Consider the following 60954-nt stretch of genomic DNA (forward strand, 5'->3'; position numbering starts at 1 on the left):
TTTTGTGTAGTATATATTTAATTTAGTGGGAGTTATTATATTTTGATTTTTCATATATTTTGTTTATTTAGTACGACCCACTCATTATTATAAGAGTAAATCATTTCTATACATGCATACACCACTAGCACGTGATTTCTACGGTTCAATCCAACGATGTGAATATAAGGTGAATGTTTTTGGCCAATGGGTTAAATATTGGGGTTCTTTTCATGCATTCTATTGATTATATATATATATATATATATATGTATGTATAATTGTGATTTTGTTGGAAGGCGTTGAATGAGATTAACTCTCGTGTGTTGAATTTAGTCAGGTTAATAATGAGATAGTGATTGCTTTGATTTGTTGGATGGTTTCAAAGTGGATAAGAAAGTTAGAAAGTTAACACCCATACCATGAGAGGAAGTCTACAGAGGTGTCTAAAAAATTATGTTATATGAACTTTGATGGAGAGGTGTTTCTAATGTTTGCGATGATTGTTGATTTTTTATTTTTATTTTATAAATGTAACTTCTATGGGGAAAAAATTTAATAAATGCGAAGTAAAAAAATAAAGACCTAATCAATAAATCTTTAAGTTATGAGAATTATATTTTATATTTAAAAAATAGAATATGTATAAGCCATTTTCTAAAAATAAGATTGCAATAATCAATTTTATTAGTTATTTATTCTACTCAATAAATATAAAATTTAGAAAGGATGATAGGAATAGGAATAAAATTAAAGGGAAAATAAGTATCACAACCTACCAAATCAATTAAAATCTTTACATCAAATACCTCTCTTCTCCCCACCTCAATCAAACTTCCAATTTCCTTGCTCTCACTTTTGAGCATTAAATTCTTCTTTTTTTTTTTTCTTTTTTTTATCATCAAAATATCAGTTTTCTCCATTTTTATTTCATCATAATTATAATTTTGATTCTTTTTCACAAAATCAAATCCAACATAACCAGTTGAATACATTTGATGAAGTTGATCTCCTTACCATATATACTTCATCCTTATATTCAAGTTATTTATATGTTATTTCTTTTGGGATATTTTATTAGAATTCATTTAAGCACAGTTTATTATTTTATAATTAAAATTTATTATAAATTGTCAAATGTCAATTAAAGATTAATTTTACGGAGTTTTTTATATATATTGTGTATTTCTTTTCATAATTACCAAAATTTCATATAATCATCCAATAAAGTTTCATATTTGTTTGTCTCTTATGATTTATCCAACTTGAAGTATTTAGGTAACGCATAAATTGTCAAATGTCTATCAAATATATTCTTAAAAGATTCTTTGTTTATAGAGGAAATAATTTTGACCATATTTTATATTGATTGGTTATCTTAATATAACGATGTTGAATTTATAAGGAAAGATATTAAAAATAGCAGTTTTAAGCAAATGACATTTTGTGAGAAATATTTTGATTTTATAATTCTATATTAAAATAATTTGTGGTTTATACGATTTATTTTTATTTTGGAGAATACATTTTATGATTTATGTAAAATTATTCTTTAAATTATTGGGTTAATGATAACTTCTTTTGTTATAATTAATTTTGTTTATATTTTTGTATTTTTTATTGGGAGGAAATTTTGACAACCAAAGTACTATATGTCTTACAATCAAATTACATTTTATAAAAATAAATTTTAGAGGTTATTCAATGCTATAATTGCGTATCTTAAAAGATTAAATATTAAAATTATTTGGCACTTTGATGTCAATAATAGTTTTAATTTTGATAGACTCGTACAATTATTAATTATTTATAACATTTTTCTTTATAAATATGATTAATTTTGATGTTGGTAAGCAATAAATCACTATACAATTAATTACGTTTTATATTATAGTTGGCGAATAGATTTGGGTCAAAATTGAATTCCAAAACATAAATAAATTATATATATCATATCTATTTTTTTTATACAACGCCTAAAATTATTCATAACCGCTTCGGTAATGAGCTTTAGCACATTTAACTCCACGACCTCCTGCACGGGCAACAATGTCGATACCAATCGAACTACTACTCAATCGACTATTATCCAATTTGTTAAACATTAGGAGTAAGATATTATTATTATTTATGAATAAATTAATATGAAATTGAGGTGTTAGGTTGAAGTGAAAAATGGGTGTTTTTGCATAGCTGTTGTATTTAAAAGCATACTCTGAATGCCAATTTGCACATAAAATAAGCTCTCTCTTTGTTTTCCCTTAAAAAATTTAAAAATATCATTTTTGTCTATTTTGTAGGGTATACATCAAAGCATCTATATAAAGAGCATAATTTCTATCGTATTGGATTAATTGTTTAATCAGAAACAAATAAATAAATCAAGGAAATATCAAAGTCACCATGCAATAAACTTACTACTAAGTGGGTTTAATTCTAATGCCTAAATTATTTATATTTTTTGGAGTTTTACTTTATTTTTTTGCAAATGATGTTCAAATGTAACGTTGGATTAAAATATAGTAGATGTATTGTATTCAACAAAACTCACTCGAATCTTAAGTAATGAAATGGTTTTCAGAATTCCAGGTTTCATGGACGAACAAGGTGATTGCTTCGCTTGCTAAGGAAGTGAGTTCTAAAAGGTTGACTCCAAACCTGGTCATATCAGCCTCGAGATTCCTTGCCCACCCAAAAAATTAATACCTGGAAATGGTCACTCTCCATCAACAATTTAAAATTCCTTAGCTGACGTTTCCTCTATAATTGAATTCATTTCCTGGTTTGCTGTCATATCAGAATTCAAACTCCTGTTTAATCCATGTACTGTTGATTTAAGGTAAAAAATTTGAACCCCTGTCCTAAGCTCCCAAGTCCCAACTATTGCGCACCACCTGTTAGGATCAAAGAATAAAATGAAAGAGTACCGTAGCGGTTTTGAACCCCTTAAGAGCTTCCTGTTATCAAGCATTGCTGTTGTCACTGTCCTCACAAATTTCTTATTAACCTTAAGGTTTAGACTCTCAAATGGAGCAAGAAATGTTCTAGTTTGACTCGGTATTCTTTTCAAAGTTCCATCTCCCCCCCCCCCCCGCTCCTCATATTCCCATTGTTGCCTATCTTCCTTCATTTGATTGTTTCATTTCTTGAAAATTTCCCAGCTTTGTTCTTCAATACCAGTTTTGGTTTTTCAAAGACAAATCACTGAATGCTGTAAGAGTGGAGAAAAGACAAGTTTCCATGGGGTGTAAGAACAAAAATCAGGTGTTTTCACATGGAGAATCTAAGGTAAAGCTATTATTATCCTCCAAAGTTTTCTAAAACGAAAGCTTGAATCCAAAGATTCTCATTCAAAGTATTTTGACAAACAAAAATTAGGGAATAATGGAAAGTGAAATCAAAGAATCCCCTTTTGTATCCATGCCAAAATCACCTATACAAAGTAGCAGACCAAGCAGCATGGTTGTTAAGGTAAACTACATATACTATGTTCATCATCCATTTATATTTTAGTCTTTGTTACCAAGTATCTGCAATTCTTTTCACTATTTAACCAAGTTTTGATTGTTGCATATGATGAAAAACAGAAGGCACATACCGTGATTCCGGCGCATATTGTAGCCGAGGCAATATCGACGCTTCATGGTCTTGATCTCAGATGGTCGGGACCAATCACACCGACGGAAAGGGACTATGTTGAGCAATATGTGTTGGCAAAATATCCACAGTATGCAGGTCAAGTTGAGCTAGAAAATATAGACCTTTCTAGTCTATGCATCAATGAAGAGTCCTCGGAGGCTGCAATTGATGATAAAAAGAAATCACCAAGAGGTAATTCAAGAGAATCCTCGTCACCTTTCTTCGGAAGCAATCATCCGGACCTGGACAGGATTCAATTGGAGCCATCAAGATTGCTCGATATCCTCACGAAGAAATCGTCTTTCCCTGGAAGTTTCATTTCGATTCCGGAAATCCAAGCTCGAAACAAAGTTCTGAAACACTGTGGATTGCCGGACGATGACTACCTGGTTCTCTTCACACCAAACTACAAGGATGCAATGATGTTAGTAGGAGAAAGCTACCCTTTTTTTAAAGGTAACTTCTACATGAGCATCATTGGTGAAGAACTTGATTATGTAAAGGAATTTGCGAGTTACAAGGAATCAAAAGTGATATTGGCACCTGAAACATGGTTGGATTTGAGAATCAAAGGGTCACAACTTAGTCAGTATTTCAGGAAAAAATGTAAGCATAGTCCAAAGGGATTGTTCTCGTATCCAGTTGATGTTAATGGGATGCGTTACTCTATGCATTGGATTTCGGAAGCTCATAGGAATTCATGGCATGTTCTGCTCGATGCAACTGGTTTAGTTGTCGGACAAGATCGGTTGAACCTCGCGCTTCATCGGCCTGATTTCGTGCTTTGTAGTCTGGAGAATACGCATGCTCAACCAGCAAGGATAACTTGCCTGTTGGTGAGGAAGAAATCGTTTGATACTACAACATCTTCATCTCAGATGAGTGAGTGAAACCTGGGATTAGCTGATATGAATACGTTATTTCATATGTTTGAGTTATTTTAAAATTTATTGCTACATATATTTTGGAATTTGGAACAAATAAAACGAGTTTTGAACAGGAAGAAACTGTCAAATGAATGCTTCCCATATATGAAATTCAATCAGAATTGCAGCAACTTCTGCTGGTTCATTTTCATTCTCAATAATTAGCTTTTCTTGTGCAACGTAAATGAGACAGCTATGCTCTCAAGCAAAAGAAATTAAATTTTATTCCATTATTGTTAAGTTGAATTCAATCTATGAAGAGAGTCACCTTCAGATATTTGCTTGAATCATTGTCAAGCTATCAAGAGAACCCAACTTCGAATATCCTAATATTGAGCTTAATCTATTACCAATACAAAATTTCAGCTTGAACTGAAAATCAGATCAGAAGTCGGAAAAAGCAAACTCAATTTCTGCATTAGACAAAACAACACAAATGAATAAATTTAAGCAATCCAATTTTTATCCAAAATGAAACTTGATTAGGCAGTTTCTAATAGAGCTTACTTGAAGTGAATATGGAAGGGTTCAAATTAAAAGTGAATCTTGAGCTTTGACTGGATTATACTTTGAAAAGAAGCGATTAATGCCACTACAAAATGAAAAATTACGTTGAGAGTTTGACCCTGGAATGGCTGCAATACAAGAAATTTCATCATGGGTTTTCACATTCACTCGAGTCTTCGGCTAAATATGTCAAAAGCCAACTTCAAATGTACAAAAACTTTCATTTTCCCCATTTGGGAAATTAAAGTATCAAAAAGGTATTCATCTTACCATGGTTTCTTCAAAGAAATCATGTGAATGACAGCAAATGAGTGCAGTATAGTCGAAGGTTAATAAGAATTGCACAAAAAAAAGAAGACGGCAAAAGTCGATGCAAAAATTAACCATAATCTATTACAAATTGCTTAAAGAAATTCCAAGAGAGTTTACTTTAGATTCAAGACTATTGGTTCAACTAATAAAATGTAAAATGAGAAGGGAAGAGGGACAGCCCCCAACTGCTGCATTCTAACATTCATTTTCTATGAGAATCTGCAACTACGCCAACTGGTCATATCCCCCACCAATTTCTACGAGCCTGCAATTCCTATACCAAAAGCAAAAATAAGTGAAGATTTTGACACGAATGTCTAACTAGAAAAAGAACCAAGTAGCAAAACACAGCATATGTAATATAATTACTTACAGATTCTGTGTCACTACTTTTTGTTCTGTAAGAGGAAACGTAGTGAAAGTGTGTTTGACATAGATGGTACCAGAAACCAAAACATAAAGATTTAAAATTGATCACCGCTCATAAACAAGTATTGAAACACAGCACATATACTATAAATTCAAACTGATGTTGTGACACTACTTTTTGTTTTGCAAGAGGAAGTACAACATTAAGAAATGTTACAAGTGTGTGTGTGTGTGTGCGTGCGTGTAAAGAAAATGAAAACCAAAGACAGATGTTACCCGAACACATAGATTTAGATTGAACCTCATGAATGTCTAAGAACTAAAATAGGCCAAGCATTAGAACATAGCTGATATACTACTATTGTTTTGTAAGAGGAAGCACTATAATAAGAAAGGTTATAGGCATCCATGTAAAGAAAACATATCGATGACATGGATAGTATTTATGTTTAGTCACTCAAGAAACAAACCATGCTAAGCCAGAAAAACATCTACGCCTCATTAAGTTAAAAGCCTCAAACATTAGAAGTAAACTATGATATCACAAGGGCCGAAAATGATAAATAACAATCACAGCTCCATCTATGTTAAATTGGGCAAAAGTAACGAAAAACACCAACTAGATCTCAGAAGGAATGTCCCTATATAAACTACTTTATTCTACCAAAAGAGATACTTTTTTTATCCATAGAAACTAGAAAGGACTCACTAATACAGATCAAATACATACTATGCTAGTTTTGCAAATGTGTGTGTGAACAGATCAACAAAGCTAAATAAAGTAATAAAAAGATTGATGAAGCTAGAATTTAGAAATAGTATTTATCCTCAAGTCCAACCAAGACTCAGGTCAAATGGTAGTTTATCAAAGATGGAATGAAGTTGCTAGTTTTGCAAGCACATGGAACAAAACACATGGTATTTGAACAAACCCATCAATTGTCTAGTCGGGAATGAATAAGCCTATTACATATTTTAAAATTACAAAGGTGTTGATAACGTATCACTTAAATCTAATGGGTTAGGCTTTAAAAAACCAATAAATTGTTTGGAAAAGGCTATTGCTTCGAAATTTGATCAATTTTTGCAGATTGACTAAATTCCCTTTTCCATAAACACAATAAAATCCTAAAATTGAGATTCATCCAAAAGTAAAGAAATGAAATCCATTTTTTGGAATTGAAACTTGCATGCATAATACACATGCACGAGCAGACAAAGTAAATTACCTAAGCGGAGCCAACGATGATGTTGTTAATAGGAATAAAGATGAGCTTGACGAAGAATCCGACGAATCCCATCACTACGAAACCGATCGCTGTACGGAAAGCCACCTTCGTGAACTCTGCATACGAAACAATAAACATTCAAAAAAAGAAAACCCAAAAATTCCAACAGATCCAAGTGTAAAACAAAAGGAGGCAAAGCCGAGACGGGAAGAAGAAATGGGGGGAATTCCTTTACGATCGGGCTTGTGACAACGCTTGACGAGGCGGACGCTGTCCTTGGCGAAGTCTCTCAGAGGATCTACCACGTTGTCAAGGGCGTCCATCTCTCTCTCCCACACAACCAAAATCGTATGTTAAGATGTTAGAGGGAGATTTCGAAGATTTTTAATATGAGAAGGCTAGTGTAAATGCAAAGTTTATAAAACGTCGTGGGAGAGTAGACTTTTTTAGTCAAATTTGGAAGCCATTTTCGGCAGTACGTGTACCCATGGGCCGCCACTTTCGGCCGGCTTAGACAACCTTTCCTAAAATTTGGACTGGAATTGGGCCTAGATTTTAGGCCCATTACATTGTTCACATTTTCAATATCTTTACCTTTTATTACATTTAATTTGGGTTAAATAGCGATTTGCCCATTAAACTATACTTCATTTCTCAAAATGGTACTTGTGATTTTCTTTTTCTCAATTTAATACGTATGAAATCATTTTGCCCTCACCCTAAGCTGTTACGTTTAGTGACGTAACTTGATAAAGTAATGTGTGATTCACGTATGGCATAATATTTTTAGAAATAATATATATTTTCCAATTTTTCCCTTATTTCCTTTAAATGCAGATCAGCAAAGAAGAAATAGAATTCCTTAGTATGATTATCAAGGATGGCAGTTATCAACCACATCCCAACATTGCGGAAGAATTGAAGAAAATTCCAGATGATAATCTTTCCAATAAACAGGTTCAACAGTTCTTAGGAATTGTAAATTACCTCAGAGATTTTGTTCCAAAAATCTCAAAATTTACAAATCCACTAAGAAAAATGTTGAAGAAATATTCTCCTCCATGGAGAATTAAACAATCCCTAGCAGTCCAGAAACTGAAAAGTCAGCTACAACATTTGCCACCTTTGCAAATTCCTTAAGATGGAAAAAGAATTTTGCAAACAGATGCAAGTGACAAATACTGGGGAGCAATTTCATTTGAAGAAGATGACAACAAGAGACACTTATGCGGATACAATAGTGGGAGATTTACAAATGCTGAGATTCATTACCATTCAACTTTCAAAGAAATTATTGCTATCAAGAAAGGTATCTCAAAATTTGAATTTCATCAGGTAGGATATTATTTCCTTGTTGAAATGGACATGTCATCTTTCCCTAAGATGTTACAATTCAAACAGAATGAAGTACCTCATCCTCAACTTCTCAGATGGGCTGAATGGTTCTCAAAGTTTTCCTTCTATGTCAAACACATAAAAGGAAAAAATAATGTTCTTGCTGATATCCTTACAAGACCACCTGAAATCTTCATATTCCAACCTTCATCCTCCTCCAAAGGAAAAGGTAAAAAGAAAATCTCTCAAAATTCACCCTCACCATTTTCTATTCCTTGTCAGCCAAATTCTTATCCAGACCATCCTCCAGAAGTTCTAAGTTTGATCTTAGAAAAAAGATTTCACAAAGAAGCCATGGACATGATGCTTTCATATCAGTTAAGCATGTTTCAAGAATTTGGAGGACTATTTCTAAAACTTTTGGGTCTTCACCCTGAATATCCATTTATTCATCCACTAAAGTTCTAGTTTGGTAACTTTCTTGAAGAATTGAAATGGATGTTTTGGTACTTAACCCACTTATTCCATAGTGGAATAAAGTTCTTTATCCCAGACCTCCAACATTTCCTGACCTTGGCCATTCAAGATGAGATAAGTCCTGAAATGAAAAATCTGGCAAACTTTTTCAAATGGTTCTATCCTTTAGAACAATGGGCTGATATGATTATGTTTGAATTTCTCAAAAATACAAGAGCCCAATGGATCTTGATAATTTTTTATAAGCATCAATACTTCATGCAAAACGATCCGGCCACACAACTGGGAGCTTTTCCTAGTGCATGGATTCATAAAACTTATTTCTCAAAAATAAGTCTAAACTGTTATGATTATAAGGATTTCCAGAAGTATTTATGCCAGATCAACAAGATTATCCCTTCAAAAATATGGCCCTCAGAAAAAGCACTGGCACAATGGGATGTAGAGAAAGATCCACCGACACCTTATCAGGTACAGTTGAAAGAAGCCTTAAAAGAATATCATTCCAACATACCAGATCCAAAGGAGTGGTTACAGGAGTATCTAATGTACTGTAGCCAAGCAACTCAAGACACACCAGCATGGAAAGATGTGGTTGAAGATAAATCAGCCTGGAAAGATGTTTGTGAAATGACACCACCTGATGATTTAGAACAAAGAACTGAATAGCTAGAGCTGAAATGTCACAGAGCACGAGAAAAGAAGAAAAGAAAAATAGAGGAATCAAATCTCACTTCTGACGTCAGCACAGATTATGATACTGACTAAAGCGTGCTGAGTCATTTTATTTGAGTCATGTAAATTATTGTACTTTTACTTTCAAAAGTTTGAGTCATCTTTTCTTAAAGTTTGTCTGTTTGTAAATTATTGTCCTTTATCTTTATTAAAGGACTTTATGAGTCATCATCCACTTTAGCCTACATAAATGAAGGAAAATAAAATACCAGTGTGTTCTCTAAACATGTCTTATTAAAGTTTTCCCATTCTCTTCCTATCTGGTTATAGTTGCATCGCTGAAAGAAAATCTCCTATGAGTTTAGAAGTATACTCTGTGCTTGCCATACAATGGATCCTGCACAACAGAAACTAAGCTTAGATCAGGGATACTAAATTCAACTGAGTTTGATGAAGTAGTCTAGATTAATAGTAATAACAGCTAAAAGACAGTGCCTGTTTTAAATGGCCATGAGGAGAATGCCTTGTGTTGGGCATAGCATACCTGCTGTTATGATCTCTTAATCTCAGATATCCCGTCTTCAAGCTCCGCTGTATTTGGTATCAAAGCCAGAATAACTCTAAGACTTTATTTAATACAAGAAAACCAGAATTAGATAGGAAGAGAGTATTTCTAAAAATGAATCCTTCCAGAACCTCTACCTCTAAAGCACCAGTGTCTTTACCTAGTTTTCCTCTAAAGTCTCACTTTGCTAGAAATTTTTTCTTTATATGAAGTTGAATACTTCACTGAAGAAGAAAAGTTTCAAGCTACAAATCTACCCCTTGTAAATCCTTATTCCACATATCAAAAACCCTATTTTTCTCTTATTAAAAGTATTATGTCTTTAATCAGCACTAGTAGGAAAAATGTTCGCGAATATGTACAATCTTCAAAGTTTGACAAGCATCTTATATATGGTGGACAAGAAGAACAATTTTTTACTCTGGAAATTCCTCCAAATTTTCCACAAGAATGAAGCCACCATGGATATTCTCATATCCATTTCGGGGAAGTTAGATTGGCCCTTAACTACCATGGAACATCAGGGAAACCTGTTATGTCCAAGATAGTGCTCCTTGATTTCAGGTATAAACGATATCAATATACCTGTATTGGAACTGTTAAAGCAACTCTTAGCTCAGGGATGGCCATGGTAACTTTATTCCCAAACTTTACCATGTCCTTGCAAGATCCAAATCTAATGGATGCTCTCAAGGTCCAAATCCAGATAATTAGAACAGAAATGGTTAAATCAGCAGTTACAACAACTCTCCACTATCAAATAGTTTACAGAATTCAAGATCATGCATTCAAACTGATAAACCAAGGATCTGAAGATTCTCTTCTCATTTCTGTCAACACAAGAGAAGAGCCACACTGTGTTCATGTTCCAAAACAAATACCCAAGCAAGAGCTGTTAAAGTTTTTACCAGAAAAATGGGTAACAAATTATGAACAGATCCACCAGCATGATCAGTCGATTAGATCAACCAAAAGCCAAATCATCACTAGACCTGATGGAACTAGTGAAATCAAATTTGATCATAGTCACTTGAAGCAACTCCAAACTCCACCCATTTTCTCCACCCAGATGATGCTACAACCGCTACAGTCTGATGATGTAGGTCCAGGCCCAGAAACACCTCTTATACAAAGTTTCCAACCTAATGGGAAGCCTTTGTATTTCTTTAAAGATCCCAAAATAGGACATTGCCTTTGGGATTTAAGTTGTTCCTATAATAGATGCTAAAATGAATTCTTTGAAGATCTAGATGAAGAAATTCAGAGATCCCGCAGAAAGAAATCGAAAAAAGTAGACACGTACAGAATTTTATGAACGATGGATGAATAGAGATCCATATATTGGCCCCTTAGAAGAAGACAATGGTAAATTTGTCTATCTTGTAGATTATTCTACAGGAAGCCCAAAGCCCGGGCTCTTAAAGTCCAAGATCAACCTCCTACATCTCCACCGTGGCCACCTAAAAAAGATCCAAACAATCAACAATAGTTGGCTAAGCCTTTGAAACAGCCATGCTATAAGAGAATCAATAAATGGGTTCAAAAGCACAATCAGTTTCAGTCTTGTGTCCAAGAAGAAAAAATTGTTGCCCCTATACAAAGAATTCAAGAAGTTCACATGTATGAGGCAACCTCTTCATATGACCAGGAATTCCCGCCACTGGAAGAATTTTCAAAGAAGGAATATCTTCATGCACCAAAGATTCCTTCGAAGTTACAAGCAGGTGTTGAAGGCAGACAAGTAAAGATTGCAGCAGCAGAAGCCACCTTGAATTGGCAAACAGAAAATGCGTTGGCCCATAATTTTGCATTAAAAAAGATAGGTCAGAAGGTGAACCTGATTGATACCAAGGTCTCAAAAATTGAAAATAAAACTGATGAAAATTCCGAGATTATCAAAAATCTTCTTAAGCTTTTCCAGAAAAGACTTAAGGAAGTCACCACTGAACCAGCTGCTCCAGGACAAGACTTTTTCTCTCACATGGCACAAAGAGAAAAAGAAATTCAAAGATTGAATGAGCATATCAAAGTCCTAGAATCGGGGAAAATACCATCTCCTCAACCTTCAAAGAATGGTATTGAATTATTTCCTTCGGTGAGACAACTGGACAAGCTCAGATCATCAGGGAACTTAAAGATAGAATTTCTTCCGCCTGAAGAAAAGAAAAAGCCAAGTACATATGATTTGTATTTACAAATCAAAGCTCAAAAGGAAGCTGAAAAAAAGGGGAAAACAAAAAGAAAAGGCCTTAGGGAAAAGACCAGTAGAGAAAGAGGAGAAATAAGAAAGCCCTCCTCCATCTTCACCAAGACAAATATCAAAATATTTGATGATTCGTGGGGACAACCAGCCTGATGATAATCCCTTGACAAAATTTTTAAGGGATTATAATAAAAAGACACTCCAAAAAATATCTGTTCTATATGAAACTGGAGAATCCTGAGAATCCCCAATTGGATTATCAGAATCTTCAGAGTTTATTTCAGAAGATTCAGAGACATCAGCTAGTTATTCTGAATCAGAACTAGAGGCACCAGAAATAATAGCCACAGCACAACCAGAAGTTAAAATTGATGAGATGTCAGAGGAAGAAACCACTGAGGCTGAAGAGCCTTCAAATATGAAATCTACGTCCCATATTTCGGGAGGAAAAATGATCTTCACTTTAGATGATATCCCAACGAATAAGTGGCCAGAAATAGGGGTGTTCATTCGGTTAACTGACCGGTTAACCGACCCGAAATAGCATTAACCGAATTAACCAACCTTTCAAAATTTTTAACCGTTAACCGAACCAAATTTTTTTAAAAAAATTAACCGAACCGAAATTTTTTCGGTTAATTCGGTCAGATAACCGAATTAACCAAAAATTATATGTTTTTTATTTTTGGTTAAAAATTAACCGAATTACCCGAATTAACCGAATTAACCTAATTGAATCATACATAATTAAATTATTTTAGACTTTTATACTTTAGTTTTAGTTTTAGTTTTAGAATTTTATTTTTATTTATTAAATTATTTGTAATTTTTATGATTGGATTGGGTTGGGTAATTAGATTGGGTAATTGGATAGAATTGAATACTTGGGTTTGGATTGGGTTTAGGTGAATAGTGGGCCTATTTATATATTATAATTTTATTTATTAATTTTTCGGTTAAACCGAAAAATTGATTAACCAACCGGTTTGAAATCAATTAATCGTTAACCAAAAAATTAAAAAATAATTAACCGACCTCCGACCGAAAAAATTCGGTTAACCGACCGACCGATTAACCGAATTCGGTCGGTTAACCGAATTTTTTCGGTTTTACCCGAATTTTGCACACCCCTAGCCAGAAAGACTACAAGAATTCCACGCATGGCTTGAAACCAGAAGATTAACAGAAGACAGCCATTATAACATTCTTGTTGAATTTGTCTCTAGATTCACAGGAATGTTGAAAGATTGGTGGAATTCCATTGACTAGGCAAATCAAATGCAGTTCTTAGTGTTAACAGATTTATCTCAAGCAATTAGGATTATCCATAATCACTTCATTGGAAATCCTGATGATCTGTTGTCACTTAAAAGACGAGAATTTTTCAAGAGAAGATGTTGTTCTTATAAGAAAAAAAACTTGTCTAAGCATTTTTATGCAATGACAAAGCTTTTTTGTGCTCTTAGATTGGATCCTAGCCTCAAGCAAGCAGTTGTTGCGTCTATTCCAGATCCTCTTCAGGTAGCAATCAATCAAAATCTTTACAGGCAAAACAAAATATTCTCAACTTAACCATGGGAGAAATTCAGCAAGAAACATATATTGCCTTAGAAGATCTGTGCAACATGAGAAAGGTCTTCAAGGATTATCTCCATGGTGACAGGAGACTAGATAATGCTTGTAATGACTCACATATCAAGATCAAATATGGAAAAGATAAGTCATGTTATTGTCCTACCAGAAAAAAGAAGCATTTTGGAAAATTGAAGAAATTTCCTCCAAAGATTCCCAAGCGAAGAAAATACAAATGGAGATATCTCAAGAAGAAGAAGAAGTCTTCAAGATTTACAAAATCTGCCCGTTGTTACATCTGCAACCAGAAGGGTCACTATGCAAAGTCATGTCCAAACAACAAAAAAGGAGCTAAAATGATCCAACAGATACAACAAAAATCAGGAATCAGAATCCCTGAAGAAGACGATCTTGAATCATTATTCTCCATTGATGATGAGCCTAATGAACAATCACTGTGTGCAATTCAAAGCGTTGAGTACAGTGATTCTAAATCTTCATCGAATGAAATATTGATGGCACAGTCTCAAACACACTCGCATTCTCTGCTATCAAACGTTCAAAGCCTTTCAACCATTGAAGTTTTGGTGCCACACATTCCAGTCTCCATTTACTTGGAAAAATACAGTAAACCAATTATTGTGATTGCATTCATTGATACTGAAGCCGCAGAGATTATTATGAATCTAGACGTTCTACCCCCAGGATGTTGGGAACCTCATATCAGACATTTTAACTCAGCAGCAGACAAGACTTTCACCACCTATTTGAGGAGCAAACTGATCAAAATCTGATTCTTTCCGACATGCACAGTAACCACTACTGTTTTGGGATCAAAACTTCCTAGAAAAGATCTCATTGTTGGTTTTAACCTTTATACCAAAGCCAAACATTTGAGAATTCTACCAGAAGGATTGCGGTACAAGAAAATGTTCAAACCTTTTGTGCCAATTCCAAAATTATTCTCAGTATACTCTGAAAAAATACAGGAGATAATAGAGGAATTAAGAAAGAAGTCATGTGCAGAATCTCATTCAGAGTTTCTACAGAAATGTCAAAATCCCTTGTGGAAAAACTCTGAATTCTTTATCAAACTCCCCTTCAAGAAAAATGAAGATATCAATTTGAAAAAAGCTAGTCATATGAGGATGAATCCAGATCATCTAAAACTAGCTGAAGCAGAATGTCGACAATTACAGAATGAAGGATTGATTGAAGTATCAGATTCACAATGGGCTTGTGAAGCATTCTATGTCAACAAGAGATCAGAACAAGCCAGAGGAAAATTAAGACTGGTAATCAATTACCAACCTCTTAATTACTTCTTACAAGACGATAAATTCCCTTTGCCCAACAGAAATTCAATTTTCTCAAGCCTTACAAAATCCCGTGTATTTTCCAAGTTTGATCTAAAAGCTGGATTTTGGCAACTGGGAATTGATCCAGAAGATAGGCCTAAAACAGGATTTTGCATTCCAAATAAGCATTTCCAATGGACAGTCATGCCTTTTGGACTAAAGACTGGTCCATCACTGTTCCAAAAGGCCATGATAAAGATTTTTCAACCCATAATGGACCAGACTTTGATCTACATAGATGACATCCTCTTATACAGCCCAGACTAAGAAAGTCATGCCCATCTTCTTGAAAGGTTCAAACAAATTATCCTCTAATATGGGATAATGTTGTCTGAAAGAAAAATGCAGATCAGCAAAGAAGAAATAAAATTCCTTAATATGATTATCATGGATGGCGGTTATCAAACACATCCCAACATTGCGGACGAATTGAAGAAATTTCCAAATGATAATCTTTCCAAGAAACAGGTTCAATTTGTTAGGTTTCTTTTTTCCTTTTCTTTTTTAAGTGTGTTTTTGGGTTTCTTTACTGTTTCCTTTCAAATTAATTTAAGATCCATTTTTAATCTTATACTAAGCCAAAGTTGTAGATTTGGTTATTGTTTTTCAAATTGATTATTTTTAATATTTATACTTTTTCAATTTTAAAATTAGAATCTTCACTTATACGACAATAATTAAATCTATTAATTAAAATAACATGACTTTTTCATTAGTACTATGCATACACATAATATTATATATGTGATAATATATTTATCATATAAGATTTTGAACCAAATCGGACCAAGAACTAGCCAAAGAATCGGTTCGAAAAATGACTTTGAACCGATTAAATCAAAAACCGATATAAACCGATTGAATTGACTAAAACCAATTGAACCGATGATTGAACCGATTCTTTTCTTCTTTTTTTTTTTTGAATTTTTAATAATTTTTTTCAAACTAGTTGGATTGGTCTAATTGGTGAACCACGATTTGGACACCAGTCCAGTATACAAATTTAACAACTATAGGTTAGGTGATGAATGGAATTTCAAAATTTTAAAAATATAGAAATAAAAAATAAGGAAGAAAAAAACACCACATATTTCAGCTATCTGATTTTATTATTATTTTTAAATAACACATTTAATATGGGCATACTGAGGTAATCCTCTAAAATATACTGAAATATTTCAATATTTGAATATGCTCATGTTCCACATGGCTACATCCAACACTTCTCAAATTTGGGTAACATAAATGCCTACTATCTGATGGGAAACTAGTACAAAGTAAATCATGATAATGAAATTTATATAAACATAAATGAATCTCAAGCCTTACAATGAAAAAAAATTAAGAGAAAAAGAAAGTTCTTCAACTATATTACTGTCAAGTATAGGTATGCATCTATCAGAGGTATGTTCCAAGTTTTTTCAAACTTTTCCATGCATTTGAAGGATGAGCATGTCGGATATGGATTTTGAAAATAAGTACTTTGACAAGAACGAAATATCAGAGCAACCAAGAGTCATTCACCAAATGTAATGGACTTGAAAATTTAGGGTGTTCATTCATAAGAAAATATTTAAGATACAGAGAATCCTTTAGAACACAACAAAGGGGATAATTAAACCCAGAAACTGCACAACATTAGAAGATCTTTTGATTAGGCAAAGTCATAGCAGCAAAAGCTATTTGTTTTGCTGCACATCAAATGAGTTAAGTGTCTTTGAGATGTTTCTAAATAAATCACATTTAAAAGGTAGTTTTCCACAAACAATGGCAGACAGGTCCATATTCATAAATCATAAGCAACCAAAATTCTTAGTGCAATACCCCAGTGCATCACGCCATTTGCCATGCCATCGAGCACCCAAATTGGACCAATGAATTGCTTAGCTGCAGAAAACAACAAAATTACGCAAGAGTTTAGATGACGGCTGGTACGTGACAATGGTAAATGAACGGCTTGGAAAGCATAAGAGAAAGAATAATTTGATAAACCAATCCTCTTTCTTTTAATAGACAACACGACAATTGAAACTTGAATGGAAATATAACGGCAGAGAAATGCACTTCCAAAAACCTGGATTTGCCATTTTTAGATGCACAACAAGAAAACATCCTTCCAAAGTGGCTTAAACACTAGCAAAATCCTCACTTAACAGTATTCGAGATCAATGGTAATAAATAATAAATCGGGTTAACCAGAACTCGGAAAACTCATGTCCAAGGCCTGGTCGTTGAACAGGTCTACATAAAAGTGTAAAATGCACCAACTTCAAGATAAAGATCCAAGAAAAGCACCATGCAGGCAAAGAGATATTAACACAGATGAAAGGAGAATGCTTTTACGTAATCAAAAGGCAATAAACAAAACAGGCATTCTTAACATGCAAAAATGATAATTAAAAAACAATGCAATAATTAAAAGAAATATCAGACAGTATGACATAAAATGCAAGTGCAAAGAATGAAAAAGGGATAAAAACAAACATGCCAAAGAGATTAACTATACATATCCCGATCACTAAGACTATCAGGACAAGCAAAAATACGACAAACACAAGCATAGTTGTTGGATGAACCCACCAAAAACCAACCAACATTCATGAATGACTAATACATGTGCCCCATTCCCACCCAACCCCACACGTTCTTCGCTTTTCTTGCCCATATACCCTTTCTGTTGACCAACAAGTTCAAGACGGTGTGTATCCATTTTTGTTCTTGTCATAACGATATTTGATGTTGTCTATAATTTGTCAAGAAATGTCCGCGGCTACTTGTTCTAAATGAACTCTCCTTTTTCTATTGTCAAGCTTTCTTAAGTCTTAACCAACTAGTTTAGTGATGTGACGAACATAGCTTCTCATTCTAAGCAGGTTCTGCTTGTTCTTTTCAAGCTTTCCTATATGGCAACCATCTCCAGAGCTACTGAATAAAAATCAATTATGTTTCATCGTACAAAACTGCCTAAAGCATCTACAGAAACAAAGCCTGCTCAAATTACTTGTAAGCATATCATCACTACCATCACTGCCTAGCATCATTTCAATTGTTGTAAAGCTAAGTTCGTCTCAATATCGATGACAAAAAATTGTAATTTAACCTGTAAGTAACTTCAACCCACCAAATGGGATCTTCATACTATAACCATCAAGCAGAAACACCAATGTCGATAACCAGTTCTTGGCAAGTGAAGCAAAACAACTGATCAAGAAATATAAAAAATGCAGACCAGACAACGAGATCCATACTCAACTACAATGATCATACTAGACATATGGAAGCAACTCCATCTTGAAACAAAGTTCAAAGCATTGGAGATATTTAGTTATCATAAGTTGAGAACCCTAAAAAAGAGGAAAGAATCTCAGACAAGTTGTAGCAAATGTTCCTTATCCTACAAACTGATAAAGAGTTCAAGAAAAAAACCTAAACTTTGAATGGAATAAAAACAATAGTTGTCTACATACCCTTGTCCGTCAAGATTCCCCTGACCGCCGCTACCTCCACTGGCATACGACCCATCGTCAGCCCCCGCCGTCTGCCAAACACTCTGCCAAGCCTGAGAAGGAGGCTGAGCATAAATACCACCGGTTGTATCGACGGCGGGCCTTCCAATCATCATCCCGCCAGGTCCAGCAGGAGCGCCAGCAGGCTGACCCATGGGAGGATAAAAATATGGCACCCCACTGGCGGTGGTACCCACCATCCCACCCAGAACGGCCTCATCCTTGATCTCGTCCCTGGGCACAATATCCACCAAGAAATCGAAAATGTCGGTCCTAGTAATAGCCGCCGCGATGTCGTTTTTCTGAAGCGTCCGTCGCTTGTTCTCCTCGGCGTGAAGCCAGGAACGGATGGTAAGCTCCAGAATGAAAAGCTCGCAGGCTTTGGCGAAGAGAATAGGGGCTTCAGCGGAGATCATACGGACATCTTCGTCGGCTTTCATGATCTTTTTGATGCGAGCAAGAGGAAGCTGATGGTTCTTGAAGTCGTTGACTTGCTCGATTTCTTGGCGCTGGTAAGACCAGAACATTTGGAGCTGTTGCTGCTGCTGCTGGAGGAGGTGGTGGAAAGGAGCAGGCGGAGTGGCGGCGATGGCGGCGGAGGAGGAAGGAGGAGGAGGCGTAATAGAAGTAGTGGGAGGCTGAGGAGGGTAAGAGGAGGACTGGGCTTGCTTGTTGCCGTCCATTGGATGAAGAATCAACGGCAGATGGATGAACTTGATCAAAGGGATAGGGTGGGAGATGGCGATGCTGGTAGTGGTGGTATTTTTAAGGATCAGCTAGATTAAACTACAGCCATTTGCAGGTGATTAAGTTTTTTTTTTTTTTTTCTTTCAATTATTTTATGCATTTAATATTAAGAGTAAGAATTTTATTAATATTTATATATTAATTTTAAATAAAATATATTTTAATTATTAAATAGTAACTGAATCAGTTCTTTGATTTAATTGCTTTTATTTTATTTTATTTTATTGGTTATTTATTTTAAATGATAAGTTTATATTAAGCAAATATATATATGAAAATAGAGAAATTTATTTTTGGTGGTTATTGATAAAAATGGTAATTTTAAAAATACAGTATTAATTGAATTAGCAGTAAACTAATAACACCATGCTCAATAAGAAAATGTATAATAATATTGATACCATGCCATTGTTCCTCACTTATTCTAATAATATTTTGTTATAATAGTTAAGTTTTAAAAAATTAATTTTTATATTTTATTTTAACTTTTCATGACAGCTTTTGATTTATAACAACAGTAAAATATTTTTATTAATTACTTATTATATTTAACATTATTTTGAATTTAAAAATATATGTAATATTTAAATGGATATTTTATCTTATATGCAATATTTATTGAAAATTATACCATCAATTAAAGGTTTGATTTAAATTGTTAAATGTAAACTGCACCGAAGTTATTAAATTATTACTAAAATTATTGTTTTTCATTTAACTTTAAAACTGTATAAATAAATTTTGAACTATTTGAAAGTTTTTATTTAAGTTATTATCCTGCTAAATTTTTATTATTTTAAAATATATTAGCGAGCTCTAAGCCAGGATTCGACCATCAGTATAGTCGATTAGTATCCATACTTTAGATCCAAGTTGACCTAATGATTAGTGTCAAAGATCGGAAAAGAAAGCTATTTGGATTATGGTTTGTACATTCATAATGTTCAAAATTATTTCATAAAAAATTGAAGAATAGGAAGAAGAACTTTCAATTGGTGCAAGCATTGCGAACAGAGAAAGCTATACAACAACGATTTTAACAACCCGGTGATTTGAATGAAAACTTTCAAATAGTTTTATGACAATTTTGCAACCTTTTGAAGTTGAGTGACTAAAACGTAAAGTTACTATTAGTTTATTAACCTTGGGTGTAGTTTTCCCAATTGTTAATAGCTATTAGGGTAAACTACACCGAAGGGCACTAAACTATTAGTAAGTTTACGTTTTGGTCACTCAATTTCAAAAAGTTACAAAATCTACTTTGAACTATTTGGAAGTTTTCATTCAAGTCACTGGGCTGTTAAGTTTTTTTTAAGTCCAACTAGCGAGCTTCAAGTGATGATTTGGCAATTGATATGGTAGATTGGTACCCATTGTCAAGTAGAAGAATATATCTTAGATCCAAATTGATTTGACGGTCAGTGTAAGAGATCAAAGAAGAAAACTATTTAGATTTTAGTTCGTAAATTCATGACGTTCAAAATTGTTTCATTAAAAAAAACTTATTTGTAGAAGAGAAGGGGAATGAAAGCTTTCAATTGCTACAGGCGATGCAAACAAATGAGGTTATACCGTAACGATTTTAACAGATCAATGACTTAGATGAAAATTTTCGAATAATTTAATGACCATTCTATAATTTTTTAAAATTTTGTGACTAAAAGATAAATTAACTAATAATTTAATAACCTTAGGTATTATTTAACTTAACTATTAAAAAAATTAGGAATATAGCTTGAACGGCCCTTTGAAAAAGTAAATACTTTATAGGCATTACTTTATAGAATAATCTGTATTAAAAAAATTAGTGAATCTTTTTAGCTTTGCCAAAGCCAAAAAGGTCATTTCCAATTGCATTATATGGAAGAGAAATGAAGAGCATATTTCAATTTCAGGTCTAATGTTCCTCCCTTTGAAGCATAATATTCCAATTCTTGATCTAAAGTTTAGCAAGTTGAAAGTATCAAACTTTTGAATTTTTTAAATATTAATTAAAAAATAAATATAAATAGTAAATAATAATAAACTTGAGTACACTCGTGAATACATGTTCTGATAATATATATTCTTTTTGACACAATGCCTAGAACTATCCATAGCCTCTCCCCAACTCATAAATACGAGGATAACGCGCTTTAGTGTACTCAAACTCACATCCTCCTACATTGGCAACAATACCCATGCCAATTGAGCTAAGACTCAATCGACATTATTAAATAAATTTTAAAAGCTAATATTTTTTACTATAAAACATTTTCTTTCACCCACATCGTGTTTGCGCCAAAATTTAGTATTATTCAATAAACTTCACAATTATAATCCATCATTAAAAAAACTCAAAATAAGCAAACAAAAATATTATTTCATAAATTGAACAATAAGTTCATCTCATACTATGCATATAACAATACATAATTTAATAAATTTAAAATAAATAAGAAAATTTTAAATTTAAATTTAAAATATATTTTAAAATTTTTTGATACCAACCAATACGGGCGAAATCAATTGGTATATATCAATACATTCGATATTGATTAAAATTTGTACCAGAATGAAACCTAAAATTTATTATTTTAATTTACTATTAGAGTGAAGCATTTCAACCAATAGAAACAGTACCAAAACCGAATTGACTACCCTGCTTGAGTCCCTTTACTGCTAAATATTGTATCTGTTTAAAGTTCACATTCTTTGCTCTTCAAAAATCCAAAATCCCAAATTATGAAAATTATTTTAAGTTTAAAAACTTCATTCGTACAAAACAGGAATAATAAAACTTTTTTACTTTAATATTTGTATTTTTATTTATTTATCTTAATATCTAAATTTAGCAATTAGATACATTTTAGTTTTTAAATTTGAATTTCTTAAAGACTTGATGATGTGATTAGTGGTCTTAGAGAATTGACCGATTAGATCGAGAACTGATTGGTATACTAATCTAAATAAAGAAGTTGAACTGATTGAATCAGAAATTACTCAAAACCAGTAAAAATAAAAATTTGATATAAAACTAGTAGCTTAACAAGTTGAATTGGTTTATTAAATTTTTTATATTTTTATTAATTTTTAATTATTTATATAATTATTGTTGATCTAGTAGTTGAATCGATCAAACCAACTGAATTGGGAACCAGTTGTGTGACTAGTTCAACCACTAGCCTGATTATTAGAATACTCGTAACACTCTATGATTGTATCACGTCATCACTTGAAATTTTATACAATTTTTTACTTTTCAAGTGATAATGTGGAACAATCTCAAAGTGTCACTTCATCAAACTTTTATATTATTCAAGTTCATAAACCAAAATAAATCTAATTACCAAATTTAAATCCCAAAATAAATAAATAAATACAAATATTAAAATAAATTTAGTTACTAAATTCAAGATAAAAATTATATTATAACATTATATATATTAATCATGGCATTCACCACCATTGAAAATTTTGAGCTCTATTATATATGCTTTTGTTACACTTTATTATAACTTGTTAATGCATTATTAAGAGTATTTGTAATTGTTTTTATATTGAAGTATATATATTTTTTGTTTAAGTTAAACTCTAATTCAAAATTGTTCTTACATTGATATTTGAGCTAAGCATTTGTTTCTATATTTGAGCCTAAACTTTTTTTGTTTAAACTAGTCTTTAAAGTTGGAAATTATTCTTACGTTAGGGCTTGAACATTTTACGTGTTCAAATTTTTTAAGAAAATATCATGGATTAAAAAAATTAGGCCTCAATGTGGGAAGAATCACCAAGTTAAGGGATTAAATTGGACAAAAAAATTGAAGTTCCAATATAAAATAATTACCAAATTTAGTTCCCATTATGGAAACAATTATTAAATTCAGATCTCAAATATTGTATGAACACTTATTTAAACCTTGTAGGTTAAAGTTCACTATAAGTCCTCATATCACATTAAAATTTTATTTTAATCCCTATACGTTGAGATTAATTATTCTTTTAATGGCGGACATGTTATAAAAATTATTAAATTAAATTAAAAAATAGTGACATCTAAAAAATAGAAATAGATTGTGCATAATGTCGAGGTTTAGCCGTTTAGCCTCACAATTGACACTCTCTAATATTTCACAAAACAATATGACTAAAAAAGCACAAACCAAGTTAAGAGCAACAACCCATCAAATTAGTTCTTCGTATGGTTTCAATCGCACAAATTTCAAGCAAGTTTTCAAACCAAGTGTTAACACTACACTAAAACAGGCTTTTAGCGGCGTTTGTATAAAAAACGCCGCTAAAGATCGAGCATTAGCGGCGCTTTTTGGAAAACGCTGCTAAAGATCGAGTATTAGTGGCGATTTATGGAAAACGCCGCTAAAAACAAGCATTAGCGGCGTTTTCCAGAAAGCGCCGCAAAAAACCTTAGCCGACGACGTCGTTTTGTGAGCTTTCAGGGCTTTAGCGGCGTTTTTGAGAAAGCGCCGCTAATGCTCAGGGCTTTTAGCGGCGTTTTTATAAAGCGCCGCAAATGTTCTATTTTTAGCGGCGTTTTCTAAAAAGCGCCGCTAATGCTCAGGGATTTAAAATAATTTAAAATATTTGTTAAAAATGGAAAAATTAAAATACTATTATTTAAAATAATTTTAAAGTTTTTTGGATACAATACTAATTTTTTAATTTATATATTAAATAATTTCTTATATAATCGTAAAAGAGATAGTATTAATTTTAAAATATTGAAATAATTATCACTATAGTTTTGGGTTTTTGGTTTAGGGTATATGGTTTAGAGTTTAAGATTTAGGTGTTACCGTTTTAAGGTTTATGGATTATGGGTTTAGGGGTTATGGTTTATGGTTTATGGTTTATGGTTTAAAAGTTAGGGTTTAAGGTTTAGAGGTTATGTGTTAAGGGTTTATGGGTTTAAGGTTTTAAGGTTTAAGGTTTAGATTAACTAGTATTTTCTAATATATATATTAATTAATTCTTATATAATTGTAAAAGAGATAATATTAATTTGGTTCTTCAAAATCTATATAAGCTATATCCAAGGATATCCCCATCTTATCCCATCCTGGTTCAGTATTTTTAGTGCTCGGTTTAGTTTTTTTATCCAATTTAGTTTTTTGCGTGTTTTGTCTTGCCTCCGCTGTGATCAAATAATTATATATGGATTTAGGGATTATGGATTAATGGTAGGGATTTAAGGTTTAAGTGTTAAGAGTTAAGGGTTAAGAGTTAGGGATTTAGGGTTTATGATTTAAGGATTCAAGAGTCGGGTTAGGGTTTAGGGTTTAGATTAATTAGTTTTTTTAATTTATATATTAAATATGTTCTTATATAATTGTAAAAGAGATAATAATAAATTTAATATATTAAAATTATGAGTATAGTTTATATTATTTAAGAGATATATAATAGATAGACTTTATGTATATTGAATGGCTAATTTAGGGTTTAAGGTTTATTTGAAATTTGTTCAATGATACAATTTTATACAATCAATTAATACTTTTATATTTAAAAATATTTAATCTAAACCATTTGATATATTTGATATGGATATATAGTTAATTATTTAATTTGGATAGGACCAAATTATATGAAAAAAAATCTGAAAATAAAAATGAGATAAAATGATATGGATATATAGGTAATTATTTAATTTAGATAATTCTAACTTAATAATTAATTACAGTCATTTTATCATTTGTTTTCTTATTAAAATATATAATATTATTTTAAGAGTACTTGATTTTTTTATTTTATAAAAAATTAAATTATAAAAAAACAAAATAAAAAATTTTTAATATAACAAAACAGTATCGTTTTGTTCAAAATAAAATAAAGAAAATATAAGCATCAACGGCGTTTTTATAAAATCCCTCCTTTTTTATAAAATTCCACTGGCGCCGTTTTTATAAAATCCCTCCTTTTTTCCCCCTTCTTTTCCCCAAAATTTCAAATGAAATCCCACCCGAAATCTTTCTTCTTTTTTCCCCGTTTTATTTTTCCCAAACCATTTCTCCTTTATTTTTTGCCCCCAATTTCCCCAAATCGACAGCCCTCTGCATCTCCGTTGGTCCCGCCCAATTTCGCAGCCTCGACTTCGGTGAACGAAACGACTACCTCAAAAGCTTCGTCACCGATGTTATCCATGACCCAGGTCGCGGTGCGCCCTTAGCTTGCGTCGTGTTCCGTCATCCATTCCGTTACAAGAAGCAGAAGGAACTGTTTGTCATATTTTATTTCTCTTTTAGTTAGATTGATGTCGATGTGAATGAGGGGGATTTGATTGTTACTAGCTTTTTGAGATCGAAGTTGAAATCAATGTTGTGAACTTTTGTGGTTTGATAGGTGAAGTACTGTTCAGAGAACAACAAGCGTCTGATTCACTTCTCTACTTGTGAAGTGTATGGAAAAACTATTGGAAGCTTTCTTCCTAAAGATTCTCCTCTCCGTCAGGTAACCTTTCACTTTCCTTTTTTAATAACTTAATTGAGTATCTCTTGAAAAAGGATTTTACATCTATGCTTTGCTTTTAACAGGGTAACATGTATGGTTTTGTATAGATCTTTCGGTGGTCTTTTTATGTGAAAGATTCAATGTTTATTTTTTTATTTATATGTTTAATATTTTAGTAGGAAAAAAAAATTTGGAGTTGGTGTTGAGCTGAAATGTCAAGCTATTTTAAATGAATGAATCTTGAAATTGGATGATCAGCAGACATTGGTCAACGCCCTCCTAAAAAAATGGAGGCTCGTTGGTGGGAGTTTATGTGGTTGTTTGGTTCAATGTAATAGCAGCTTACTGTGATAGTTGAACGGTTAATGAGGTCTTACTTAGTCTATCAAGTTGTACCTATGAGTCGTTTATAACAAGTTATGCCAATTTTATTTGCTGGTCAGCCCCTTTATGCGTAAGCAGTGTCAAGCCTTGCGAGATCTTTATTCCTGCAATGATTATTGATATGTTCTTCTCAAGTTTTTAAATTTTGTTGACTATCATTTATTTTCTTTCTTTGTCAGTCATGTTTTTAACACCAACTATAAGAAGCTATCTTATTTTGGTTTTAGTTGTGCTTGTACTGAAGTAAGAGACCTTTTTTTATATAAAAAAAAAGGAGACTTTTGGAAAAGCTCTTTTATTAATTTGTTTGCTTCATGAGGCTGAAGGGTTCAAACTATGCCATTTTTTAAAAGACTTTTGTTTATCAAGCAATCTGCTTTTTAGACGTATTTTATGTGTATGGCTAAATCTGTGGTGATGCTGAGAATGATTTATTATGCTTTTTTTTGTTTTTTTCTCCTTTAAATTTTTAAGTTTCCTTTAGCGTTATTGTTCCTTTTCCCCTCCCATATTTATAGATGTTATTAATATGTTCATTCTCTAATTTATGTGATATAGGATCCTGCCTACTATGTTCTTAAGGAAGATACTTCCCCTTGCATTTTTGGTTCAATTGAGAAGCAGAGGTGGTCCATGCATGTGCTAAGCAGTTGATTGAGAGGCTCATTTATGGTTAGCCCTTGTACGCAGCAATATTACTTCTAATTGTACTGCAACACATCTATATGCCCATTTCTTACCTGTAATCATGTTGCATATGCTTTGGCTTTTTAAATCATGAATCATGATTAATGAAAATGAGATGGATAGCTGATGCCTTTCCTTATTTTCAGGTTTGACAAGGAACTGAACAAGTAAGTTGCTATTAAAGTTATTGATTTAGAAGAATCGTAAATGGATACCTTTGTTATATTTTCCTTGATTTATTCCTCATTAAAGTGTCTTGTAGCAGGTGCTTGCTATGAGCAGCAAAGTATGAATGAATGTGATTATCAACTTTACAAATATACATAGTAAAGTTTAAAGTATGAATCGAATTGCTATGAGCAGCAAATTTAGGGATAAAACAACGTCACACCAAATTGCTATGAGCAGCAAAGAAAATTTTTTTAATTGCAGAAAACCAACTTCCCTTCTTTCCCATACTGCCAGTATTACCGTGCCAGGGTAAAAAAAAATTTAAAGTAGAATATAAAACCCCCCATGTAATAAAAAAGCAGGGACTGATAATTAAAATAGAAAAAATAAGAGGCTAAAAGAAAATAAGAGAGTCTTCTATGGCTGGCTGCTACTACCTTTCTTTTCTCTAGCTTCTTATAACTCAGCTTAACGGATTGTAAAATGTTCTATTTGGTATAATGTGCATAGTCAACACAGTTAGCAGTTTAACTTTTATGATTTCCAAACACATTTTCCCTTCCTTTTTTCTTACTATGTAAACCCTAACCATGCAATCTCTGGATATATTCATGCGAGCATCTTGCTGGTTTCTTCTAAACATTCAAGTTCTGAATTTGAAATAACGTGTCATCTAAATGTCATAATCTATTGGTTCCAGCTCTTGATTGTTCTTAAATGTACTGTACTTTGTTTATAGTCAAATGTCTCATGATGGTTGCCTACTTGTGTAGGTCCAATCTACATCTGATGGAGTTGATTCCACTCTTTCAAACCCCCTGTGTGAGGAGTCTGCTCAAAATTCTTCAAAATACTCTAACAGACAGAGGTTTGCTTTTGGTTATATACTAGATTATATACTAACTATTTATTGCAATTGGTTTGCCTACGTGTATATATATATTAGATTATATATATATATTAGATTATTCAAAATACTTCAAAATACTCTAACAGACAGAGGTTTGTCTACGTGTATATATATATTAGATTATATACTAAATATTTATTGCAATTGGTTCCAAATATTTGGTGAATTCAATTATTAATTTGCACTGCTAGTTTCGTGGTGTCATATGCCTTTTGTGTTAGAATTTGAATTGTTCCCCCTAAACAGTTTTCTCTATGTACAGGTTTGATTGTGGCATGTTTATGTATTCTTTATAACAACTTCTATAGCAGAGGCTTAAGTCTTTGTTTTGAGCAGGTAAGTCCATGGAACAATTTTTTATCCTTGTAGTTCATGTTTTATTTTGATTTTTTTGTGATTAAACTCTAGTACTCAGGGCAGTAGTTGGGATGTAAAATCTGTTGTCTATCTGCCTAAATATATGACAAAAGCAGAAGTACATATTGGAGATACTCTCACATGCACATTCATTCGTTTGAAACACGATATCTAGTTATTTGTCTTTGAACTGAGTTGGATTTTTCCATGCTTATGTAGGAACACATGCCCTATGCCCTATTTTCGTTTAAGGACCGCCAAGGAAATTTTGAAACTGAAAGCTGATTGATCGGATGTGTATGCCGGCTTTCATCAACTACTTTCGAAGGCCTTACTAGGAATTGAAATGGTGTGCAAAGAGATTGCTTCTTTTTATCTGATTTTTCGATATAAATACTGGACAAAGTATGGATATTTTACTGCTGTTAGTAAAATAGGATTCTCTTCTTAGGATCTTAGTTTCTTCACTTGTATTAGATTCAACAATGGCTTGCATTGCATTGGTGTTGATTTTACCAAAATTTTGAGGTTTACAATTTTTAATTTTTATTAATTATTTACGTTTTCTCACTTTTATTAATTTTTATTATTATTTAAGCTTCCTTTATTTGCCTTCTTTTATCATTTTCATAGAAAATTTAATTTAAATAATATTTTTTTATTTATCCTTAAAAGTATATTTAAAGATCAAATTTAAAAAATAAAACATAATATAATATTATCATAAAAATAAATATTATTTGATTTAAATAATTTTTTTGCATGATATGTTTTTAGCGGCGTTTTTGCGGGAAGCGTCGCTAAAAGTTTGTTCTATAGCGGCGTTTGTGGGGAAAGCGCCGCTAAAGGTCATGGTCTTTAGCGGCGTTTGTGGGAAAAGCGCCGCTAAAGGTCCTGGTCTTTAGCGGCGTTTGTGGAAAAAGCGACGCTAAAGGTCATGGTCTTTAGCGGCGTTTGTGGGAAAAGCGACGCTAAAGGTCCTGGTCTTTAGCGGCGTTTGTGGAAAAAGCGCCGCTAAAGGTCGTGGTCTATAGCGGCGTTTGTGGGAAAGTGCCGCTAAAGGTCATGACTTTTAGCGACGCATTCAATAGCGGCGTTTTTTGAATACTTTTAGCGGCGCTTAAAGGCCTAAAAAAGCGCCGCTAAAAGCCTATTTTGGTGTAGTGAATTAACATGAAAAAATTGAAATTTTAGACGGGTATCGTTATGAGCCCATGGATTTGGGTTAATTCATTCTTTTACAAGCAGGATTTTAATTTAATTTAATATTTTTATTACCACATTAACCAGCCACGTCAGCCACAAATGGAAAACTTAACATCAGAGATTAAAATGTAGTTTTTAATAGGGACTAAAATGAAGTTTTTAATATGATTCAAGAACTTATTGTGAACTTTAACCAACCTTGTAAACATGTTGAGGTACATGTTTTTGAATATTTGACACGTATACATGGCAATTAACCAATATTTGACAGCTATAATAATGAGGAAATGACAAGTAATTAAGGTAACAGAAATAATAAGATATTCATCGAGGATTTGAAACAAAATCAAAATATATAATCTGACAAATATCAAATCCACTAAATTCGAGACTCACTCGAAAATTTATATATAAACATTTTAAATATTTGACAGGGTATATATATGGCAATGACAGACAATTATGGTAACAAAAATAGCAGGACATTCATGGAGGATTTGATACAAAATGAAAATGTAAAAGCTGTAACATATCCAAGTACTCTGGGTTCAAAAACAGGAAAACCAGTACCTGCAGGTGTTTTTGACTAGTTTGCTAACCAATTAGTCCATTTTCCTATAAACATGTAATGAAATAAACAAAGAAAACCTGTGCTGATGTTCAAGGCATTCTTCATGTTCACAGAATGTACCTTGAACACAGCTTTGATGTGAGTTTTCCCTATCCCGTCTGTTTGCTGCTTTTGCTGATTTGTACAGGGCTATAGGCTGATGAGAAAAAAACTATGAAACTTTCTATGTTCTTAGACTTGTACTGTTTTTGCTGCACATTCTTTCCTACCATTGAAAAAAGGGCAATATCCCTATTCATCAAAATGTTTCCCTAGTTGTGGGGTTTTATTTTGTTGTCGCCTAATGTAAACAAGCAGCCCCAGTTTTTCGTTTTCCTTTTCTTTCTTGATATCTTCTTCTATAACAACTTTTCGAACACCTTCTTTGGTAATATTTGGTTTCATTTCTTGGTCATTCTCAACCACACTACAGCAAAACTGGCTTTTAGCGGCGATTAAACAAAAAACGCCACTACAAATCAAGCATTAGCGGCGCTTTTAGGAAAACGCCGGTAAGGGTCGATTATTCGCGGCGTTTTTTAAAAATCGCCGCTAAAAATAAGCATTAGCGGCGTTTATTTGAAAGCGCCGCAAAAAGCCTAAGCCAAACGGTACCGTTTTCTGAGTTTTTGGGGGTCTTTAGCGGCGTTTCTATAAAGCGCCGCTAATTCTCAGGTCTGTAGCGGCGGTTTTTTAACAGCGCCGCAAAAAGCCTAAACCCAACGGTACCGTTTTCTGAGTTTTTGGGGTCTTTAGCGACGTTTCTGCACTGCGCCGCTAATGCTGAGGTCTTTAGCGGCGTTTTTTTAAAAGCGCCGCAACAAGCCTAAACCCAACGGCACCGTTTTCTGAATTTTTGGGGGCCTTTCGCGGCATTTTTGTAATGCGCCGCTAATTCTTAGGTCTTTTAGCGGCGTTTTGTTAAAAGCGCCGCAAAAAGCCTAAGCCAAACGACACCGTTTTCTGAGTTTTTGGGGTCTTTAGCGGCGTTTTTTCAAAGCGCCGCTAATGCTCAGGTGTTTAGCAGCGTTTTTTTAAAAGTGCCGCAAAAAGCCTAAGCCCAACGGCACCGTTTTCTGAGTTTTTGGGGTCTTTAGCGGCGTTTCTGAATAAGCGCCGCTAATGCTCAGGTCTTTAGCGGCGTTTTTTAAAAAGCGCCGCAAAAACATTTTATCTATCTATTTGCTATGTAATTTGTTTATTTATATTAATTAAAATCCAATTTATTTTTAATTGAATATTTGTTAAAAATGAATAAATTTGAAATAATGACACGTAGAAATAATTTGAAATAAAAAAAACATAGAAAAATATATGTTAAAAATGGAGAAATTACAATACTATTATTTAAAATTATTTTAAAATTTTTTGGGTACATAATTGATTGATTTTTAAAGTATATATTAAATAATTTCAAATATAATTGTAAAAGATACGATAGTATTAATTTAAAAATATTTAATTTAATTATCATTATAGTTTAGGGTATAAATATATGGTTAATTTAGGATTAATTAGGGCCGGTTTAAGAGTTACAATTTTAAGGTTTATATATAGAATATGGAATTAGGGGGTTTATTGGTTAGGGGTTAGGGGTTAGAGGTTAATTTGACCTTTAAAGGTTAGAAGTTTAGGGTCTATGGATTCGGTGTTAGGTTAGAGTTTAGGGTTTAGACTAAGTAATATATATTAAATTATATAATATTAAATAATATTGTTTAGGGGTTAGGGATTTAGGGTTAGGGTTTAGGATTTAGATTAATTAGTGTTTTTTAATTGATATATTAAATAATGTTTAGGGGTTAGGGGTTAGTGATTCGGGGTCGAGTTAGGGTTTAGGATTTAGATTAATTAGTTTTTTTAATTTATATATATTAATAAATAATGTTTAGGGGTTTGGGGTTAGTGATTCGGGGTCCAATTAGGGTTTAGGATTTAGATTTATTAGTGTTTTATAATTTACATATTAAATAATGTTTAGGGTTTAGGGGTTTGGGGTTTGTGGTTCAGGGTTAAGAGTTAGTGATTTAAGGGTTTAGATCAGATTAAGGTTTAAGCTCAGATTAATTAGTTTTATTAATTTATATATTAAATATGTTCTTAATAATAAAATAAATATATTTAAATTATGAGTATATATTTCTAAAATATATTAATTTATATATTGACCGCTCGGCCGCGCGGTTTTGTTTCCCCAATTTTTCGTCACTACCATACTAATTGATACAAGGTTTATTTGAGACTTGTTAAATGAGACAATTAATTAATACTAAAATGTCTGAAAAATATTTAGCCTTAACAATTTGATATTTTTTATATGAATATATATATATATATATATATATGTAATTAATTATTTAATTTGGACCAAAATATAAGAAAAAATAAAAAAAATAAAAAGGAAATAAAAAAACTAATAATGTTAATTTTATCAAAAACTTTTAAAGATTACTTTAAACTTTAATAATTATTTACTAAAAATTTTAATGAAAATACAATAAAAATAAATAAACAAATAATGTGAAATTTAGTGGCGTTTTTAGAAAAAACGCCGCTAATATATATACAAAATTTCCAAAACGAAACCGATTTGGTAATAGAATTTAAATTCCTTGGTGGCGGTTTTGCCAAAAACGCCGCTAAAGGTGGACATTACCGGCGTTTTTATAAAAAACACCACAAAAGAATTCCAAGCTGTTTTGATACGACGTCGTTTCAGTTTATGGATAAAATTTAAAATATTGGAAAACGGCGCCGTTTCAGTGGAAGAATATAATCTATTACTGGCGTTTTATTGAAAACGCCGCAAGGATATATAAGTGTTTGTAAAAACGGCGCCGGTTTAATTCAGGTTATTAATTTTTGTGGCGTTTTTTCAGAAAATGCCACAAGAGGCACTATAATTTATTAAAACGACGCCGTTTCTTTACGTGCTTTAAAATATTAGTGGCGTTTCTGTCTAAAACGCCGCAAATGTGAATACAATAGAGGCGTTTTTTTTAAAACTTAAATTACATTAATATTATACTTAAATTACATAAGTTAGTACCAAGGGTCGTTATGCGTGCCCTTGTTGTGCTGCACAAACATGTTCGCAATGGTTATACAATGGGAAGAAGTTCTCTTACATGGGGTATCGTCGGTGGTTACCGAAAAATCATAGATTTAGATCTCATAGTTCAGCATTTGACGGTACTGAAGAGTTCAGAGATGCTCCTTCGCAGACAAGTGGATCTGAAATCTTGTTAATGTTGCAAGATATGAATTTCATTTACGGGAAGATGAATCAACCGGCAAACACGCAAAGAAATAGAAGATCAAATGATGAAGCTGATGACAACTCCGATGAAGAGGATGATCCTAATGAGGCGGACTTGTGGAAAAAACGAAGTATTTTTTTTGAGTTGCCTTATTGGGAGCACCACCTTTTACGACACAATCTTGATGTTATGCACATTGAGAAAAATGTGTGCGAGAATATTGTGGGTACAATTTTGAACGTCGACGGAAAATCAAAAGACAATCTTCAGAGTCGACTTGATTTAGTCCAAATGGGAATTCGGCCTGATCTTCATCCCAATCCACTTCCGAATGGGAAATATCGGTTGCCGCCTTCTATTTTCTCAATGTCCAAGACGGAGAAAGAACTATTTTGCATGGTGTTGAAGGATATAAAGGTTCCAGATGCATATGCATCAAATATATCTCGATGTGTTAGTGTTAAAGATCGAAGATTATATTCGCTGAAATCACATGACTATCACATCTTGATGCAAGATTTAATGCCGTTGTTTCTACGATGTTGTATGTCCAAGAAGGTGACGTCTTGTATCATTGAACTATCCAACATAATGAAAGCCATTTGTGGCAAAGTTTTGGATGTTCAAGAACTTCAGAAGGTGCAGGATCGAGCCGCTTTGACCTTATGCAACATGGAGAAAATCTTCCCACCTTCCTTCTTCACCATTATGGTTCACTTGATAATTCATCTCCCGTACGAAGCAATTCTTGGCGGACCCGTTTTCTATCGATGGATGTATCCCATAGAAAGGTGTTAAAGAAGTATTTTTTAAATTTTCCTTCATTCGCCTATATGCCTTTAGTTACAACTTTTGATAATGTTGTATAACGTGTTTAGATTCCTATCCAAATTAAAGTCTTATTGCCGTAACAAGCGTTATCCAGAAGGATCGATTGCTGAAGGCTACTTGGTAGAGGAATGTATGACCTTCTGTTCAAGATATTTGGAAGATGTTGAAACGAGGTTCAACAGACCAAATAGAAATGCTGGACTCACGGATCATAACTTTGCCGATAATTATTTGTTCCAAACTTTTGGAGAACCAATCGGTAAAGTTGAAATTGCAGAATTAGATGATTTATCGTGGGTTCAAGCACATCGATATGTTCTGTTTCACCACGAAGCAATGGAACCTTTACGCAAGTAAGTTCTAGAAATTTGATAAATATTCAAGATTTAAAAATTGTTCATAGTCTAACAAACTGAACATATTTTTAACATAGTGAGTACAAACAAATATTGAGATCTCGTTCGCGCTCCCGAAGAACACAACATCGAGATATCAATAAGTTGTTTACAGAAACTTTTCATGAATGGTTAAGCCAAACGGTATGCAATAGGAGCTTCATTGAAAAATAATAATGTTTTGGATTTTACATTTTTAATTACTCATTTAGTTTACTTTCCATTCAATAGGTTTGGAGTGGGAAGAATGTCAATGATGAAGTTAAATGGCTTTCCCAAGGTCCAAATCGGGTGGTTAAAAGATATAGTGCGTTCATCATAAACGGATTCAGATTTCATACAAAATACCGCGAGAGATTGAGGAGAACGCAAAATTGTGGAATAGTGGTTAATTCCTCAATTACAAGTTATGCTAGTGCTAGTGACAATAATCCTGTGGAGGGAAATGTGGAATATTTTGGACTTCTTACTGACATAATTGAGTTGGATTACTACGACAAATGGAAAGTTGTCTTATTTCGAGGTGATTGGGCCGATGTTAATACTGCACGTGGAATCAAGCAAGATCAATTTGGTTTCATAATGGTAAACTTCGCTCGATTGATTCACACAGGACAACAATTGATTAATGAGCCGTATGTATTTTCTTCTCAAGTCAAACAAGTTTTTTACTCAAAAGACCCAACTGATGAGGGTTGGTACGTTGTACTCCGTAACATCCCTAGAGACTTGTTTGACATGGGCAGTGGAAGTAGAGATGACATTGACGACAGAACACAAACTTTGCCATTTCCAGAATAGAACTTAAACGAAAACATCCCTAGTACTAGTACACAATTTCAATGGGTCCGTCAAGATACGGATGAAGAGATTTACGAATTATAATGTAGTAAGCTTTTACGATTATCTACTTACATTTACGAATGATGATATTTCAACTATTTTATATGTGATATTATTATTCTAATTGTATACTAAGTTTTTAACTAATTTATTTGTATTGCAGATAAAATGCCTAGAAGAAAAGTGCGATCGCACCGCATTGTTCAAGGTACTCCAAACTCGGCGGAAACAAACAGCACTGAACAACAGACTGCTATTGGATCTTCGAATGTTTCGGTTACACCTGAGGAACCTATAGACGTTCAAAGTAATTTAACATTTAATTTACATGTGTGTTGACTTCTTGTTTGTGTTTTTTTAAATTTCGTATATTACAATACTTTTATTTTTCAGATGAAACGGTAAAAGGAGAGGTCGCGGACGTACGGTACTGAGCGATTTATACGACCTAGATCCAGTCGAGCGTGTCCAAGTATCCAGTAATAGCTTTGGTCAGCCTGTTGGATCAGAAGCTCGCCTTTTAGCAGGATACATGGGCATTCTAGCACGGAATGCAAATATGTTGCCAATTAACTTCGAGTCATGGCATAAAGTGCCCGAGAGTAACAAGAACCAAGCTCTCGATAATATTAAGGTAACAAAAGGTGTATGTCATTTATAATACTTGGGTTTAAGTTTTGTTTACATTTACTTTCTTAAGTTGTGTTTTTTGTAGGCGAGATTTGCTCAGAGGTCTCCGATGCTTATGTAAAGAAGGCATTGGGAAAAAGATGGAGAGACCATAAGAGCACTTTAAAGAAAGACTATTTTAAGACAAAAACAACACTCGACGAGAGATTACAAAATGTCCCGCCGGGAATGCTGAGGTACCAGTGGGAAGAGGTCGTTAGATTTTGGACTTCGAAGAAAGGAGAGGTATGTGTAACTTATAAAATTTTGTAATTATTTTGGTGTATAGTATTTCCTAATTAACATACTAATAATTTCATAATGTAGGATCGTGAAGAAGTTGGAAAAAAAAGTAGGTAGCAACAAAAATTCACTCACACAGCTGGGTCGAAAAGTTTTGCGTGTGTAGCTCATGCAGAGGTATTTTCAATTTTTTAATATTGGAAGATATTTATTACTTACATTAATATTTTTACTATTGTATTGTAGGAATTGTCGTCCGGTCAAAAAGTTGGACGCCTTCAACTTTTTGACATTACACATAGGAAGAAAGATGGAAACCCTATGACTCCTGAAGCTGCAGAAATTATGGTACGTTTGCTTAATAAAATTTCACTTGTTTTAATTATTTATAGTGTTTATTTTCTAATGATTTATTTCATTTATTGTAATGCAAATATTGTTAAGTACATTAATTGCATTGGGTTTTTTAATATATATTGCGTTCCTAACTATTTGATTTGTTTTTTAGGAAAAATTAAAGGATAAAAAGGCGGAGTACGAAGCGATTGTTTCCAGTGATAGTTCTGTTCATCTTGACGACATTGATAACAGGGTTATCACTGAAGTTTTGGGTCCTGAAAGGTATGGTCGGGTTCTATTTCAAGGATCTTTTGTTAACCCATCCCAATATTTTGGATCTAGCTCGCAACAATATATGCCTTCGGGGAGTCGAGCTGAAGCTGAGGTTCAGAGGTTAAGAGACTAGATGGCTCAGATGCAAGCGACAACAACTGAGCAAATTACACAACTTAAAGCAGAGGCAACATCGAGAGAAGCTGAGGTTCAAAAAAGATATGAAGAACTCCAGTTACAACTTAAAGCAGATGCAGCAGCGAGAGAAGCTGAGGTTCAACGAAAGTATGAAGAACTCCAACAACAGCTTAGAGCAAATGCGGCGGCAAGAGAAGCAGAGACGGCAGCGAGAGAAGTACAGGTTGCAGCGAGGGAAGTAGAGGCTAAAGTGAGGGAAATAGAGGCTGCAGCGAGGGAAGCAGAGCAGCGTCAAAAGTTTGATGAACTCCAACAGCAGCTTCAGAGTATGATGAAGATGTTTCAGCAGTCGCAACCGCCGCCATCTTAGATTATCGTGTAAATATACTTCAATTTTGACTTTTAATTATCATTTTAACTTTTAACATTTTTGTAAGAATAATACGAATTTATTTTATTTATTGATATTTATTATATTATTTGTTTAATATATAGATTTATTGCTTTTGGCTGGTTTAGATATGATTTCTTCTGATTTATTTTTACAGGAGGGCTGAAAATATAAAAAATTTTATTTTACAAATCTGCCAAATTTAGTGGCGTTTTTAAAAAAAAAGGCCACTAAAGGTGCTTGGCCTTTAGTGGCGTTTTTGGTCAAAGCGTCGCTAAAGATTAGGGTCTTTTGCGACGTTTGTGGAAAAGGCGCCACTAAAGCTCATGGTCTTTAGCGGCGTTTGTAGTGAAAGCGCCACTAAAGATTCGGTTCTTTAGTGGCGTTTGTTGTCTATACGCCGCTATAGATCAGGGTCTATAGCGGCGCTTATACCAAAAACGCCGCTAAAGATCAGGGTCTTTAGCGGCGCTTATCCCTAAAGGCCTAAAAAGGCGCCGCTAAAAGCCTGTTTTGGTGTAGTGCCAGCTCTTTTTCTTCGGATCTTTTTGAATCCACAAACGGTACATTTTCTCGAGCTCTTTTCATGATCACCACTTGAGCTTCAGTGAAAACTTGAAGCAGTTCTGAAGGAGTAGCCACTGGATCAAGTTTCAAACTGCCCTTACAAGACTTTAGACCTTCTTGACCTGTTACCAAATAAGAAGGGACCTGGTGAGAGAAATGAAACAACTCTTCCCTCGGAATCACCCAGGTTTTACTTCGTTCCGAATGCCTGCGGAATAGTGTCTTTAAACTTGGAAGATTCAAGTTGATACAAGGTCTGGAGTACTTGAACTGCATCTTACAGGAACTGTAGGTTGTCCAAAATGTATCAGTTCTTGTTGAGCGAGGAGGAGCGGAATTGGAATAAGTAGCACCGTGCTGATCACCGATGTTTGAGTTTTTAACACTGTAGGAATAATGGAAACCATTAGAGCTTGTTGTTGCCATTGATGATTTCCCATGTAGAACATTCGTAACACCCCTTAAGTTCAGCTTCTGGTCATAAGAAAATCTCCTTGCTTTATCAGACAACAAACTCCAAGCTTCTAATAGAAGTTTGAAAGCTCCTGCACCTGCGAATTTGTTTTTGTCCGGATGAAGAATGAAAGCCAGCTTCATGTAATGTTTCCAAATGGTGTCCTCAGCGGAATATGGCTGAACACCAAGCACTCTGTACCAGTCAACTTCTCCATTGATCTTTTCATCGGCAGATATGTATACGTCAAGAGCAACAATCAACTGAGGAAGACCATCGAGCGCAGGATACAGGTTTTCAGCCATCAAAACAAATCTTTTTGCCCCAACAACATCCTTCTCAGCAATCTCTTACCTCTAATGGCCTCTTCCTTGTTTTAATCCATCTTAGTTGTACGAGTAACTCTCGAGCTGCCTCTAACTCCTTGCTATTTCCTTCTATAGTTATCTGAATTTGTCGAAACAACACAACATCAGAAAAGATTCCAAAAATAAATAAAAAAATTGAAATTTTATAAGAAATTTAGGATTTTCCATGCTAGTGGTTGTTGAGTCCAATATGTGACACCAAGTTTTGTAGCTTTGCAACTCAAGTAATAAGAATGAACGAGGAAACAATAATGAATCAAACATTGTATATTTCAAAGCTCATAACTGAGATTTGAGTGACTGAAATACATCAATGCCTGGAAAAAGAATTCTAAGAGAACTACATGCAAAGCAAAACAATAAGCGCATACTGAACATGCAAAGAAAATGGATGAAAACTTAACCCTTTACTCAGAGAGGCCGATTACAGAATTTATTCTCAGTTCAATTTTGGTTTTTGCATATTTTCTTTAAACTAATAGATTAAATAAATAAATAATTCCCAAAACTTGAATTTTGAGAATTCTAAGTAATATAATATAATTCTATTTTATTATTTAATGGGTATATGAAAGAACGGTGCATTTTCTATTTATTTATATAGTCATAAATCTAACCATTAACTATGGTTACTTTTTAGCTTTGGTTAATAGCTACGTTGCCATTTTTTAAATTTATTAAATAATAATATTTTTTATAGTTTCATGTGTAATTTTATGTACGAACTTGATTTTGTGTAATTTTATACATGAAATGTTAATTTGATCCAATTCTCACTAATTATTAACACAATTATTGATATAATATCATTTTATATTTACATATTGCATACAAAAATAATTATATTTATCTAATAAAAATAATTTAATGTACTTATTTCTTTAAATGTGTATAATTGAATCAAAATTAAAGTTATATATATATATATATAAATATATATATATATATTCGAACTACAATCAAAGTAACATGTGTATAATTACACTAAATCAAAATTTATGTATCAAATTACACAGAAATTAAAATTTATATATAATTTTGATATTTACCTCTTTATATTATTCAAATACCAACTCAAAATTGCATATATAATTTAAGGTGTAGTTTAACATCATACAAAATGAAATTTCAAATTTAATAAAAAGTATTCAAACTTTAATAATAATAAAACATTGATATAATAATATAATAAACAATAAATAATAATTTTGTTAATTTATAATATTTTTAGATTTTTGCTTTATATATTATACATAGTGATGAGTGTAATTAAAAGATTACAATTATCTATTCTTTTAAAAGGAAGATTTCATTACATAAATATAAAATTAAATACTTTTCCATAATATATTTTATATAATTAATATTTTAAAATTTAGCTTTTAATTGTAGCACAAATTCTAATTATATACAAATCTTTGGTCATGAATTTAGTGGTATGAACTAGCTATTACTTTCATCACCTTAATTATAATCTATCCTTTATATGAAAGAATTCTGGATTTTGTTTCTAAAAGAAAATTCTAAATTTGGGAGTGAAATTATAGATTTGAACAATTTGCCAACAATGATTAAGAGTTACCTAAATTCCACCATAATTGCTAAGAATGGATCATAATGACAAATTTCTACCCAAAAAAGAAAAGAAAATCAGAATCACAAATTATTATACACATTTCATCCTATTATGAAATTTCTTTGCTTTTGCTGCTTATTAGGATAAAAATTGGAAGTAATTAATTACCTGGCTTGATTTGGGATGGGATTTCTTTTTATTTCAATTACCAAAAGTTTATTTCCATATAACAATACTTTCCATGTATAGTTTAATGAGAAAATTTATTACATACCGGTTGAAATGTTATGGAAGGTTCTGTATTAAGGATTAGATTACATTGTGCGTTGTCTACTTGAAAAATGGGTAAATTAGTCTCTGTACGTTAGATTAAAGAGCAAATTAGTCATTCTATTAAAAATTTCATCAATTTCAGTTGTTAAGTGATGGCGGTTGATGATGCAACCAGACAATGACATGTGTCATGCAATGTATACCTCATGTTGACATGACAACGTCAACCAATATTTAAAACATTTAAAAATCCCAAAATATATTTACTTTTTAATAATTATTTGAAAAATCATGTTCATAATAAACCTGGAAAAATGGTTGTCTAGGTCTTGGACTTGATTTTTCAAATAATTAAAAAAATACATTTTTAAATATATATTGGCTTGGCAAAATACCACATCAGCATGAGTTATATATGACATGCCGCGTGTTGTTGCCGACTTACTTTATTAGCAACATCATCACTTAACAATAGAAATGGATGGAACTTTTAATCGAATGACCAACTTACTTTTTGATCTAATTTGTCAATTTTTTAAGTAAAAGAATACAAAATGTAATCTAAGTCTTAGTATACGAGCCTTCTATGGTACTTTTACATTACATAAGCCCATTTTTTTGTTATATGCATAGGCCCATATTTGATTTCATATCATTTTGACTAGGGATGATAATGGAGTGAAGCAGGGGTGGATATTGTTAAATCCACTATCACTCTACAATTAGCATGTTTTGTTCCGTTCCATTATGGATATATAATTTTGAAAATCATTACTATCTCTATGGATATTGGATACATCCATCTCCGCCTTACCTCACCTCTCTCAGATTCAATTTAAATTTTCTATTTATCTTTAATATTTTTAATTTTTTTAAAGTCAAGTAAAGATTTAAATATTATTCTTCAAAAAATATTTAAACATGAAATATATTATTTTATATTACGTTATTATATTTTTACCCTTTTAATAGTTTATATATAAGGATTAAATCCACTATCCAAAAGAATTTCAAAAAAAAAAAAATCCACTCCATTCCAAGGAATTGCTTTTCGGATTTTTTCATCCTTAATTCTGACATGTAAGAATAATAACAATTAACGACAACAAGTGAAACAAAAACCATCACCGATTTGCTACAACTCAGTTTCTTCTTTTCTCTCTCTCTCTCTCTCTCTCCAAAAAAGCAATCCTTTTGCCTTTTTTGCAACTCACCCTGCTTCAATTGAAACCCATCACCATCGCTTTTTTTACCCCAGCAAATTATTACAAAAGTCTTTAGACACTATTCTCTTTCGTTTAAAAGCACCAAGTATAATCAATTGATTACTGGGTAGGGCAAAGAAAATGCCAGCGATATTGGGTTCAAATTGAAGTGGTATGAGATGGGGGAAGAAGACACACGGAAGTTTTTTTTGGAAAGAGAGAAAGGCAAAAGATTAAGTTGAAGCAAGCCATTGGAGGTTTTTTTTCCTTAATTTTATTTGTTGGGCACTTCCTAGTTCCTACCACATAGACCATAGACCCAACCAATAAACATCATATTTGATTCTATATATTCATTTTGACATGTAAGCATAACATCCAAGACATTCATTATTTTTTTACCCTAATGACAATTAACAACAAAAAATGAGAAAAAGAAAAACCTTTTATCGGTCTGTTTCATCTCAATCTTCTGTCTTTCTCTCTTTTCAGAAAAGCATCCATGTATGCTTCCTCAATTCATACCGCTTCAATTTAAACCCATCATCGTCATATGTAACATCAACGCCAATGCCACCAACAAATCCAACCCATATGCGCCGGGTGATTCGTTTTACAATTTCTCTGATAGATCGTGGTTCAATAGTTGCAAGGGAACATCGAAGGATATATCGGAATTGATTTCTAACAACAAGATCAATAAACCATTTCTCTTCTTCTTTTCTTCTATGTAGTTCAGTAGCATTTAAACTTACATTTCAATTTGGCATAATGTTTTTCAAGTACTGGTGTGTTGCTGTTAGGGTAAACAATAAAATAATACCAAAGACTTTTGTAGTTAACTGTTAGCTAGGTTAACAAAAAATGACATTGATGATTTTAAATTGAAGTGGGATGAGTTAGGGAAGAAGACATGGAGGCCTTTCTGGAAAGAGGGAGAAAGGTAGAAGATTGAGATGAAACATATTAGTGAATTTTTTTTTTGTCATTAATTGCTATTATGGTAAAAAAAAGTTCGATGGCCTTATGCTTCCATGTCAAAATGGCATTTAAACTTACTTTTTATTTTGACATAATATTCTTCCATAAAAGCATTTCTGGAAAGAGAGAGAAAAACAAAAGATAGAGAGATTAGTGAAGGGTTTTTTCTTTGTTAATAGGGTAAAAAAAAAAAATTCATGGATGACCTAGAGTGAATGTTTTGTTTACATGTCGTCAAACTCACATTTAAACTTTCCAATTTGACATAATTTTCTTCAATTGATTATGCTCTTAGGGTAACCAATAAAATGTTGTTGAAGGCTTTTATGGTTAATTGTAGGTTAAAAAATATGATTTGTTTACCAGATTGATTCTTGTACTTTTCAAGAAAATAAATTGTAGACAGTGATAATCTTAATTGAAGTGGGATGAGTTGGGGAGAAAGGTATGGAGTATTCTAAAAAGAGAGAAAAGCATAAGATTGAAATGAAATAAATTGGTGAAGGTTTTTTCTTTATTTATTTGTCATTAATTGTTATGAGGGAAAAAGTAATGGTTAATCTGGATTAGACTTGTCCTTGGGTCAAGTTAGGTAAAGCTCGAATTTAAAAAGAGTCTAGGCTCGAGCCTAAACTTGTTCAAAATCCTATACTATTATTTTAAAAATTATTTAATTTTAAATTAAGTTGGGTCAGGTTAGATAATCTTTACCTAAGACCATTCGACCCATGGAATCAAATATGATGAATTGTCAACAACCGAAAGAAGCAAGTGATTAAGAGATATTCACTCCCTCAATTTATAATGTACCAAAATATTATTTGCTCGACCTATGATTTATGTGATAAAAAAGTCAATGTAATAAGTTTTCCTATATTATAAAAAAAATGTTTTAAACCATATGTTCAAATTGGAGTGGGAAGAGAAAAGGAAAGGAAAGTAAAGAAAATATATATTATTATTGTAAATTGAGTCTTAATTTGGTTAATATCAGTATTATTATCAATGCAAGAAGATGTTGATTCGAACATACTAAAGTGTGTTTAATTTTTTATTTAAAGGTTAAGAGAAATTATAAGTAATTTCATATATTATATAAAATTATCATTATTTCCTATGGAATTAAAAAAAATTATACTTTCCTTAAAAATCCCATTTCCATTCATCTCAATTTGTGCTAAAGTTAATTAAAAGAAAATGGGTTCAGCAGCTACGTATACCGGTACTCCTTAAAATGAAAATTTTTCATTTAAATTGTTTTAAAATTTATAAAATTTTAATTATAATAATAAAATTTAAAATTATAAAATTTAAATAAAATTATATTTTTACTATAATAAAACATACCATTTAATTTCCAAAACTTTAATAAGCAATGAAAGTAAAAAAAAAAAAAAAAACGTAAAATGCACACAAACTAGCCACTGTTTCGATTCTTAGTTTTGTTTGAAACATTAACGCTCGAACACAGTTATATTCTCTTCATATACAAACATAGGTACGAGATGTATATGATAAAAAAGTGCTAAAATAGAAAACATGCATGTGGAATACATACAGGAAATATAACTTCAAAGCAAGTCGAGTAACTCTACAGTTGATGGATCAATCATCTCTTTCTAAACTTAAACGCTGTCGGACTCCCGATATATAACTCGCAGCTTTATCATCTATGCCTTCATCGTAGTTGCGCAGTTCGATGCCGCCATAGTCGTAATTCTTTCCAGTATGATCAAAGGCAACTATAGAGGGCTTCAGCGTTGTTGAATGATCCATAAATGCATCACCGTAGAAACTTGTTGCAGATGCCATTATTGTTGAAGCAGCTGATGAGCTAGTGTTGCCATACTGTATAGAAGATGATGACTTGGTTGCTTTATACAGAGACATGAATATCACCTTACTTTTCTTTAATCCTCGACGCTTAGACTCCATTCACAGATAACCAAAGATCTTTATATCTTTATGTTCTATACTTGTAAAATAAGTTCTATATATAGATATATATAGATTGACTAGATTCCTATAGTCTAAAGGTATAAGATAGAGATGAAAATCGTAGCTAGGATCGATAATATTGGTCCAAAAGTTATATGAAATATCTGTTTAACAGTAGTTAAGGTAGATATTTTTTGATAATGCAAAATAAGCTCAAATCCTTGTCAGCCTTGTTTAGTAGTTATCAACGTGAAGCAAAAAGTGTGCTAAGCTACGTGCTATGAATAGTGACATTAACTGTTTTTGTTCTCTTTTGTAAAACCAGATTTGATCAGATCATATCTAACTTCATCTAATATATATATATATATATATTTCTGATTACTGAATATTTACCGCTGATCATGACGAAGAACATTACATGTATCATGCATTGCACAGCTCTATTAAGATAAGATCATAATGGTTTTTATTCCATGCATGTTTAAACAAGCATAAACGTTCCATATTCCAGTGATTAAGAACACAGAAACCAGATAATTAAGCATATGTATCTAAATAGGATTATTATAGATTTGTTCACAGTTATCATATTTCAAAATTTTATACCTATGTCCAAATATAGTTGAGATATGAAGAACTATAATGAATTATCCCCAACATTATTAACAATGTCTAAAAAACACATAAATAACAATGGGAGGATATGTTTTGTCACTTTCAGTTGAAGGAATAGACAATTGGGATCAAATTCCCAACTGAAAGAACTTGAGAGAGGGTTCTCCCCGTATCTGTTGTTTTTCTACTGTATACATACACTGTCTAAGGATACCAAAAGAGCCCCAAAAGTCCAAAAGTAAATACAACTTGATTTTTTTATCAAAAAAAAAAAAAAATACAACTTGATTCATTTTCTATCTCCAAAGATAAATGTATATTAGAATTAAATTATAAACTTTTAAAAAGTATTGTTAAGCATGTAAAATTAAATTTATTTCTTAATGTTTATATCTTCTGTAAATTTGTTTCTTTTTTTCTTTTTGTTAATTTTAGTCCTTATTCTTTCAAAAAGAGTCCAATGGTTTTTTCATTAATGGAAATGCTAGCTCAAACATTAATTCTAATCTTGTTGCCATGGCAACTTGTACTTCATGCTAACATGACACTATTTGTCTTATATCAATAAATAATTTAAAATTTATAAAAATAGTAAAAATAAATAAAATTTTCAAAAAAAATATTTTGAAGTACGCGTGAATTGTCAAGCGGATTGTTATATTTAAAAAAAATTAAATTTAACTAATGTTTTCATTCTAAAACAATTTGACTTTTCGCGAAAGGTTGGCGTTCAAATTCGATTTTTTTTAGAAAAATTAATGGACAAATTAGTTTAAAATGAATAAGGTCCAAATTGATAAAAGATATAAGCAGTGAGTGACATTATGCCTATCTGTGAGTGTTCGATCAAATCGAGTGAAAAAATTTCGAATTATTTCAAATTTCTAAATTTTCATTTGCATTTTTTACTTTCCACACTCATTCCGTATGCATAACACACCAGTCATAAACATATCATTCAACCATAGCCACAAGCTAATGTATTTAAACATAGCCTTTTTCGAATTAATCATATAATAAGTCATTTCATAAGAAATTGCATAACTTAAAACTTACCACTCTTTCATGAACACAAGCATATTTTCATTTGAGCACTTACCATTTCAATGCATCTTATAATTAAACATATTACCATTCAACCAATAGCTTGGCACTTGCCTAAGCATCAAACAACGACACTTGTTAGCGTACTTGAACATATTGCATATAATTTCAACATTGTTAACCTTACTATCTCAACATGTTACACTTGAGTTTATTACTCGTCTCAACTTCCATAATTTCCATGTATCAAGATATCAAGATATTGATATATATACATATCATAATACATATCATTCTCTTACCATTTCTTCATATACATATATCATTCAAAACAACTCCCGATATTTTACCTTTCGAAGAACGACTTACGGATTTGAGTACATCGTTAACAGAAGCTCGAAAGCTGAATAAAAGCTCATGAGAGCTAAACAAAAACCCATAAGGGTTAAACAGAAGCTTGTAAAAGCTGAACGGAAACCCATAAGGGTTAAATAGAAGCTCAAAAGAGCTGAACAGAAACCCATAAGGGTTAAACAGAAGCTCAAAAGAGCTAAACAGAAACTCATATGAGTTAAACAGAATCTTGTAAAAGCTAAACAGAAAGTAAAACACGAGAGTTCGTAACAAATGCTGAACCTCGGTTTACTTGGGTAATTTGCCATCATTTTCCTCCAATGCCGTCATGCGCCACAAAACGAATGTACTCAAATCCCGCGTTCAATCTAAATTGAGTATTAATTTCGGTAATATTTTTTAACAATAATTCAATTCTAACAATGGAACATATTATATATATATATATTACCAATCACCAATTAACATTCATTTTAATCAAAATTATACAGAATACAGTTCATACGAACTTACCTAAATTGAATTGTATTAATTGTAGGAGTTTAGGGACTATTCCGCTATTTTTTTCCTTTTTCACGAGTATCTAGGGATCTTGATCTAAAATATAAAATTACTCATTCATTAGCATATATTTCAGTTCTAATTCATTTCACAATTTATACCCTTTAGCTTTTTCAAATTTACACAATTACCCCAACTAACTTTTTCTCAATTAATAATTTATCCAAATATTCTAGGCTATCATACAACCCTTCATAAAACAAAAAATTTAATACCAAACCCTAATATTTTTAACATTTTCACAATTTGATCCTAAAATCAATATTTAACAAAATCACTTTATATAGTCATCATACAACAAAATTAAAGCTCTAAACCCACTTGACATAAATTAATAATTTCTTTCAATATATTAATTTAGACAATAAAAAATTCATTTCGTGTAATTTGGTCATTTTTGATATTTTTACAAAATTGCCCCTAAATTTTTACTTTTATTCAATTTTGTTCTTGAGCCTAAAACATGCAAATTAACCATTTCTAATGCAAACCCATGCTAGCTGAATATTCATGGCATTCAACACAACCCATTTTTATGCTTTTCTATCACTACTAAACTTAAAAATAACATAAAACCTTAACATCCATACCTTATTCTCTTGAAAACAAAATTTAACTTGACTTTCTCTCTCCTCCAGCTTTTATTTCTTGAATATAACTTGATATTCTAACTCCCCATAGTCTCCTTACTATCTTTCTCTCTTGGTAGCTATAGAAATTCTTTTGATTTCTAAATGAAAATGGAGAATTTTTTACGAAAGGACCATGTAAAGAAAAAAAAATCTTTCTTTCTTCTTTCCTTATATACTAAATAAAAAATTAATAAAATATAAAATATAAAATATAAAATATAAATAAATGTCAAATCAAATATTAATAAACTAATATTTATTTATTTAATTAATCTAAAATATCACCAACATCATTATTACTCTTCAAAATTATCTTTCTTGCTAAATGACCATTTTTTCCCTTATGATCATTCAAAATTTCTCCATTAACTCATCACTCATTTTAGTAAAATTATGATTTAACTCCTCATACTTTTTCCACTTATTCAATTTGGTCCTAATTCATCCATTTTCCTTAGTTTCTAAATCCTTCCACCCTTAAAATATTTGTACTATTGGTCATTTAACTTTTCATATTTGCACTTTAACCCTCAAATTTTAAGTATTTACTATTGGGCCACAAAACTTTTCTCATTTTTACGATTTAGTCCTTTCTTGAATTAATATATCATAATATATTTCCCAAACAGATTTTATTGACATACTCAAAATTTCTCTTTTGTCACTTTATTTCATTATTTTATTATATCAAGGACAATATTTCACTTTCTTCTTGTAGTATCTTTCGGGGTATTACAAAAATGTTTTAGATTGATTAAGTCACGAATTGGTATGAACTGATTGAGTTGGTAAAAATATCAGCTTTTAATATTTTTTTATGAAATTTGTAATGATTTATTTAATTGAATCATTTAGACCAATTGAACTAACGAACCAGTAACTTGATCGATTTGATCATGTAAAAACTTTGAAGATTAGATGTTTTTCAAGCTTGTACTCATCGGTTTACAACTAATCTCTTTAATCCGAATTAAATGACATTGATGAAACGAATCCTACTAATTTCTAAGTCAAGTGGCCAGTCCGATTCAGAAAGGTTTGGGGGCAATTTACCCTTTGAAGAATTTACAAACTGATGATGATTTATCTTTTGAGCTAATTGGCAGTTTTTTTCTGGGCTTTAATGAAAACCCAATAAGAGAATCTGATTTGGGGTTTGGGCTTTTCTACCTTTCTCATTTCTGGTGTTGAATCTCCGAATCCAATTTCCTCTCCCTCTCCCTCTACCATCAACAATGGCAACATCTATTGCAGCTCGCTTCTCTAGAAAGGCCGCGGCCTCGGCGTTCTCCGGCTGTCGCTACGTCACCGCTTCCCGTAGTTTCTCCGCGGAGGCTGCCAAAACGATCTCGCCATCGTCGGATCGAGTGAAGTGGGACTACAGGGGTCAAAGAAAAATAATCCCTCTCGGTCAGTGGGTCCCTAAGGTAGCTGTCGACGCTTACGTTGCCCCCAACGTTGTCTTGGCCGGTCAAGTAACAGTTAACGACGGAGCCTCGGTGTGGAATGGTTGCGTCCTACGTGGCGATCTCAACAAGATCACCGTTGGGTTCTGCTCTAATGTCCAGGAACGCTGCGTCATTCACGCCGCTTGGTCCTCTCCGACCGGTAATCCTTTCATTTCACTTTCTTTTGGTTTCTTTTAGAAAACTTTGTTAAAGAAATTTTAGGGTTTTGGAGTTTCTTGGCCTTGTTTATAATCAAATTTTAGCTTGAATTAGATTGGGTTTTGGTGTTAATTTACTTTGGAACGAGCTAAAGTAGTTAAGGCTTTAAGTAATTAGGATCTATACATTATTCTATAATAGCTTCAATGAAGCTGAAAAATGAGAGAAATTGGTAGGGAGAATTTAGGATTCAGGTCCCTAGGAGCTCATGGTGTCCGTAGAATGTAAAGTGAGCTATTTTGCTCAATGAAAGACAAAGGTTTTGTAGTTATTCTTATGAGTCTTACTGTCAGACAGAGAACAATTTGAATTTAGGTTTCATTGTGAGCTTTACTATGATTAGTGACCTCATTTTTCTTTTGATTCATTGCATTGAGTTCTACATGTTGGTCCATTGGATTATAGCTTGAAGGATAATGTATTATCGTTATTCAATGCTTTGCATTGTCAAAATACTTGTTACTGAAAGACCGAGTATTATATGAAAAAAGGGTCAAAGAAATGTTAGTTTATGATGCTGTTTTTACAGTTGCTTAGAATGTAGATATTGATGTGAAAAAAAATGTCTTTTCTTCCACAGAGGCAAGGCAAGTGAATTGCTATAAACTATATTGCTATAAACATGGTCCTTGTTCCATGTTCTTCATTGTGCAGCGTGAGGCTTATGGTTGCAGCTGTGGGTTCAGTTGTTTAGTAGCTTAGGACTACCCAAGGTTAATCCTATTTTAGCAAAAGGAAGGACATCCTTCACTTTTTAGATTCAATTTATGGATCCCTAGTTATGGGGGAGTTTTTAAACAATTGATTATAAATTTGTCTGAAAACATAGTTTACAGGATGATGTCCTCCTGGAATTGTTGCCTTGAACAGTAGAAATGCAGTTTTCAGGTCCATAACAATGGTCTAATGGCTTTCAATAAATGTGCAGACACTAATCACATTTTAAGGAATATTATTGGTGGTCTTTGCTCTATTTGCACAGATACTATTTTGTGATTTGCTAGGACGTGTTACTTATATGATAGGGCATAGGTGCAAAAAATAGGTAAAATTATTTTAGAGAATGGATAAATGTTTGAGCTGATCTCTAACTCATCAACAACCTCATCTGCTGGAGCTTTCATTTCAATCATCTCCCCTAGGGGATAGATAGAGGCAGAGGAGCTATTGTATTGTCTTTTATGAAGCATCTGTCTCCATATTACCCATAACAACTATTAAATTCTAACCGACCAGTATAGGATGTGGAGATACAGTGATTTCTCCCTTTTATAGTAGCTTTAGTGAGATTGGTCACTTACATTATCCTTAAAGAGTGGTTTTATAATAGGATAGTTATTTGGTATGCTGGTGGTGGAAATTTTTTACTCCACAAGTGGGGTTGAGATTTTGCCATGTGTCCTTAAGTTGTATTTAAAAATTAAAAAATAAATGAATAGGACATGTGGAAATCTCAACCCCTTTTTTGGAGTTGAATATTTTCACCGCCCGTGTACCCAATAATTATCCTTTATAATAATAGAGGTCATTAACTGATTAAAAAGCCTTTTTGTAACCCCTTAAAAGGTTCCTGGTTCTCTTTGCCCGCCTTTTACTATTTTCAGCGATCTGATATTTGCAACTTGCCCTTGCTGTTATATGTCTTTCAGAAAAGGCCTTTTTTATTACTGCCAAGAATTGGTTCATTCTTGAATCTTGTTTGTTTGGTTGCTCCACTTTTGCTACCTTTATTTTCTAGTGTGGCTCGTTAAACCTGCAAGTCCATACCCCATGTTTAATTGCAAGTCAGCCTCATTTATATAACTGGAGACGTCTTCAATGTTTATGCTGTGCAGTCAAAATGATTCATATAAACCAATATTGCTGTAGAATTTTATTTTGTCCATGTGTTGCTCAGGGCTCAAGTCAATTTCTGTTCCTCGTTATATGTTACAGGACTTCCAGCTGAGACATCAATTGAGAGGTTTGTGACAGTTGGTGCTTACAGTCTCTTGAGATCATGCACGATTGAACCAGAGTGCATTATTGGACAACATTCGATTCTTATGGAAGGTTCCTTGGTGGAGACTCACTCTATCCTTGAAGCTGGTTCTGTAGTTCCTCCAGGTAGGAGAATCCCAACTGGTGAGCTTTGGGCAGGAAATCCAGCTAGGTTTGTTCGGGCTTTGACCCATGAAGAAACCTTAGAAATCCCTAAACTTGCCGTGGCTATTAATGATCTAAGCAAAGAACATTTATCCGAGTTCCTTCCGTACTCAACAGCATATTTAGAAGTTGAGAAGTTAAAGAAGTCCCTAGGAATAACCATTTGATTGCCCTTCATTTTTCATTATTCCATAATATCGGTTTCCCCGAGTTTTCCTTGCGAAGAAATAAGCAACCAAAGAACACCTAGAAGAAGAATCTTTTCTGTTGTTTATCCATGCACTTCATCATGTTGGCTGTTGAAAGAAAAACCTTTTAATCATGAGTGACCTATGAAATGGAATATAGATTGTAGGTGAATTAATTTCATTTTGTATGATGTTGAGTTTATTGTGGTTTGTCCTTTGTGTTGAGTGTGATGGCATGTATAAAATTGCCAGTGCCTTTCACATTATTAATATTCATAAATGGAATTGAATGATTGATGAGGACGTATGTTGAATCTATGTAAATAAGCCCTATCTACTGATTTTTATCCTTTGATTATTATAATTCTTCCAAGTTGTAGGGTTATTATTGGGAGAAAAAGCATATTCCTTCCTTGCATTCCAGGGCATTTTGACAGGAAAAAAAGCATATTCCTTAGATCATTATAGATTTGAGATTTTGGTTTCATGATATTGATATTGTTTTCAAATTAAATAAATTATTAAATTTTAAAAGAAATTATAAAATTTGATTCAAACTTTTTAGTTAGGTTAAATTGGTTTATTCCGGTGTTTTTTATCCTTGAAAACACCTCAAAATCACCTGTTGGTTGTTTTGTTTTTTCATTTTCGTGATGGGTTATAGTTGGAATGAATAAAGTATGGGCATGGACTGGGATTATAGATTCGCAAGGTAGGGTTGGTGATAAGTTTCAAGTCTTCCAGCAAAATTATTACGAAACAGTACACATTCATGTACGACCTATTTGCTACTCTGTTATTTTTCTACATGTTGGGATTTTTATCTTACTTTATTTTACTTTTTACAAAAAGTTCAAGCATTAAGTTAATTAATTATTGTAAATCATTCTAGGGCTATTTGAATACGAGTCTAAGTCTAGGAGAAATCTTTTTTAAAAAAAAATATGGGCCGGTCTAATTTGATTTATTAATAATAAATTATATAAATTTTAAATATTTTATTATTTTAAAAAGTGATACACGCACGAATGTAGTGAAATTTATTAGATTTCAATCATCAAAACTGTCAATTTTCAGACTTAAGAAATCCGTAGACTTGCGACGACTTTTTTGATGGGATCCTGGCATTTTTGGGTTGAGATGTCTCATGGCGTTTGAAGATCTATCTTTTAGCTTAGAAACGCATTTTGAATCACTCGATTTTGAGTTCGGGAGCTCAAGTTATGACTGTTTTAGTGAAGACTGCGCGAGCAGAATTTTTGAACGGGATTATGACTGGAATTACGAATTTCGGGATTTTAATTTGAGTTTAAATCATATTGGGTTCGGGTTTTAGACTTAATTATTATTATATATGAGTCCAATATTACATTTGTCAAATTTTATTATTTTATTCAGAATTTTTGATAATTATTAAGTATAAGTTATTTAGGAGTTTTATGTTAACAAGAAATTTTAGTTTAAAACTACTTCTTTTTTAGATTAAATTAGAGTTCTAGTATACTTAAGAGTTTTATTTAGATTTATTTAGCTACCCTATACATTCAAGTCATTATTATTCTATTCCTCTTTTGAGTTAATAAATTTTTTCTGGGTTTTTCTTTTTAAGAAATTTTTTTTGAGTTTCTTTTAGAAGAGTTTTAACAGTCTTTTTAGATTGTGGGGATATCTTCAAACTTTTTCTTTCTAAGGTTTCTATCTTGGAGGGAAAATTAGAGCCGCTTGAAGGGGGTTGTGAATTCTTCGTGTTTCCAAGGCTTTTTAGGACTTTCACATGCCACATTCTATCTTTCCATTTATCTTCTTTATTCACTTCCTTAATTTTTGATATATTATTTTATTTTAGTTATTTATTTTAATTGTTTTATCTAACTTGGATTGAATTTCGTTTCAGGTTGTGTCAAAATTCAAGTTTCTTTCCGAATATCTAGAGTTAAAAATCAAATTCGCGATTTTAACAAACTTTACTTACGATCCGCTTTCGTGGTCATCCATCTCATCCTTTATCATAGAGGATAAAGAAATATGTTATATTCTAATTTACCCATGATATATATAAAAAAGGAAGAAAGTATTTTTGTGTATATTGTATTCATCCAAATAATATAAAACATTATGTGGTGGGTAAAATCTGATTTTCCAATTGAAATCCATGAAACATCACATATATATAATATGATGTGCACTTAGCTTGTGGGTGTGGTTGCTTCCCATAGCCATATAGACTAGCAATTGCATGGCTTGTTCTTCATGTCTTATAGTGGAGAAAGAGAATTGGAAGCTACAAAATCATTTAGAAAAAAAAAACCCAAAACCAAATTGCGTTGAATTAGTCAGTCTTCAATTAATTAATTAACATTTCCTCAATTCATTTGGGTTTGGTGGATATTGGTTTGTCAAAATTATTGTATTTCTTTTCCAAATGACATTATCATATCATTACTTTCAACAACTCATTTAGATTCCCATTGGGCCGGATTTCAATTTCATTTTTGGAAATTTACCCTCAATTTTATTTTTATTATATAAACATAAAAAAAAAATTGTTTGTATTGTATTTTCGCACCGTGAAAGGTCACCATTTTTCCACTGCCATATGCAACCTGCAAAATTCCATCTTTGTTGAAAAAATTGGAATATGGACAGCTCATGAAGATCGTCCCTTGGTGTAGCTGCCCATCCTCTTCCTCCGAACAAAATTTTATAATTCAACTCAATTGTTGGAATTTGAAGAAAATAAAAATTAAGTTATTCGGATTTGATTATTTTTAATGATGTCTGACCCGAATTATTATTTAACAATGAAAATATTATTAAATTTAAAAAAAACATATTAATGTTAATATTAATATCAATAACTTTTAATAATAAAATGGGTTACCTCTCATTCAGTTTGACTGATGAATACCATTGTTAGTATTAGTTTAATCCATGTTACTCTCTTCATATACATTTTTGGTTAATCAAAATTGTATTGAAAATTTATGAAATATTGCCCACAAAATAGAAAGGATGTATAGGAATTTAGGTATGTTTTTCTTGACTTTTTAATTATTTGATTAAGTTTCCAAACTGATTGCAATTTGAAAATATTTTTATTTCATTTTCTTGTTTTGGATAAGACTACAGATTGAAGGTGTTAAAGTTAGTGCAACCACAGTTTTACAGATAAAAGTAATCCTATTAAAATTAATTTTCCTATAGGTGGTTGTTTAGTTTTTGGTGTAATTTCATCCTATGTAGATTTTGGTCAAATTTATTATGATATATAATCTGAATCTAATAAATTCTATTTAAAGGCCAACAAATTAAAATAAGAGCAAATAATTTCACTACTAAATCCTATTTGTTTAGGTGAAGCATAGAAGGGCAAAAGAATAGAATATAAAAAAATACAGAAAAGGAGTGGATATCATAGAAAGTAAACATAGGTTTTTGGGGTACAATTAATTTAGCCAAAATGTCATCAACCACTAAACCAAATCATGGAAAACCTAATCGGATAAATTTTATATAAAATGTCAGTTTTCTAAATCCAGCAAAGATATTGACATCTCAACCATTCTAATATCATTCACACACACACACACACACACACACACACATATATTATTACACCTTTCTTCCATCTTATTTTCCACTTTCTCATCATTCATAATATTCAGTATATTGCCACCATATATCTGAGATTTTAATTATATATGAATGATGTTCCTCAACATGACCAAAAGATGAAGATGAAGATGACGATGGTGATTTGATTGTCAAAAGGTCTTCCGTTGAACTGGTAAGCATATATAGATATAGATATGTTAGAGATGATGATAAAACTGGGGATGTTGGAATGGCTCAATCAAATCAAATTTCCTTGAGTTTTAGTGGGTCTTTTAATTTGATTGAGCCGTGCCAATATCACCAGCTTTCATATCTCCATCCATCCATACACTACAGTTATATATTTATGACTGTTTTAGCTTGATTTTCTGAAGATTTTGAGACCCTTTTTTATCCTTTCTTCAAGTATTTGAATATAGACTGTTTCATATTGAGACTTAATAAGGTTTAGCTTGATTTTGTGGAAGATTTTGCAACCCTTTTTTTCAAGAAATATATCGTCTATTGATCTCATCAGCGTATAGCTCAAGAATCTTTCAACACCCCCCTTGCATGCGTAAGAACAAATTTATATTTAATTAATTGATGGTATATGATCGGGATTACCCCAAACCAATATCGAGGGTTTTTAGCAAATTAATAAATAGATTTTGGTCCACTTCCTAACGTTTTGTGAGTTTTATCACTGAGGTCGAAGTGCGTGTGTGGATATATATATATATATATATAGCTTTAAAACTTAGGTGCAATGGTGAAAGTCCAACAGTGCCGGAACCGGCGGTCAGAGATCCATCAAATGAATCATTAATCAATCAACATCCTTGTGGTACGTTGTTGGCCATCTATTTCATCCCTGCTCTCTATATGTATAACCTACATCTAATTTGTTTTTGTGAAGTATGTGTATTCAGGGTTCATATTCAGATATTAGCATATAAAAAGATATGATTAAAAATTTAAGAAAAGAAAAGGAGCAGTATAGGTTTAGGTTGAAGTAAAGCAGCATGGTTTGGTTAGGGAGGTGAAGAGATGGGTGAGCATTAGTGAGTGCCTAAACTAGCTTAAGCTGAGTTGTTGTTGTCATCTGTAGGGTTCTGTCCATTTCCATTTGTTGTTATCATATTAAGCTTTGTTTGTCGGCCATTTTATGAGCTCTCTAATTCGTTGTTAAGACAATGAAATTGGTATCCTCATTATTCAATGAAGATTTACACATAACAAAGCTCAATGTACTCATAATTTTGCAGTTTATATACCTAACGTGTTCCAATATTATTATTTAATTGAATTTAAATAATAATTTATGTAAACCTATTATGTAACAATGCACAAGTGGGAAATGGACTGAGATTCTTCTAAAATGAACATGGGACGCAAAAATACAATCGTGTTTATGTATTTTAATTTTTTAATAATATAAAAGTAAAAATCGATGAATCAAATCAATTCATAAAACCCCATTCCATCTTTTATTATATAAATATTAATAAATGTTGTGTTTTTTTCTACTATATTATAAAAATAAATACATATATAATATTTTTCTGGAGTAGTTGTAAATATGTTAAGATTCAAGTTGAACTTTGATATTATATTTTAGGGATAAATATTAAATTTATATAAAATTTAGTTTAATGTGTAACTTGTTACATAAATTTTATTTAGAATAATTATATATATATATTTTTTAAATTGTTGGGACCTTAGTTATCCTTTATTTTAATTTCATTTCATGCTCAAACATTTCCTTGAACTTTTTGTTAGGCATATTTTTTTTGCCATGTCTGGATGGCAATTTGATCATACTCCTAGGACAAGGTCAATTTAAGTGTTGGTATCTTTTTCACTACATTTAACTATTTTTAAATGTTCTAAGCAGCAAATGAAAGGGGAATTTTGTGCTATACTATAGAATGAGCATTCCTATCTCCTCAATTGACTTGAATTTTGGATATCGAGTTGCCTTACCCTATAAAGCTTTAAGCTATTTTTTGTAATTAATCTATTTATTTATGTTGGCCGATAAAACTTTATTTTGGGATAAACATTTGAGGATATTATAAAAGGTGTTCGTGTAACACCCTTAACCCATATCCGTCACCGGAACAAGGTTACAGAGCATTACCGAGATTTACGGATCATTCAGTCAAAAATTTCAGACGTTTCATTACATATCAATATTCATAATAAAACCAATCAAAATCATATATATTGTCCTTTAAACAAGTCTTCAAGACCCGAAATACATATTAGAAACAAGTCGGGACTAAATCGAAAATTCAGAAAATTTTTTAGAAATATTTAAAAGTTTCAACACTGCAGGGGTCACAAGCCGTGTGACTCACACGGTCAGGAGACACGCCAGTGTCTTAGACTGTGTGGACATTCGAAATAGGGACACACGGTCGTGTCCCAGCCCATGTCCATGCTCGTGTAGCTCTCTGACTTGAGTCACACACCCATGTGTCAGGCTGTATGAATATACTAACTTGCACTCTTTAAAAGATATAGGGGACACACGACTGTGTCAACTGGCCATGTGTCACACATGGCTGAGACACACGCCCGTGTCTCTGCCCGTGTTGACTGAAATAGGCCAATTTACAAGCCATATATCTCACCCAATTTGGTATTAACCTACAATCAACATTATGCATATCAACAAACCATAATTAGGCATCCAAAACAAGCTAAAATAAGTGGCTAATCTCAACAAATTACATATAGGCCAACATTAAACAAAAAATTTATACATGCCATTATAACCAAAATTAAAACATCCGAAAGTACCGATAGAACTGATGGATAGTGTGATATAACTCTGACAAGCTTCAAACCCAATCGAACTTCCGATAATATGAAAGTAAAGGAAAACAACTACTTAAGCAATAAATGCTTAGTAAGCTCGTATAAACTTTAATCATATCAATTCATTTCAAATATGAAATTTATACATATCAAGAACAATCCAATATCGATACCACAAGATTTATGAAGCTATATTCAACAACTCACAAGGTGAATAAACCCACAACATCACTTATACATATCATCCCTAGCATAGTAGGATTTTAAATAACTTTAAACCTTACTGCTCTTTCATGAGCTCAAGCATATTTTCATTTGAACACTTACCATTTCAATACAACTTATAATTAAACATATTACAATTCAACCAACAACTTGGCATTTGCCTAAGCATCAAACAACAACATTTGTTAGCATACTTGAACATATTTTGTATAAATTCAACATCGATAATCTTATTATCTCAACATGTCACACTTAAGTTTATTACTCATCTCAACTTACATAATTTCCATGTATCAACATATCAAAGGTATTCGTATATATTCATGTTATGATACATATCATTCTCTTACCGTTTCTTCATATACATATATCATCCATTTCAATATATCATTATGTATATCAATATATCATGTACCATCATTTCCATGTATTTCATGTAAATATCTGTATTAGTTTGTATCAAACTCATATCGTCTCGTAACAGAATATTGCCCGTTGAACCATTTAGAATATCGTTGGATAACTTTCAAATTCATTAAATAAATCACTTTACCAAGACTTTCCCAAATCGAAGAACGACTTACGGATAAGAGTACATCGTTAACAGAAGCTCATAAGAGCTGGTCCTCCTAAACACGCCAACAGAAGCTTGTGAGAGCTGATCCACCCAAATCACTCCAAACAGAAAGTAAAACACGAGAGTTCGCAACAAATGCTGAACCTCGGTTTACTTGGGTAATATGCTGATGTCCCCCTCCAATACCACCATACATCAATTTACGAATGTACCCAAATCCCGTGTTTAATCTAAACTGAGTATTAAATTCAATAATATATTTCCAGCAATAATTCAATTCGAACAATAGAACATATATATATATATATATATAATACCAATCACCAATTAACACTCACTTTAATCAAAATTATATATAATACAGTTCATACGAACTTACCTGGTTAAATTACAGAAATACCAAAATTCAGGGCATTTTGGTAATTTTATTTTCCTAGATTTATTTTACTTTTATTCAATTTAGTCCCCGAGCCCAAAACATGCAAATTAACCATTTTAATACAAATCCAAGCTAGACGAATGTTCATGATATTCAAAAATCTCATTTATGCAAAAATTTCACATTAAATCCTTGTAATTTTATTAATTTAACAAATTAATCCCTAATAAAAAATTCATCAAAATTACTTAACAAATTACTTTTAAATATCAGCCAACATCTCAAATTAATCATTTAATAACTAAAATCATATAGATTCATCAATGAAAACATTCAAAATTTTAATTAAAAAAAACTAAGGTAAGGTTTAGTTGGACCTAATTATAACAATCTCAAAAATAAAAAATTTACAAGAAATAGGTAAGAATTGAACTCACATGATGAAAAATTGAAGAACCAGCTTAAGCTCTCTTCTATGTTTGCTTTGAACCGAAAATTGAAGAAGAAATGTCTAGACTATCCAAATCTAATTTGTTTTATTTTAATTTCACCAAAATTACAATTTTGCCATTAAATGGCTTTATTTTATTATTATTATTCTCTTATGCCGCCTCATCCATTAAATTTAGGTACAATTATTACTTAGGTCCTTCTTTATTTATTAATTAAGCCATTTAATCACCTAATTATTATATTTAAGAAGTTTTACACTTTTTCAATTTAGTCCTTTTCATTAATTGACTATTGAAACATTAAAATTTTTCGACAAAACTTTAATACCATTTTAATGACACTCTGTAAATATTTATAAAAATATTTACGATTCGGTTTATAGAAACGAGGTCCCGATACCTCACTTTCTAAAACCACTTGACCTAATAATCATTATAAAAAACAAATTACTAATTCAAAAACCTTTTTAAAACCATATTTGACTCGTAAATATTAAATAATAATATTTACGAACTTACTTGCCGAATTTGGTGGCCTTGAACCACTATTTCTGGCACCAATGAAAAATCGGGCTGTTACAGTTCGTGGGTCGAACCTAACCATAATATTAACACACTTTATGCTTACCTAAGCCCATTTTAGTTCTACCTATATTATTTTTTAAAAAAATATTTATATTATTTGAATTTAATATTAAATAATTTAATATTTTTTAATTAAAAATTTATATATATTTATTTTAACATTTTTTAATGTCTACATTATAATAGTAT

General features: G+C 32.1%; 5 protein-coding genes and 3 long non-coding RNA genes across 11 annotated transcripts; 5 read left to right on the top strand and 3 right to left on the bottom strand.

Moving 5' to 3' along the window:
- The first annotated feature begins 2583 nt into the window (after positions 1 to 2583).
- LOC105764792 (uncharacterized) lies at positions 2584 to 4689 on the top strand. Of its 2 annotated transcripts, XM_052625536.1 has the most exons (4): positions 2584 to 3036; positions 3141 to 3267; positions 3358 to 3450; positions 3567 to 4689. In XM_052625536.1, the coding sequence occupies exons 2-4, from the start codon at positions 3220 to 3222 to the stop codon at positions 4506 to 4508; spliced, it is 1083 nt and encodes a 360-aa protein (XP_052481496.1). In that variant the 5' UTR covers positions 2584 to 3036; positions 3141 to 3219; the 3' UTR covers positions 4509 to 4689. The 2 variants fall into 2 exon arrangements, with proteins under 2 accessions (XP_052481496.1, XP_012439004.1); XM_012583550.2 differs by lacking the exon at positions 2584 to 3036 and having other exon boundaries at positions 3048 to 3267.
- Positions 4690 to 4942: 253 nt separating this feature from the next.
- On the bottom strand, positions 4943 to 7381 carry LOC128035551 (uncharacterized). 2 transcript variants are annotated; one of them, XR_008191993.1, is made up of 4 exons: positions 7197 to 7381; positions 6962 to 7077; positions 5052 to 5637; positions 4943 to 4957 (listed from the first exon to the last, which is right to left on the bottom strand). It is a non-coding gene; the product is annotated as an uncharacterized LOC128035551 (long non-coding RNA). The 2 variants fall into 2 exon arrangements; XR_008191992.1 differs by lacking the exon at positions 4943 to 4957 and having other exon boundaries at positions 5423 to 5637; positions 7167 to 7375.
- Positions 7382 to 13790: 6409 nt separating this feature from the next.
- On the top strand, positions 13791 to 15413 carry LOC105762241 (uncharacterized). The gene is made up of 2 exons (XM_012580130.1): positions 13791 to 14496; positions 14602 to 15413. Exons 1-2 carry the CDS (start codon positions 13791 to 13793, stop codon positions 15411 to 15413), a joined length of 1518 nt encoding a protein of 505 aa, XP_012435584.1.
- A 1266-nt stretch (positions 15414 to 16679) lies between these two features.
- LOC105764793 (nuclear transcription factor Y subunit C-1) lies at positions 16680 to 19457 on the bottom strand. Its single transcript, XM_012583551.2, has 2 exons — positions 18614 to 19457; positions 16680 to 17033 (listed from the first exon to the last, which is right to left on the bottom strand). The coding sequence occupies exons 1-2, from the start codon at positions 19333 to 19335 to the stop codon at positions 17030 to 17032; spliced, it is 726 nt and encodes a 241-aa protein (XP_012439005.1). The 5' UTR covers positions 19336 to 19457; the 3' UTR covers positions 16680 to 17029.
- A 5854-nt stretch (positions 19458 to 25311) lies between these two features.
- On the top strand, positions 25312 to 28925 carry LOC105764794 (uncharacterized). 2 transcript variants are annotated; one of them, XR_001124723.2, is made up of 6 exons: positions 25312 to 25846; positions 26789 to 26912; positions 27064 to 27084; positions 27862 to 27956; positions 28261 to 28334; positions 28575 to 28925. It is a non-coding gene; the product is annotated as an uncharacterized LOC105764794 (long non-coding RNA). The 2 variants fall into 2 exon arrangements; XR_001124722.2 differs by having other exon boundaries at positions 25318 to 25846; positions 26789 to 26902.
- A 7311-nt stretch (positions 28926 to 36236) lies between these two features.
- On the top strand, positions 36237 to 36998 carry LOC128035342 (uncharacterized). The gene is made up of 4 exons (XR_008191737.1): positions 36237 to 36415; positions 36497 to 36589; positions 36659 to 36760; positions 36921 to 36998. It is a non-coding gene; the product is annotated as an uncharacterized LOC128035342 (long non-coding RNA).
- A 409-nt stretch (positions 36999 to 37407) lies between these two features.
- Positions 37408 to 38963, bottom strand: LOC105764796 (uncharacterized). The gene is made up of 3 exons (XM_052625304.1): positions 38402 to 38963; positions 38079 to 38242; positions 37408 to 37527 (listed from the first exon to the last, which is right to left on the bottom strand). The coding sequence occupies exons 1-3, from the start codon at positions 38877 to 38879 to the stop codon at positions 37408 to 37410; spliced, it is 762 nt and encodes a 253-aa protein (XP_052481264.1). The 5' UTR covers positions 38880 to 38963.
- A 10326-nt stretch (positions 38964 to 49289) lies between these two features.
- LOC105764797 (gamma carbonic anhydrase-like 1, mitochondrial) lies at positions 49290 to 52431 on the top strand. Its single transcript, XM_012583556.2, has 2 exons — positions 49290 to 49732; positions 51727 to 52431. The coding sequence occupies exons 1-2, from the start codon at positions 49360 to 49362 to the stop codon at positions 52101 to 52103; spliced, it is 750 nt and encodes a 249-aa protein (XP_012439010.1). The 5' UTR covers positions 49290 to 49359; the 3' UTR covers positions 52104 to 52431.
- Positions 52432 to 60954: the final 8523 nt, after the last annotated feature.

Source organism: Gossypium raimondii, chromosome 12 (genome assembly GCF_025698545.1).
Source record: "Gossypium raimondii isolate GPD5lz chromosome 12, ASM2569854v1, whole genome shotgun sequence".
Taxonomy (NCBI): domain Eukaryota; kingdom Viridiplantae; phylum Streptophyta; class Magnoliopsida; order Malvales; family Malvaceae; genus Gossypium; species Gossypium raimondii.

Excerpts from the sequence above, each read along its gene's own strand:
- LOC105764792 (XM_052625536.1), top strand. The coding sequence starts at position 3,220 with ATGGGGTGTAAGAACAAAAATCAGGTGTTTTCACATGGAGAATCTAAG. Across the intron at positions 3,268-3,357 it reads TTTCACATGGAGAATCTAAG|GGAATAATGGAAAGTGAAAT; the intron begins GTAAAGCTATTA and ends AACAAAAATTAG. Across the intron at positions 3,451-3,566 it reads CAAGCAGCATGGTTGTTAAG|AAGGCACATACCGTGATTCC; the intron begins GTAAACTACATA and ends GATGAAAAACAG.
- LOC105762241 (XM_012580130.1), top strand. The coding sequence starts at position 13,791 with ATGGGAGAAATTCAGCAAGAAACATATATTGCCTTAGAAGATCTGTGC. Across the intron at positions 14,497-14,601 it reads AGACGTTCTACCCCCAGGAT|TAACCACTACTGTTTTGGGA; the intron begins GTTGGGAACCTC and ends CGACATGCACAG.
- LOC105764793 (XM_012583551.2), bottom strand. The coding sequence starts at position 19,335 with ATGGACGGCAACAAGCAAGCCCAGTCCTCCTCTTACCCTCCTCAGCCT.
- LOC105764796 (XM_052625304.1), bottom strand. The coding sequence starts at position 38,879 with ATGGCTGAAAACCTGTATCCTGCGCTCGATGGTCTTCCTCAGTTGATT. Across the intron at positions 38,243-38,401 it reads TTGGACAACCTACAGTTCCT|GTCAAGAAGGTCTAAAGTCT; the intron begins GTAAGATGCAGT and ends ATTTGGTAACAG. Across the intron at positions 37,528-38,078 it reads GATCCGAAGAAAAAGAGCTG|ATGGCGGCGGTTGCGACTGC; the intron begins GCACTACACCAA and ends CGATAATCTAAG.
- LOC105764797 (XM_012583556.2), top strand. The coding sequence starts at position 49,360 with ATGGCAACATCTATTGCAGCTCGCTTCTCTAGAAAGGCCGCGGCCTCG. Across the intron at positions 49,733-51,726 it reads CGCTTGGTCCTCTCCGACCG|GACTTCCAGCTGAGACATCA; the intron begins GTAATCCTTTCA and ends TATATGTTACAG.